The sequence below is a fragment of the Martes martes genome, assembly GCF_963455335.1.
Source record: "Martes martes genome assembly, chromosome: 9".
Classification (NCBI taxonomy): Eukaryota; Metazoa; Chordata; class Mammalia; order Carnivora; family Mustelidae; genus Martes; species Martes martes.
In genome coordinates this window covers 26,760,175-26,831,808 of record NC_137896.1, presented here as the reverse complement: position 1 = coordinate 26,831,808, position 71,634 = coordinate 26,760,175, and the positions used below count along the sequence as shown (strand labels likewise).

General features: G+C 49.8%; 1 protein-coding gene across 1 annotated transcript; it reads left to right on the top strand.

The window, feature by feature from the left end:
- Positions 1 to 38,199: 38,199 nt before the first annotated feature.
- Positions 38,200 to 66,809, top strand: RSPO4 (R-spondin 4; the record flags this gene model as incomplete). The annotated part of the gene is made up of 5 exons (XM_080814217.1): positions 38,200 to 38,302; positions 63,388 to 63,576; positions 64,261 to 64,401; positions 65,843 to 66,028; positions 66,709 to 66,809. The coding sequence occupies exons 1-5, from the start codon at positions 38,224 to 38,226 to the stop codon at positions 66,807 to 66,809; spliced, it is 696 nt and encodes a 231-aa protein (XP_080670343.1). The 5' UTR covers positions 38,200 to 38,223.
- Between the last annotated feature and the right edge of the window lie 4,825 nt (positions 66,810 to 71,634).

The following is a 71,634-nucleotide window of genomic DNA, read 5'->3' as shown; positions in this document are numbered from 1 at the left end:
AGAAACGGAGTCTTTGAGACATGACCAGAGCTGCAGATGGGGAAATTGAGTCCTGGAGAGACCCACAGAACCTGAGGCTTAAAGATCCTCTGATGTTAATGATAAACAGCAGCACTGACTGAGCACTTCCTCTGAGCTAAGTCTACATGGTGCCCCAGTTTCCATAACTCCACAGTGGGGATTAATAACAGCACCAAGCTCACAAGTTTGCTGAAAAGATTGAAGAAGACACGCAAAGGGCCTAGAATCATGCCTGCCATGAAGAAAGTGGTCAATAAATGTTACTTCCCATTATTCAGAATAACCCCCACGAAGCCCTGTGAGGTCAGAGTGTTTTCTTCCTCCAGGCCCAGCTGGTCTGAGGTCATGCACACAGGCTGCATTCTGTCTCCCCAGATAGTTCCAGATGGGTTTGCTCTGAGTGTGATTTTAATTAAAGCCAATGCTGCCAAGTGTCAGGCTGTCCAAGAGGGTGTTCTGGAGAATGCCCCCTGAGGATGGCATTTTCCTCATAATTATGCTGCACCAAGTCCGAGTTCGAGTAGATGTTGCCTGGGAAGCACTTCAGAGTTTGGGCTCTGGTGCCAGACGGAGCTGGGTTCGAAAGCTGGGTTCAGCCTTTGCCCCTTCCTAACTGGGAGCATGATTTCACCTTTCTGAGGCTTGTTTCTCCTCCGTAAACTGGAATAGATAACAATAGCTACCTTGCACCCAGCGGGTAAACATTGGTTGTCTACTACCCCAGAGTTCATTCCCCTTTCAGTTTCTGTTTGGGGAACCTTCTCCTGCTCTTTGGTCACTGCAACCTGGGGGACACTCCCCAGGCTTTAGCCAATCAGGGTGTTGTACTCCATGGCCACAGAGATTGGTTCAGGGTGGGTGTATGACTATATGCGTTCAAGTAGACCTGCCTGATGCCGCCATCTTGCCTTTATAGGGACCAGGGCATGAAAACAACACTGAAGGATGCTGAGCAGCAAAATGGAGAGAAACTTCCAATGATATCATTGGAGCCCTTAGACCCCACCCCCATCTGAAGCGCCAGCCTGGACTTTCTGGTCCAACAAATCCCTTTTTGCACAAGAGGTTTGCCCACAATGAGGGGGGTAAACTGATACAAGCCCAGGGCATGTTGGTGGTGGGATAGTATCACTCATGTGGACAGCCTGTGAAAACAGGACATTGTCGTCCTCAGGACTCATTTGGTTTTGTGCTGCACTCTTGGGCAGGCCTGGTTCCCTGGATTTGGGGTTCTGAGGGGATCCCTTTTGCTTCAGAGAATTTTTGTTCTGATGGTATCTTTAATTAAGGACTTTTGCAGGTCTCTCTATGAGGGCTTGCACACTCCGCTCCATGAGAATTTAGGGACCATCCTGAGATGTTGGTTCTGTTTCCAATTATCCAAGCTTCACACCCTGATCTTTACTGTCAGGTGTTGCTTTCAGAGGGCTAATGAAGGGGTGATATGGGGGCATAGAGACCCCACCGGTGCTGGTTGTGTGGCTTCACACTCATCCCATCACTCCCCTACTCTGGGATGTTCAGTGGTTCCCCATAGGCATGACATCAGGAGTTGCAGAGCAGGGATTTGAACACAGTACTCTCCAAACGGCAGGTTAAACTGTGAAGGGAATGGGAAGTGATGTCTTGAGGTAAGGGAGAACCACCATGTTGGTAAGACTTCCCAGAGGAAGCAGGGCTGGGGCAGCTAGGGGAAATGGGCAAGTGTGGGAGATTCAGAGGAGAAAAAAAGGGATACAGCACATTGCAGGGCATGGAAGTGAAGACAAGGATGGAATTTTGAGACATGGCACCGGTAGAGGCTCTAGTTCACAGAATCTAATAAGGTTCACCTCCGATTTCTCTCTCATTGCTCCAGTTCCATGTTCCCTGCAGGATTAGGTCCCATTCTCTCCCCCTGGACCATTGCTCTAGATTCCTCACTTGTCTCCCTGCTTCCTGCCTCCTGTCTGGATCTTCCAATCTGCCCCCTACTGGCAGCCATCCATTTTTCTATCCATCCATCCATCCATCCATCCATCCATTCACTCACCCTCCCATCCATCAACCCGCCCACCCACCAATTCATCCATGCCTGCATTCATTCACTCAGCAGAAATTCCTGGAGGGGTAGGGCTTGTCACGGAGGACCATGTAGCTGGCCCCTCTCTACCTGGCTGAACTTGCCTCCTTTCCCTGACTTCCTGGACAGAAATTGCCACCCCTCTCCCCACTCCTCCTGCCAAGGTCATCTCTCCTCACAACACTTACTGCAAGACATTAGATGCCTTGACTTCCCCACCAGACTATAAGATCCTTAGGTACAGGAACTTGGACTCCAGGGACTCAGAGCTGATTTGGGTTAAAGGAAGGAATTCTTAAAAGGGGCAACGGTAAGATCCTGAAGTCCTGCTTGGGTTGGGTTAGAATCCCAGCTGCAGCATTCTCCAGGCATGTAACTCTGGGCAAGCTCTCCATTTCACTGAGCCTTGGTTGACACATCTGTAAAGTGGAGCTATAAATGTCCCTCTTGGAATTTTCACAAGGATGGAATGAGGGAATCAGGGAGGTGCCTGAGAGGTAGGCAGTGCTCTCTCGGTGGAAACCGCTAAAGGCACAATCCTTGCTGTCAGATGATGGTGGGCATGTGGAGTGAATTCCGGGGGCTCTTCCTGGATCCCAGTTGGCCACCCTCTCCCCCTGATGGGACTTTTGGCTGATGATGACTTCCAGCTGGGAGCTGCCCTCAGCTGCAAGGAATTGCCCACCCAAAGACACAGACTTTCCAAGGGGAGGTCCACTGATTGATGTGCAGTTCAAATATTCCACCCCTCAGCTGGGGACAAAGCCGAGGGGCCATCTCAGCTCCAGAGCTCCTGTGGGATCAGCTGAGCTTTTACTGCAAATCTACTGTGTGTCATCCCAGTCTTGGCTTCCCCATTCCCACCCTCCCTCCTTCCCGCCTGAGAACTCTCTCGATTGAGGCTCTGAACTAGATCTCCATCTCAAGAACCAATAGAAGATAACAGGCATTTGGAGCAGGAATTCCCGAACTCCTAAACAGGGAAGATGGTGCAGGAACCCGGGCAGTGGCAGGGTGGGAGATGGAAAGAAAGGCCAGAAGTGGAGGGTGGGGCACTGGCCTGAGCAAAGCTGGGCAGCCCTGTCCTGGATCTCTGGAACATTCCCACCTTCTTCTTGCCCTTGTCTTCCAGCCCTCCCTAGTTCCCTGGTGAATGGTCCCAGTGATTGGGGATGCGGGCTTTGGGACCCTCCTTTGAGTCTGAGTCCCAACTCTGTTTCTTGGATGAGTCCCTTCACTTCCTGGGCCTCAGTGGTACCAACTGTATAATGGGGCTGTGAGGAATCAACAAGGGGTGTTGCAGAGCTCTTAGCATAGTGCCTGAGCCTCAAGTTGGGCCCTAAATACTACTTGCTATGCAACCCCTCCTAAGGGACAAGGAAGGCAGTTTATAAATCAACCCACATAGGCAGGGGCACCCGCTTTTACACTTCACCCTCAGATCTTCTTCTCTGCAACCTCTGTAACCGATCAAGGTTCCCCAGACCTTCCAGAAATCACAGGAAGTTTGTCTGCTTGGAAACTTCTCTTCTCTGCCCTTTTGTTTTGTGATGACTGATAGGATATCAGAGGAGAGTGGGTCACCTAAGCAGAGGTATGAGTGAGTGCCCGGCTTGGAGGTGGGGAATGCTAGGGGCTTTGCAGGGTTTGAACTTTCATGGGAACCCTTTGTCATGGGTACACCCATAAAAACTGTTGAGGACGCCCAAAAGCTTCTATTCATGTGGATTACATCCAAAGCCAGGACTATGGAGCGTTCAATGAGCATACAATTGGAGGGGAGCCCCCAAATCTCAGTAATCAAAATGAGTATTTTAAAATAATATTTTGAAAAATCCATATGGGAGCCTGAGACAGAAGGAAAAATTAATGATATTGATCTTGTCTTTATTTAAAATTTTGACATTTTGGTCATCATGAAATTTTTTTACATTAATTTTTTTCATTGTTTTCAGAATGAAGGTGATTTTTGCATGTCATCTCAACTTTGGAAAATCCCATTGAGAGTGAAAAGGGTACATGATGTCTTAGTATTATTATGAAATACGGTAATATCACCTGGAGACTCCCCTGGGTTGGTCATGGGACCCCAGGGATTCCAGACTGTATTTCAAGACTCATTGCTTTTTTTCTTCTTTTTTCTATTTTGTTCTTTCTTTCTTTCTTTCTTTCTTAGAGAGGGAGTCAGGGGCAGAGGGAGAGGGAGAAAGAGAATCCTTAAGCAGGCTCCGCACCCATGGCAGGGCTCAACATGGGGCTCAATCTTGCAACCCTATGATCATGACCTGAGCCAAAATCAAGAGTCGAATGGTTAACCAACAAAGCCACCCAGGACTCCTGAGAACCACTGCTTTTGAAGGAAGACAAATCTTCTCCAGTAGTTTCCACCCTTCGGTCATAGGTTTGCCCTTGAGGCTTCCACTGGCCTTTCCTCTACCTTCAAGGGGGTGGCACCTGAAAGGCTAAGTTTCCTGATTCCTGTCCATCAGCTTCAGGCTAAAGACCTTCCAGTGAATGGGCTTCCCACCCACCTCTCCCCAGCCCTTGTCTGGACAAATCCCATTGGCTAATATCTCTGAGAGATCGAGGACCCCCAGTTAGGACAGACATTCCCAGGTGTGGTCTGAGAAGCATGGAAGCCCTGTGAGCCTGTCACCTCCTGCCTTGAGAAGTTCCATCTCTCTCCCTGCTCTGGGGTCTGTCCACGTTCCCACGCACCTGCTCATGGTTCCTATCCCTCCTCCTTTCTGGGCTGCTGATGCGAGTGTTCCAAACCTCTGTGGGCTCCCTCTGGGCTCCTGGAGAGCAGGCGTCTCACCAAGAAACAGGATGGAAGCAAAGAAAACCTCCAATGTATTAAGCTGGCTTCTAGGAAGCCAACTTCTGAAAACTCAATTTGTCAACAATGTAAACAGGATACAGAGCCTGGCGAGGGCAGGCTCTGAGGAAAGCATTGAAGGGGAAGAGAGAGGGCAGAAACCTGCAGGGGAGCGTAAAATGAGCAAATCCTTAGCCACATTAAACCCGCTGCTCTTCACAAACAGATTCCTGCTCACCCGGGACCTTTCCTTGTTCCTTCAATTTTCTCTCACCAAACGCCAACACCCACTCCTCCAGGCTCTATCTCTCCTGGACACCTCCCTTCCTCTCCGTGGGCCTCAGTTTCCCTGGCTGTCGTATGAGAGGAAGAACCTTGGGTTGCTAACCTTTCTGTTGGTCTAATATACCAGAATCTAAACTTCTCTGACTTGTACATCCAGGAGTCTAGAATTCCTTAATTCTAAGACACCTGGATTTTACGAGTGCAGAATTTGATAAGTCAACAATGGTGGCATCTAAAATGATATGATCTCAAGATTCAGTGGCTCTAGTATCCTGCCCATGTAACTTCCTATGATTCTAAAAATCTGAGCCTCAGTGATACTCTGCGTCTGAAGCTGGGCAGTGTCCTCTAGAGGCCAGTGTCCTGGGTTCAGCTACTGGCAGTCCCACCCCTATTAACTGGATGACTGTGGGCCAATTACATGAACTTCTGGTGCCTCAATTTCCACATATGCAAAGTAAGGATCATGACAGTTACTACCTCGTGGAGCAGTTGCAAGGACTAAATGAATTAATTTTTAAACAGAGCTTGGAGCACAGTGAGCACTCAGTAAATGTTTCACTCCTACTGTTATTCTAAATTGGTAAGTTTCTATTGTCTCAGAGTCTGAAGTGGGTGTTTCTGGGCCTCCAAGGCTCCAGGGTTAAAAGTTTCAAAAAATCCATTGTTTGATGGATTCATGGTGCACGGACTCCAGAGACTGGCTGTGGATATATGTGTTTTGGTGATCCTGCCCCAGGATCATGGGAATTTACAGGACAAGCTGAGAAGTCTGGCTGGCTGGCCCAATCCTGGCACTCTCAGCTACAAATCCAAAAGACATGAGAAGTTTGGGACCCACAAGCCCTAAGAAGGGCCCTCAGTACATGCAGACCTCTGGAGATAACCTGACTTTCTGTGCAAAGTTTCATTGACCTTGACGAGCTTCTGGAATTCATGGAAACACAGGAAGACAGTCACCCCCATCACTTGGAACTCCCTTTCACAAGGACCCACTGTGGCTCCCTACTGTCCTTCAAATCAAGTCCTATTTCTCATCCTGGATTCTGGAGCCCCTTTACACACTGTTCACTTCAAAGTAAATTGAGGTCACCTTGAATGGGGAAGGGAAGATGGGATGGCTTTTTTGGAAATTACCTCTAGGTCCAAATACCTTCATTTATTCACTCCACAACTATTTATTAAACATTTATATTCTATATAAACATTTATATTCTAAACTCTGTCCTCAGCCCTGGGGACCCACAAGTGAAGAAGACAGACAAAGTCTCTGCTCTTGGGAGCTCACAAAACTCATTTCAGTTCCCACGTGTGCAGGGGGTAAGAGCTCAGGACACTTCCTGACTGCAAAACTTTGTGCCAACACTCTTTGCCTCATTTGTAAAATGGTCCGATTACACCACTTACCCCATAGAGTTATTGTAAAGATAAAAAGAGTGAAGGGCTTAGCACAGTGTCTGGCACTGAGCAGGTCTACCATCCATGGGAGTGGCTAGTAGTTGTGCTGATTTCAACCCTCACCTTGCTTCTGAGCGCTTAATGTGTAAGTTAAAAGCCAGACAGGCCTGGGCTCCAGTCCTGGGAACATAAAAAGAGATAATCATAGTGCCTGTTTCCCAGGGCTAGCTGCCTGACACGCTGGGCATACCCAGCCAGGGCTCAGATTGTGGAAGGCCATCTTAATTCCCTCCAACATTCTCAGAACTCATCCCAACCAGTCCCACTACCTACATCAACTCTCACACAGCACACAACCTGACTATATGCCCTCTCCCCTCCCAGTCCCACTGTCTTCCACATAAGACCTGAAGAAAATCAGCTCCAAGACTTGGGCCCGACTGGGCATGATACGAAAGGCAATGGGGAGCTAAGCCTGGCTCTGGAGAGAGAGTCTCCAGATGAAGGGCATCTGTGGTCTTGCAGTGGGTCCTCTACCCTTTGCGTCTTGTCCTCATAGCTGCCAGGGGCTCCCGCCAACTACTGGCCATGAGTCCCTGCTGTGTTTTGGGGTTAGGTTATTTTTTCATTAAGTTTGCAATTATTAAAAAAATGCAAATCAAATTGTGATTTGCTGAGCTGAGCAGGCTGGAGGTTAAAGTTTTTTCCCTGCCTGCGGCCCACTGGGCCCCCACCCTGTTCTGGGTAAAGGGGAACATTTTTGGGAAAATAAACAAGGAGGCCTTGATGCTTTGGGGACTTTATGAACTTGACCCTACCCCCACACCATACCCCACTCCATTAGCAGGCTTGGTCGCTCTCCCTGTTAATTAAAGAGGAGACTAGTTTCCAGGGCAATTTCAGCTCTGGCCAGGCCCGTGCCCACATCCTTGAAAGGGAGGCCATGGTGATAGGCTGGCTGGGTGGCTGGTGGCCTCGGAGGTAACAATTTGTCTCGGGATGGAATCCACTCCCCCGAATAAAGGGACCTTGTGTTCTCTCCCTTTCTCATAGTTCCTTGACCTCCACGGAGGGAATTATTAGAAGGGAAACAGCTATGGTTCCCCAAGAGCAGGACCAGCCATGGTCGGCAACTCAAGCCCACTGCCTAGACCAGCAAGGCTCTCTTATCTCACTTCAGCTTCCATGAGTCCTCAGGACTCCTGCCTTTTTGTAGAAACCTGTACACTCACACAATCCTTTCTCTGGACATCCGTTCATTTAACAACTTTTTTTTAAAGATTATTTATTTATTTATTTGACAGAGAGAGAGAGAGAGAGAGAGAGAGAGGTCACAAGTAGGCAGAGAGAGAGGGAGAAGCAGGCTCCCCGCCGAGCAGAGAGCCCGATGCCGGGCTCGATCCCAGGACCCTGAGACCATGACCTGAGCTGAAGGCAGAGGCTTAAACCACTGAGCCACCCAGGTGCCCCACACTTAACAACTCTTTATTGAGCCTCTACTAATGTACCAGGCACTGTGCTAGGTTCTGGGCATAGAGAAGGGTGAAAGAAAAATTCCCTCCCACCATGGAGCTCACATTCTAGAAAGACACTGAAGATGAGTAAGTCAATAGGAACCCATCAGCCAGTAGTCAGATGGGGACAGCCAGCACAGAGTTCACAGGTAGTGTAGTGAGTGATGGGTAGGCCCAAGTCTCTCTGAGGAGATGGTGTCTGAACAGTGACCCACAGGTAGGGAGGGCAAGCTGTGGGAACAATGGCACTTCTGCTGCCGCAGAGACCGACTGGCTTTGTGCCATCACCCCTCTTTTCCTTCTGTGGTCTTTTGCCAGCGTCTCCTGGACTCCTTTTCTCTCTGCCTGGTCTGCAATGACTTCTCTGTATTTTCCTTAGTATGTGATTTGTTATTTTATTAAGTGAATCAAACACCTTTGTAAAAGAAGAACACAAAGCCGTCTGGCTTATAGCACAAGCTGTCCAGTGAGAGTCAGGAAGCCCACATTGCTGACGCACTTCTGCTCCATATAAGGATGCTTTTCCCATTTGAAACTCTAATGAGATGGTATTTTTTAAGATGGCAAACAAAAGGCACTTCTACTCCCCTTCTCTTGTTGAAAAAGCTCCCTAAAACGGGAAACAGAAACACAAACTCTGTCTTTGAGAAAATTGGGAGATGTTATAACCCTGAACCACAGTTTACAGAGAAGGGAAGTGGATGAAGAAATGGCAAGGGGCTTAGCAGAGAGGAATAGCATCAAACCAAAGGGCTCTATGGGTGGATAGAACCAAAAAGAACAACCTGATTTGCCTGAAAGTCTTGAAAATGGCAGATCCTAGCTATCACAGAAGGTGCTGGTGAGACAGGGATGGAAGAGGGGGTTGGTTTGGAAGTCCATCCAGGGAGCACAAAAACCCTAGGTCCCTGAGTCCAATTCTGCCCAGTCTGCCAATAGTCCCTGTCCCATCCAGGCCAGCAAAGGGAGAAAAAAGAGTCTCTGAAAGCAGGGACACCAGGGCCAGAGAAGGTGAGATCTTTAGCCGCATTTACTGGTTTGGTTCTAGAATGTCATTAGGTGGTCTTGTGCCCTCTCCTCACCCCACAGGCAGACAATTATCTGGAGAACCATGTTCAAGACAAAGACCTACAGAGAAGATAATTTGGAAGAAGGGAGATTGCTCCACAGAATGAGCCAAAGCCACTTGGTTACCCATGCCACATGGAAGCCTACCAGGCCACCATCCCTACCCACAGCTTCCAGTCAGAGTGTTAATATGAGTGGACCGCCAGGGATCACTACACATTTACAGAAATTTCCAACATGAAAAAGATGAAAGCAAGCCATGGGGGTTGGGAGGAGAACTTAGAGAAAATGAAGGGAATGGAAGAAAACTGAAAAATAAGTCCTAAAATTAATATCCTTTGAGAGATGAAGATATTACATACATAAAACATAGGAATAGGAAGCTATGAAAAAGGAACAGAGTAAGGAAAATTAAAACTATCTGTGGTAGATTGGACAAATAACCACAAGGTCCTTCCATCCCAAGATGCCTGCCTGTTTGCCCTTCAGGAGATAGAAGCTCTTCTATTTATCCACTGCTGCATTAACAAACTACTCCCAAAATCAGTGGGCTAATTTCATGAATTGGAAACTCAGGGAGGGCTCAGCTGGGTGATTATTCTGATGGAGGTCACTCAGCGGTTTTCAGCTGGTAGATGGGTTGGTCTAGGGGTCCAAGATGGTGGCAATCACATGTCTGGCAACTTTGGCAGGGATGACTGGAAGCCTGGGCTCAGCTGGAACTGTTGACTGGCATGATTACATGTGACCTTTCCAGCATGGTGGTCTGAGGGAGTCAGACCTCTTAAGGTGGCTGGCTTCCCCTGGAGTGAGTGTCCCAAAAGAACCAAGGGAAGACTGTCTTGCCTTTTCTGAGATAGCCTCAGAGGTTGCGTGCGTACTATCACTTCTGCAGCTTTGCAAGACTGGTCCAGACTCGTGGTGTGGATGTGAGGGGGGTGTATGTGTGTGTGTATGTGTGTGTGTGTGTGTGTGTGTGATAAATCCCATCTCCTGATGGGACAAAAACCAAAGAATTTGGGGACATGTTTTAAAACTGCCAAACAACTGGAAGATGAGCTCTATCAAAAACCAAGACTAAACCAAGGAAGAGGAAAACATGTATCGTTAACTTTTTCTGTATAATGAACTGCCTCAAAATTTAGCAGCTTAAAACAGCATATGGGCTGGGCCCCCTCATGTGTCTGCAGTCAGCTGGTGGCCCATGGCCTCACTCATTTGTCTGATGGTTGATATCAGCTGACATCAGCTGGAGGAATGGAGATGATTTGACCATGGGTCTCTTACCCTCTAGCAAACCAGCCTGGGTTCACCATCAACCTGGTGATGCTTTCAAGGTTTTCGAGAGCTGCAAGAAGGCAAAGCCCTAAATGCACAAGTACCTTTGGATCCTCTGCATGTGTCATATTTGCTGTTATCATGTTGGACAAAGCAAGTCACATGACTAAGCCCACCATCAGTGTGGGAGTGGCTTGGGCAAGAGCTCAGCCAGCAAGGGAACTTTATTTGGTAAATCTAGGCAGCATGAAATACAAAAGACTGCAGAATGAGGCAAGGGAATTCCTCCTGGGTATCTGTACCCCAGGTCTGGAGCAAACCAAGTCCAGATGGGCACTAAAGGTTAGAGAGCCTGGAAAAAAGATGGCAGCCTTACATTATCGGGCAAGGTTGTCTGTGTGGAGGTCATATGGAGGGGTGCTTTACAGAGCTGTTTTCAGGGTGTGGGAAGGCTTGGGTCAAATGTTCCAAGAAAAATAAATGAAAATAGGCAATTATTAATTCCAGGGGAAAGTGCTAGAATTTTAAGAGAAAGAAAAGATCGTTATAATACACTGCTTACCCGGCAGGAAACAATATTTTTGTACAGTCATAATAATGAAAACACTGATGTTAAATGAATAAAAAAAATGGATATTGATTATATTGGGAGGAGAAGAGGGGAGAAATGATGTAATTGAGCTAAAATCTCTCCTCTTATAACTGGAAGTCAACACTGAATGTCTAAAATGGATATATTAAGAGACAGATGTCTATGTGTAAGATATAGAAATATGGAAGTCAATACCAGGAAGCACAGCTGAAAGATATCCATCTGCATGTGGATCCGGTGAGGAATGGTCACATCCTGAAAAAAGGGGACGTACATGACCATTATCATCACTCACCCAACAAACATCTTCTGAGTCAGTTCCAGGGTGTGGTAAGGAGTCTATTACAGGGCTTTTGGCTACAAGTTACAGAATGCTCAATTTAAAATGGCTTAGGGGCTCCTGGGTGGCTCAGTTGGTTAAGTGACCAACTCTCAGTTTTGGCTCAGGTCGTGATCTTGGGGTTGTGGGATCATCGTGGGATTGAGCTCTACATTAGGTTCTGAGCTCAGTGCAGAGTCTGCTTCAGATTCTCTCTCTCTCCCTCTCCGTCCAGCTCACACACTCTCTCTCTCAAATAAATAAATAAAATCTATTTTTTTAAAGTGGCTTAAATCATAAAGATTATTATTATTTTTAAGATTTCAAAATTGCTGTATTGCATAGATAAAGAGCATAAATCTTGAATCATACAGCTCAATGATTTTTGCAGATGTACTCACCACCCAGATGAAGATATGGAACACTTTTGGCACCCCATTTGGCTCCCTCATGCCCCTTTCATAGCTTCCCTTATTCCTCCTGCCACTAGGAAGGGACAGCATCAATTAGGTTTGTGTTTTTTTTTTAAAGATTTTACTTATTTACTTGACAGACAGAGATCACAAGTAGGCAGAGAGGCAGGCAGAGAGAGAGGGGGAAAGCAGGCTCCCCGCTCAGCAGAGAGCCCGATGCAGGGCCCGATCCCAGGACCCTGGGATCATGACCTGAGCCGAAGGCAGAGGCTTTAACCCACTGAGCCACCCAGGCGCCCCAGCATCAATTAGTTTTGCCAGTTCCTGAACTTCATGGAAATGGAATCACGTAATACGTACTCTTCTTTCTGCTCAACATAAGGATTTTAAGCTTCATCCATGTTTCATGTTATCTGTAGTTTATGCTTTTTACTGTTGTATAATAGTCCGCTGTATGGATATACCACAATTTATTTATCCATTCTCTTGTGGATGGGCATTGGTGGTGTTCCTTGTGTTCTGCTATTATGACCAAGGCCATTGTGAATGTTCATGTGTTACAGGATTTCTTCTCCTTTAGCATCCATGGTTCTTGGTCATGCCACTTTGAAGAATGAAGAGGTAGACCAGACGAAGAGCAGTGGGCAACAAAACAAAGTTTATTGAGTGATAGTACAAAGCTCCCAAAGAGGGAGGAGACCCCAGAGGGTTGCCATCAGAGTTTCTGAGTCTAGGGGTTTCTATGGGCTTGTTGGCAGGTGGTTTTAATCTGATTAACCCTCCATGAGCCTGTCACCCAATCAGGTTTTTGTCATCACATGGGAAAGTATGGAAGGTTCCCTCCAGGATAGTGTAAAATCCTTTTAAGGGTGGTTTCCTCTCAGGGCAGGGACCCCTTGTCTTTGCCTGCCTTTCTGCCAACTCTCTTTCATCACATGTACACATCTTTTTGTGGACATGTTTTCATTTCTCTTGGATAAATACCAAGAGGTAGAGTTGCCTGGTTATTGGGTAAGTTTGTGTTTAGTTTTTAGCAACTGTTCCTTGACAGTTTTCTGAAGGAAGTGTACAAATTTATACTCATACCGGCAGAGTGTGGGAGCTCAGTTACTCCACATCCTTGCTATCCCTGTATTGTTGGTCTTTTAAATTTTAGCCATTTTGGCAGGTTCAAGATTACATCTCATTGTAGTTTGAATTTGTATCTCCCTGATAATGATGTTGAGAACCTTTTCATGAGCTTATTGGCCTTTTGAATCTCCTCTTTTCTAGGGTTCCTATATAAGTTTTGCCCCAATTTTTAACAATTAGGTTGTTCACCTATCATTAATATTTTCTGTATTTGAGTTCTTTGTTGGAGAAGTGTTTCAAATATCTTCTACCAGAACACAGGTTGCTTTTTTGTTCTCTTAATGATGTATTTTAATAAACAGAGTTCTAAATTTTAATGTGCCTAGTTTATTGATTCTTCTTTTTGTGATAGTGTTCTCATGTTCTGTATAAGACATCTCACCATGGCCAAGATGATTAAAATATTTTCCTGTGTTTTCTTCTAGAAAAGGCTCATTAGGCACAAGGAATTTGTTATTATCACCCATAATAAGAAGTCTAGATGGTCTAAGACTCTTTGGATCCTTCAATTTGCTACTCTCAGTGTGTGGTGAAAGTGATTTCCTCAGGGTCACAAGATGGTTGCCACAGCTCCAAATATCACATCCTCCTATGACAATATCCAAAAGCAGGAAGAAAGGGGGGAGAGGGAGATAAGTGTAGATAGAGGGAAGAAACCCTTTCCCAGAAGCTTCTAGCAGACTCCCCCTTTAGTTTCATTGGCCAAAACTGGGTCACATGACCATTCCTTACCACAGAGGAGACTAGGGAAAGTATTTGGAGTGGAGAGATCATTCCAGGCATCAGCACTGTCCTCTCTCTTTTAAAGACTCTGGGCAGCTCATGCTTGGATATTTTAGCTTTCCCTTAGTAAGGTTTTATTTCCCCTTTAATAAGCATGGCCACCCTGTGGGTGCAGGGCTCCCTACCAAGCCCTTATGCACCCACTCTTCTTTGATCTTCTTTGATCTTCACAGTGGCATTATATGGGTGCAGGGCTGTGAGCATAATTATCCTCATTTTATTGAGGAGGAAACTAAGGCCCAGCCAAAGGAGACTTCACCTGCCCCAGGTCACATGGTTACTAGGTGTCAGAGTGGGCATTTCTTTTCTTTTCTTTTTTTTTTTTTAACATATAATGTATTATTAGCCCCAGGGGTACAGGTCTGTGAATCATCAGGCTTACACATTTCACAGCACTCACCATAGCACATACCCTCCCCAATGTCCATAACCCAACCACCATCTCCACCCCCCGCCCCCCACCAACCCCCGGTCTGTTTTGTAAAATTAAGAGTCTTTTATAGTTTGACTACCTCCTGATCCCATCTTGCTTCATTTTGTTAGAAGTGATGGAGGTCATTGTCCAAATATGGACTCAGGACCTTCCCATTAAATACTGGCTGGCCACTGGGAAGGCCTGCCTCTCCCCATCCATGGAGTACAGTTTGGCCCCTTGAAAACAGGGAGTCTTCTTCCCCTTTTCAGATATATGGAAAATTTGGGTGTCTAGGAGAGAGGGCAGCATCACTGAGGTGACCAGTCCCTTCGTCAGACAGCCCCCCAACCCAAAATTCAAACACTGAAAGCCCTCAGCAATCACCTTGCAAATGCGGCACCATCACCCTCAGTCTCAATGGAAACTTGTAGGGATGAATTCATTCATGCCTCTGGCCAAGAGCCTTTTAATTTTAATGGAGCCCAATGTGCCATTTTTTTTTCTTTTAGAATAGAGCTTCTCTTCTATTCTACGCACTATTCCTGGAACTAGGGAGACAGTGGTGGACCAGACTACCTCACAGGGCTGATGGTCAAGGGCAAAAAAGACTTTAAACAATGAGTCCCATCAATAATATGCAATTTGTGTGTGGTAACACCAAAGGGACAAAACCAGGTGATCCTGATTTATTTGGGGGAGGTGTGGGAGGGTGGCTCCCTATGGGTCCTGACGCAGTTATTTTTTAAATCAAATTGTATCAAATATTTTTAAGTGTCCCCATATCAAATATATTTTTCTACAATTATTCGAATGAGTTTTTAAATTTTACCTTCTGTAAATATTGGCTGTGGGTGATTTATTCAATTAACAATTGTTTAGACTTAATGGCAATTGGTACATGGCCCTAGGAATTCTAACAGAGTGGGAAAAATAGATCCCACAGCGGGGTTCAGTTCTACCTTGGAATGCTAAATGGACTAGGGTTCTGAGAAAGATTTATTTGAGCAGAGATTTGTAACTAAAAGAATTGGGAAATTCTCCTCGAGGGCCACCCCCTGCCCCAGGTTTGGAGGGTTTGGGCTGGGTGGGAAAGGTGTTAAGGAAGAGTCTGGAGTGGCAGGGACAGCACAGGGAGCCTGAAGCCAGCAGGACTGGGGAGAGGGGTTTGGTTCTCCAGTTCTGAAGCCAGGTTCATCATCCAGGGATGTAACGGGCGTATCCCAGGCTGGGGACCAGGTGATGGTTAGGGGCAGTATCTGTACAACTAGGGCTGCTCTCAGGTCAGGCTATAATCTTGGCCTGAACCACCTCTACAGACAGCCACTGACAGCTGGAGTCTCCAGGAAAGAGCAGGAAGCATTCCTCTGCCCTCTCCTGGGGCAAAGAAGGAAGGGTGGGGGGCCGGGAGAGGCCTCTGGCTGCCATCAGGGAAGGCATACCAAGCCTGTTGCTGGGTCTGAGACCCAGATGAATTTTGTAAAGGCATCTTCCTTGCAGATGAAAGCGAAAGGAAGATTTATACAAAATTATTATTATCATCATGGATCAAAAGCTACAGGACTAAACTTAAAGCATTCAGTTTTAAAAAGTTTCCAAATTTAAGAAATTCCAAATTCCAAATTTAAGAAAAGAAAATATTATTAAAATTCAATGAAAAGAAAATCCAAAGGCTCTTCAACACAGGAGCAAATGCCTCCCAATTAAGAAATTCAGATTTTAAATGTACAACGGGTTTGACAAGGACAGGTATGTACTAATGATATTAAAGTATATCCCTAAAAATTAAAAATTAATTACAAAAGGAAAAGTAATGACTTTATAGAGGAGGAACTGGATACCACCTTAACCAAGGGATCAGAGTTAACTAACACAATGGGACAAGTTGACCTCATATGCCTTCTGACACAAAGCATCAAGGATGCAGCATCACTTCTGGGGTATTCTTGGCAAAAAAAAAAAAAAAAAAAAAAGCATAACCTGAGTCTAAATATGAAGAAACATTGCACAAGCCCAAATCGAGGGATATGACATTTTATAAAGCAACATAACTGTGTTCCTCAAAAATGGCATTGTCACAAAGGACAAAGAAAGGTGAGGAACTATTCCAGATTAAAGGAGAATAAATAGGGACAACAATAAATGCAGTAAGTGACCACCAAGCTGCATCCTGCACTGGGGAAAACACAATATCCGTAAAGGGTATTATCAGGATAGTTGACAGAACTGGAATATAGACTGCGGATCAGATGGAAAGTATCAGCTGGCCGGCCAGGGCGGGACAGGCATTCTGCCACACCGGTTAGAGTGTCGGGCCATTTGGCAATATCTACCCAGATGCAAGCACGCATCCCCTCCCCCCTCCCCACCAATTACACTTCTAGTAGTTTATTCTGCCCATGACATTTTTGCAGATGACATCGGCATAAGGACAGGCACGGCAGCCTTGTGGTGAGAGCAAATGTCGGGAACCGATCTCAACATCCATTGTAGGACACCAGTTAAGAAAGTTGCTGGCACATCTGAAGCACAGAATTCATGCAGCCGTGGAAAAGAAAGAGGCAGTTCTCCAAGTACTGTTGGAGAATGATGTCCGAGACGTGTTGTGGAAGCAGAGTGCAGAACACTTTGTCTCGTGCTATCATTTGGTAAAGACAAAAGGGGAGGAGAAGATGCATGTGCATATGCTCGTAAACGTGGAAAGCACTCCTCAGTGGAAACCCAAGGAAGAAACTGAAAACTCTTGTGGCTTCCGGGAAGCAGAACTGGGTATCTAGGGACAGATGGGACAGAGAATTCCTTTCCCCAGGATATGCGTTTGCAGTGTTTGTGTTTGTACAACATATGTCTAGGATCTGTTCAGAAAAGAAGACAAAAGAAGGAGAAAGAGGAGGAGGAAGAAGTAGGAGAAGGGGGGAAAAGGAAAGAAGGGAGGGAGGGTGGGAGGGAGAGAAGAGGGAGGAAGGAAGGAGGGAAAGAAAGAAAGAAAGAGAAAGGAAGGGAGGGAGGAAGAAAGGAGGGGGAAGGAAGGAAAGAAGGGAGGGAGGGTGGGAGGGAGGAAAGAAGAAAAGAAGGAAAAGATAGAAGAAAGAAATCTTAAAAAGAATTTGGAGTGCTTGTCAGCTACACCTGCTGCCCTGGCACTGTTGGAAATACATAAAAAGAATGACAGACAACAGCTGAGACAGGGCCATCTCCCACTGACCCAGAGTGGAGACTTTGGACCGCTTGCCCCAGAGGAGGACACAGAGGCCCAGGAGGTCTAGGATGAGTTCCCAGGGTTCCTGCCGCCCAGCTGCACCCTACCCCACCCCACCCCCGCCCTCACAGCCCGCAGGACTTTCTTCTTCTGCATTTTGCATCAGCATCCCCGTCCTCCCACCATCCTGTTCTCTCCGGCTCACGCCTCCTGGGTGTGGATTTCTGTGCAGCCACATGTGTCTCGCTTTGCACGCTTTAATCTTTTTTCTTGGCTGCCCACTTCACCACCAAATGTAAAATACTGGCTCAGAATCTGAAGCTGAGACAAACCTGAGTTCAGCCCCCGCCCCCCCTCCCCGTGCCCAAGTCACGTCTCCTCCCTGGGCTGCCGTGCATGCGTGAGCTGGTGCCTGCAAACGCTTGGCAAGATGGGGCTCAACACATGGAAGTTGCGGTTATCATGGAAAATGAGCCCTGTTGGCCAAACTGCCAGATCCCATGAAAGCCTCAGCCAAAGCCCAAAGAAACCTCCACAAAACAGCTTCTAGCCGCCCACCCATTCTGGGGCGAGGGGTCTGAAAGAGCAGAGCCTTTCAAGGTACCCAGCAATCCTGCTCTCCTGTTCTCTGGTCTTAACCTGTGAAACGAACACGCACTGTTCATTCACTTTAATTAATAAACTGTAATTCTCCAACTCAGGTATGTAGAATACAAGTGATATCTTCTCTGGGAAAGTAGTTGAAATGTATCAATAACCAAGTAAAAACAATGAAACACAGAAACAGAGCATTGAATGAAAACAGCCCAACACAAAATTGTGTCCACCTTATGATCCCATTTATGTACCGTTCAAAAATTGCCAAAACAGCACTTAAGATAATAAAGGGGATAGAAGGAGATTGATCACTATCCTCTCAAGGATAGTGGTCAGGGCTCCTGGGACACTGACCTGGCCACATTCTCTTTCCTCATCCCAGTACACTGTTGACAGGGATGAGCACAGTTTGTAAAAATGTATCAACTTGCACACTCATCCGTGTGCATTTTCATTTTTTAAAGATTATTTATTTCCTTGTTTGTGGATACATTTCAACTGTTTTCCAAGAGAATGTATTATTTTGAGAGAGAAAGAGCAGGGAAGAGAGGCAGAGGGAGAGAGAATCCTGAGCAGACCACGCTGAGCACAGAGCCCAAGGTGGGGATCAGTCTCAGGACCCTGAGATCATGATCTGAGCCAAAATCAAGAGTCAGACGGTTAACTGTCGGAGCCACCCAGGCGCCCTTCTGTGTGCATTTTAAATGTTATGTTATACCAGATCCAGGCACATGGACAATCCAGGCACAAATACAATTTCCAAGTAAAGCTAACTCTTTGCATACCACCCCATTTTTGTTCTCTCCTTCGGAAGCCACCATTGTTGAGTTTGGTACTTCCTTGCTTCCTTCCAAAAATATTTTCCCATTTGTCTGTATTGATAGGTTGATAGGGGATAAATGGATGGATAGATGGATAGATAATAGCTAGCTAGGGTTTTTGCTTTCCCCTGGATATTACACAATTTTTCTGTGGCTGGCTATTTCCTTTTAGCAATATGTCTTAGATATCAGACCATATCAATATCAGAGATCTGATCTTCTTCTTTTTAAGAAGTACACAGGGTATTCCGTAGTAAGGGTATGCCACGGCTAACTCAGCCAGTGTAGTGCTTTTAGGCAGGTGGGTTATTTCCAACTTTTGCCACTTAAATATGTGGTAAGGAATGCCCTTCTATCCATTCCTTTGGGAATTTGTATATTTTTAATGAGGAGGTGGCCAAAGGAGAAATTTCTGAATCCATGAATGTGCGCTTAAAATTCTAATGAATGTTGCCAAATCACCTACCAAAAAATGCTACACCAATTTACATCATTTTTTTTTCCACTCACTCCTATGTGTGATCAATATTTATGGAACACCTTCGCCATCCTGGGGATTCAGCAGTGAACAGGAGATAGTCCTTCCCCTCGTGGGACTAGCAGTCTGGTCCGGCAATCGCTCCAAAGAGATAAACACATAAATACATGGTATGCCAGGTGATGACATTCTCCTTTGTCCCTTTTATGATGGAGTGCTTTGTCTTTTTCTTGGTGACCGGTAGGAGCTCTCGATTTATGATGTATTCTAATCTTCTAACATGTATGTTACAACTATCTTCTATATCCTGTTACTTATCTTTTATCTTTGCTCATGATGTTTCCAAAAGTCCTAATGGATGGAAAACTAAATAAATTTCAGAATTTCCTTCCAGGAGAATGTGGGCTTTCACTCAGGAACTGCTTTGTGTGTGCCCCCACATCCCCCACCCGTGAATCTATGTGTCTTTGTATTCTTTTCTTCCTTGGGCTGCAAGAAAGCTCAGAACAAACTTTTCTATTCACCTCTAGCAATGCCCAGAACCTCACAGCAGGCATGCTGTAACCTGATCTCATCTCTGAGTTCACGTTCTTTTCCTTCTCACAGTTTTGTTATCCATTTCTTTTCCTACCCTCAGGTTTGTAACACCTATAAGCTGCCTAAAACCATGTTTGCTTCCAGGTGGGGCATGAATAAATGACTTTACTTCCTGCTTATAGGAGCTCATTTCACAGATCACAAAACGGAGTCCCAGAGAGGGCCAGCCACTTGAGCCAACCCTGCATTGAGTCATCAGAGAAGGTCAGACTCCCACTCAGCTTCCCCATGTCTGGGCTCTTTCCCGGTTCTGTTTCTTTCTGAAAAGGAGCCTTGTCTGACTTGCCAACTCTATTAATCAGAATTCTTTCAGTTGCCTATGACAGAAATCCTATAAAACAAGCAAAGGGAATTTATTGAGTCACATAAAGGACCAATCCAAGGGGTTGCAGGCATGGCTGGATTCAGGCACATAGACAATAATGACACACTTGGCTTTGCTTCTCTCTGTCTGTCTACTTGGTAGTATCATCCTTTCCTGCTTCGGACAGCTTCACTCCATGTAGCATAAATATGATACCAGCAACTCCACGACTATGTTCGATAGCCTGAAGAGGGACACCCTCCCCTAGATCCTCAATGGAAAGAAAAGATTCCAACTGACCTCACCTGGAAAGCCCTTCTCTTGTAGCCAGAATGACAGGCATCTTGACTGACAGCTCTACCAGGCTCCTGGAATTGGAGAGAGTTCCCCAGAGACTGAGGAAAGGGGAAAACAAAGTCTGCACGGACCAATGCCTTTTGTCCCAGGGAAGCAGATCTCTCCATGGAGGAGGAAAGAGACGCTTGCCCCAAGAATAAATTAGCCCATAAGTTACTGGTCTTGATTTAATGGAAACTCATCTTTTTCCCTCCTGCTCTTGAACTCTCGGTGGCTTTGGGGGCTGATATACCATCATCATTGCCAACCACAACATCTTCCATGTCAGCCCTGACTGCACACACTGGCTTTTGCTGTTTCTACCTCCTGAATGTCCCCTTCTTGTTTCCTGACCAAATCCTAGCCTTTGTCCTTGGAGCCCCCAACTCAGGAGATGCCTCCCTCTTCTGAACTTGCCACACCATCCAAAGACATTTTTACAGTAACGACTGTGTGCTCAGCTCCATGGGGAGATACAAAGATATGCCAGTGTAAGAAGGTGCACTCGATTTGACCTGAAATGCCATTTCAGAGAGGTGACTTAATGTCTTCTCGAAGGTTCGAGTTTGTACTGAAGAAAGCAAACAACACTTCTACTGTGGTCCCCAGGGTTGTTTAGGGACTAAATGAGAAGATACATAGGAAGAGAAGGCAGAGAATGTGTGGTTAAGTTTTTATGTGTTTAGACCTCCCCAGACCTCTGTCGGGTAAATATTAGTTTACAGACAGGGAAACTGGTGTTCAGAGAGGCAAGCAGCCTCCCAAGATCACACAGCCACCAGTGAGAGATCTGCGAAGCCAGATTTAAATTGTCCGACTGTCCTGTCTTCTTTCCATCCTTTCCCTAATAATCTACCCCCCATTATTAAGTGATGACTCACACTACAGAAACGTCTTCTAATTAAATTTGAAAATAGGAAAAGCATTTGGAATGTACTCTGAGGAGGCTAGCCTTAGAATTGCTTCCATACCAAAAGTTTGTTCTCCAGCTATGGTACAGCTGGATTTTTTTATTTTTTTATTATTTTTATTTTTTTATTTCTTGATACTCCTCATGAGTGGAATGTCAGAAGACAGAAGATCACCAGTTTCTACCCTTGCCTTCCCATGGAAGCCAAAGCACAGATTTCAGCCTCCTGAGCCTCCCTCAGGGGCCCCAGCTTCGATTGCATTCAAGAAAGCCTCTGGGATGGATGGTTGATAAAGGGGAGATCAGAAGTACTGATGTCTGGAATTCGGTGACCCCTTCCCTAAAAGAGGAGAAATCACCCCATTTGGGGGGAGATGCTGTTGGTCAGCTCACTTGAAATAAAATCCAGCTATGATAACCAACAGGGCCTGACGCTCTCTAGCTCAAACTGGCCTCTTCATCTTCCCTTACCCTGATTCATCCCCACTAACCTCCTTGTTGATCCTCAGGATTTTTGCACAGCTGTTCCCTCTGCCTGGAATGCTTTTCTCCCAAGTCATCAAAGGGCTTGCTCCTTTACTTCCTTCAGGGTTCTGCTTAAATGTCGTCTTGTCAAAGGGGGCTTCCCTGACTACCACCTTGCCCAGGTTATTCCCAACATTGCTCCTCTGCTCTATTTTTCTTTGTGGCACTTATATCTCCTGCATAGTATGTATTTATTTGTTTGTTGCCTGCCTACCACAGCCAGAATGTGAGCTCCATGAGGGCAAGACATGATCTGGCTCCAAGTTGTGTCTCATTCCCTAGAATAGTGATTGATGGATGGCAGGTTCTCAGTAACAATTGAATAAATGGATAGATGGGTGGATGGGTGAATAGGAGGACAGAAGGATAGATGGACTGGAGGATGATGGATAGATGGGAGGGTAGGAGAAGGGGCTATTAGAGATTGGTGGATGGATAGACAGGAGAATGGGAGGATGGGTCAATAGGTCAATGGGTCAATGGGTTGATGTGTGGATGGTGGATGGAGAGATAGACGAATGTGAAGATGGTGGGTGGGTAGGTGGGAAAATAGGTGCACAGGAGTATGAGATAATAAATTGATGGGTTGGGACACCTGGATGGTACAGTTGACTGAGCATCTGCCTTTCGCTCAGGTCATGATCCCAGTGTCCTGGGATTGAGTCCTGCATTGGGCTTCTCGCTCTGCAGGGAACCTGCTTCTCCCTCTGCTTTCTGTTTCCCCTGCTTGTGCTCTCTCTCTCTCTCTCTCTGATAAATAAATAAATAAATAAATAAATAAAATCTTTTAAAAAATTGATGAGTCAATGGATAGATTAGGGAATAGGTTTACGGGTCAATGGGTTGGTGGGTTGTTAGGTGGATGCTAGGCGAGAAGATAGGTGGATGGGAAAATGATGGGTTGGTGGATGGGAAGAGGGGTAGATGGGTCAATTGATGGATGGAAAGATGGGCTCATGATTTGACAGGGTCAATGGATAGAGTAAAGAGAGTTCTGGACTTGGAATCAGACAGACCCGGGTTTTTGTTCCAATACTCTCCCCACTCCCCATGTGACCTCATCTGATCATGCTCTCTGATCCTCTGTTGCCACATCCGCAAAATACACACTTTTTCTTTGCATCAACTGTCTAGCAATTACTATGTACCAAGTGCAATGCCAAATGCCTTCAACCGCCTCAACAACCCTAAGATGAGGAGGCTGAGGCCAAAGCAAAAGACATGGCCTGACTGTGGATATATGTTAGCAAAGACCAAGCAGGAACCCAAGCAGTTCACCTGATACCAAGATCCAGGTGTTTGTGAATGTGGAGGGATGAACAAAGGAGACTATATTATTATTATTATTATTATTATTATTATTAATTTTATTGATTATCAGGGATAGGAATTGACCAGGAAGTACCATTTGTGGTGCTTTAGGATACATTTGGGGCCTTCCTATGGTTCTGGGTCATCCTTTACATCTTGATCTTCCAAGAGGATGGCCAGAGGGAGATATGAGGATATGCCAGCCAGGTAAAATCAAGGGACATCAGCAGGAAGCATTGCTTTCTCTGACTTTGTCTACAAGTGGGAGACCAGACAGCCAAGACTAAAGCAGTGGGGATGGAAAAGAGGTGGATGGCAAAAATATTAGGAAGGGAGGTTGGATAGGACCAGTAACTCACTTGATTGAGTGTCTGAGAGAGGGTAGAGCCTACACATGAATCTGGTAAGTGGAAGGAGGGTGGGACCACTTCCCCCAACAAGGGGAGGTCTATCAAGCCGAAGTCATCCTGGCTCCCCAGCCATAGATCATTCACTGGAACTGTGTGATGATTCAGAGACGCAGCCCAGTAGTTAGGAACAGGGCTTTGGAACCAGAGGGACTGATGGTCAAGTGCTAGGTAGGTCTGTCTCTGTTCCAGGCAAGATGCTTCCTCTCTCTGAGCTCTGATTTCCTCAAATGAGAGACGTAGATAGAAGTCATTGCTGTCCCTCAAGGATGTTATGAGGATTCAGTGAGGCTTGTTGTGCAGATTCAATGAGTCTCTGTAGAGTGAGCACAGATAGTATAGGAAACCAGCCACCATACTGTGAGTGGACACAAGCAACCTTGTGGCAGGGAACTGAGATCCCAGCCAGCAGTACTAGCTCTCCAGCCGGGTGAGTAAGCCACCTTGGAGGACGGTCCTCCACTCCCAGCCAGACCCTAGGATGTGTGCAGTCCCAGCCAAATTCTGTACTGCCACATCCTGAAGGACCCCAAGCCACAACCTCCCCGTTAAACCATTCCCAAGTTCCTGGCCCCCAGAAGCTGTGTGAGATAAACATAATTGTTGGTGTCCTATGCCAGGGGTCAGTGAACTTTTTTTTTTTTTTTAAAGGAAAGTTTCATCTATTTCAGGTAACCACTTCTTTTTTTTTTTTTTAAAGATTTTATTTATTTGACAGACAGGGATCACAAGTAGGCAGAGAGGCAGGGAAGCAGGCTCTCCGCAGGGAGCCTGACATGGGGCTCGATCCCAGGACTCTGGGATCATGACCTGAGCTGAAGGCAGAGGCTTTAACCCACTGAGCCACCCAGGCGCCCCTCAGTGAACTTTTTCTATAAAAGTTTAGATAGCAAATATTTTAGTTTTTGCAGGCCATGTGGTCTCTGTCATTGTAGCGAAAAGTGGGCCATAGGCAATGCAGAAATACATGTGGCCACATTCCAGTAAAACTTTATTTATAAAAACAAATGATGGACACGATTGGGTCCATGGTTTGCCAATCCTTATTTTAAGTCACTAACATAAATGATTCATGCCTTTCTCATAGTGTATACAAATAGTTCCTTTCTTCATGGAGTTGATGGTCTTGTCTAGAAGGCCAACCCTGTCTCCTGTACATCTTCTCCACTGGATTGTGCAGACCTCAGGGCAGGTTCTACGTTGACTCACCTCCACATCTCCACCTCTCCCAGCTCTCAGACCCATGCACAAAGAAATTGCTAACCTAACTGTGTTCTGGAAGAACAAACTAAGTAAAACTCAAGACAGTATTTGTGCCACAAGAGGGGAGCTATCTCCTGGGGCTGTGGAAACACTCCAAGGATTAATGTGATCTGGAAGCCTTCCTGAAGGAGGAGGACTTGAGCTGAACTCTGGATGGTACGTATAACTCAGATGAACATTAAGCACAAGGACAATCATTTCACACCAGAGGGAACAGCATGAACAAAGGATGGAAGGGCAGGCACACAGTGGAAATTTTGGTGCATGTGGGTCTTGACTGCCTGGTGAGGGGCTCAGCTGTCATCCTGGAGACCAGGGCCTCTCAAACACAGGCACATGGGCTTTAAAAATGGGCTCTGGGAAGAAAAGCTGTGACTTTCATAAAATTTGTGACCCAGAGACAATGAAGACACTGGAGTATGGTGAAGATTTATACCCTATTTTAAACAGAAGAGGGAGGTATCTTGGTTTGAGTTCCCCACAAAGCAGACATCTAGATGAGGAATCAAGCAAGTGGTTAATTTGGGAGGTGATTCAGAGAAACACAGGAAAGTGAGGCCTGGAAGGAAAGGCAGCCAAAATGATGCACAATCATTTGATGATGCACAAAATGATGCACAATCAAGCAGGTTGCTTATGTGGGCTATGCGAGCTCCATCCCACCTGGATCTCAACTGGGGACCCCTGGATGAGAGTGAAGAACATAGCTTCACTGTATCCCAACTAAAGACAGGAAGCTGGGCATATATCCAACTCCCATTGACCACTGGCTGGGACGCTTGGCTCTGTTAATTCCCAAGCTCCTCTGGCCTTGGTGGAGACCCGCAGGTGTTTGCAGGAGGCTCCTTGAGCAGGGAAAGTCAAGTACTGAGGGAGCAATGACAGCAAGTGCTATAGGTAGGGTGACAAAAGTAGTGGGTTAGGAAGATTGCTTGAGTGCTCGGCGTAGGACAGGCACAGAGGGCAGGAGGAGCCCTCAGAACCTGAGACATAGGGAAGTGGCTGCAGACACTGGGGCCGGGCTGGAGAAGAGGGCCTGAGGGCCAGCTGGGCTGCACAGTTGCAGTGAGTGGGTGGATGGGTGCCTCCCAGAGCAATAAGCCAGGAGGGGAAGAAGCTGAGTCTGGCCCCAGACATCCTGGGCTTGAGGTGCCCATAGGACCTCCAGTGGAGCCGTCAGATCACAGATGGAGGGAGAACACAGCCCAGACAGACTCAGAAATGCAGCAAGGTGTGCAGCAAGGAGCAGGAAGGGCAAGATGAATTTGCAGAGGAGGAAGAAAGAGAGCAAGTGGATTGGGGAGGGTGGCATTCTGAGCTGATGCCCATCAAGGGCTTCACATGGACTTTCAAGCACTTGGTGGTGGAGTTACTGGCTTTGTTATCCCCCTTTCAGATGCATTTATATGGGTTTATGTAAATGCCTGGTGAAGTGTGACTGCAAGTAAAAATTTGTTTAATTAGTTAGTGGATGTTCTTAACCCCGTTTTACAGATGGAGTAACAGAGGCTCAGAGAGGGGAAGTGACTTTGCTCCTGTTCTGCCCAAACAAGAGATCACATTCTGTGTTTCTAGTGGGTGTAAGTGTCCCCGAGAACAACTGGAAGGTGTCCAGCAGGGCAGAGGTTGGGGAGAAGAGTGGCTAAGCTACACCTAGGAGCAGGAACTAGAGAGGCCAAGCTTCCAGACAGGGTGGAGAGAGGAGAGCGAGAACACAGCCACCACAGGTGTGGGCAGAGCTTCTGAGACGTTTCGTAAGAAGGGAGAAGTGGAACGAAGGCTGGAGCAAAGATGGACAGAGAGGACAGACTGCAGGCTGACGGGGCATGGGGACAGGGCTGGGCAGGGCTGGGGCTCTGCAGGAGGGTGTGAGGGCTCACAGAGGGGGTTCAGGCTCACTCAGGACCATGAGCAGCCATCCTTCCCTCCACCTCACACCAACAAGGACCAATTAGGGACACGCAGAGAAGAGGAAGTGGGGGCTGGTGGCTGACACCTGAGGCAAGGGCCGCCAGGCATCCTTCACATCCAATCTCCCTTTCTCCCGGGTAATAATATTTTCCCTGCCTTTTAGCTGAGCGCATGACTGCCTGTGGAATATTACATTTCCCAGCCTCCCCTGGGACTGGACATGGCCATGTCCCAACCACACTGGCTAGAATATGGAGGTGTTGGGGGCTATCCCAGGCAGCCCCCAAGGAGCCATGGAGACTTTCTACCGGCAGCACTACTCACATCTGGGCAGCTAAGGGAGAGAGCTACACCAGCACCTCAATGAAATCATTCCTATCCCAGCTCTCTGTTCTTATACAGAAGCTAGCCACCCAAGTGAGCACGGCTTCCCACTGCCCACCCACTGCTGGGGGAAGGGGAATGCCTCTCTCTTGGTTCTTCCCCCACCCCTGGGCATTTTCCATAACTGACCCATCATCTGCCTTCCTCCCCAGCCCCCAACCAGCCAGACTGTCCCCTCCAGGAGGGCAGGGACATCACCTGCCCTCACCAAACTCACAGCTAAACACAAAGGCCAGTACAGGGCCTGGGGCGAGAGGCCCCACATACACAGACCAGGTCATTGCTTTCAGGGACACAGCCAGCAAGACCACAAACCCCATTTTACAGATGGCCAGGAGCTGGGGGCTTCATCACACACTCGTAGCAACCCTGGTCGGGAGTTGTTCCTCGGAGCATGAACTTACCAGAACTGCCAGCCCACCGGAGGGTGGCTGTTCCCTGGGCTCTGGCCAGCAGGTACCTGGATGGTGAATGCCGAGCTGGTATGTGCAGGACAGCCACTGAAGGATCTAGAGAAGCCGCAAGGAGGAGACCTGGAAGGTAATACCTTGGCCAGGACCTCTCGGGAGCTGAACCCGTAAGTCTAGAGGGATTGGAGTAGGTAATGGGAGCCGCAGGGAAATGGGGGACTGGTCCTGGGACTCAGGGGCCGAGAAAGCCCAGAGTGGTGGTGCCTATTACTTCCTCCTCAGTCCAACGTTGGCTGAGCCATTGGAAATAAAGTGGCTAAGGACTCAGTCGGCGGGGGGAGGCTGTGGGTCTGGAGGGTCCTTGGGCTGGAAGGCCAGGGCCAGAGAAGGCGGGCAAGCTGGAGACAGTCAGATCTGTGTCCTCTCAGATCTCTGTCCTTAGGCCTCCTTTTCCCCACCTGTGAAATGGGTTGTTGTGAGGATTAGGGGAAAGAGTGTGAAAGGACACAGAACTCTAGACTTTCCAATGGCAGCCTCCCATCCTGTCCCTCCCCTGTCCAGTGCCCCTTAGTGACTGCCGATGGCTTTCAGAGAAGGTAGGAAACGACAGCACATCTTCCTGGATAAGACGGACTCCTCCCTATCTGTCCCGAGCCGGGCTCTCTGGCAGATGGGCCCTGCTCCCAACCCTACCACCTCTGTGACTGCTCTGCTCCCCTTCCCACATACCCCTCGCTCTCTCTGCTCCAGCCGCTCTGCCTCCCTTCACTGCCTTAGCCTCAAGTTCATTCCTGCCTCCTGCCCTTTGCCTCTGAGGTTCTCGTTGCCTGGAATGCTCTGCCCAGATCTCCACACAGCTTGCTCCCTCACCTCATTCAGGGCTCTTCCATGTCCCCTCTCAGAACAGCCTTCCCCGCCCTGACCTGGTCCAACTCCAGCTTTCTCCACAGCACTCACCAAGGTCACTTTCCACGTGGATGTGGTTATGGCTCCCGGTATCCCCCAGGACCAGAAGCTCCAGGAAGGCCAGGTCTGGATCTAGTGTACCGTTGTTGAGTCCTGGGTATGTAGGTCAACCCTCAGTAAATATGTGTTCGATGAGTGACTGGTTAAGTCCCGCAAGCCGCTCAGGACCCAGCTCCGACATTGGCTCCTGCAGGAACCTTTCCAGCACCTTGTCTGATCTCCCACAACCCCTCCCACGTGCCTGGATTTGAGAAGTCCCCCAACTTGGTTGTGATTTCTCCTCTTTCTCTGTCTCCCCACCAGGCTACGAGGGCCTCGTGTCTTTAACTCTCCCTGCCCCCTGGCGCACACCTGGTGCTTGGTTATGACGAATCCATCAGTTCCTCAGTTATCACCCACTCATGGTCAGAATCAAGATGGGAAGTATGGGGCGAGAAAACCTAGGGGTCCAGTGGCCCTCACTGCTCTTCAGGAGAGGTAATTTTTCTAACACTGCCCCTGCATGTGGCAGGAATGCATGAAATATTTTTTGAACAGATGCTAATAGCTCCCACTGATTAGGCATTTACTCTGTGCCAAGCAGAGTTCAAAGTGCTTTGCCTGGGATAACTCATTTAATCCTCACCTAACTTGATTACCACTCCCATTTCACAGATAAGGAAACAGGCTCAGAGGAGTTCTGCAACTTGCCCAAGGTCACACGGGGAGTAAGTAGGAGAGCGAGACCTGAACCCGGCAGCTGGACTCCGAGTCCACGTGCCACCAGCCTCTGCTGCCTCTTAGCCGACGCACGATGCGTACACATCATCACAAGGGCTGCAACTGCTATTAGGCACACCTGCTCAGTGTCAGACCTGGGCTGGATGCTCGGGGCCGCCTGCTCTTTTGATCTCCAGAGTCCTCCTTGGGCGAATGGTACTGCCTCCATTTCAAAGGCGAGAAAAGCAAGGCTCAGAGTTAAGGGCATGTAGCAAGTAAGAGGCTCTGGATCTTGGTTCCTTCCAGAGTGGGGACATCTGGAGGCCTGGACATGGGCTTTTCTCCCCCACCTTTCTGCACTCCGTTCTCTATCTCCGTGCCCCAGGGCCACATCTGTGTCCACGCAGAGCCAAGGCTGGCCCCATACCCCTGTCCCCAGTCCACCAGAGACCTGCCTGACCTTTGTACAAAAACCTTCTCTTTGTCCTTCCCTTCTCTCCTGCAGCTAATGACTGAGAGATCAACTTGATTGTGGACATATTTTGGAAATATTTTCACTGTTTAAAAAATTTTCCCTTTGTTTGAAAGAGAGCTACAGCTCCAACCGCAGGGGGAGGAAAAACCTTACCCCCAGAGGACCAGGGCTGCACATGTAAAGCCAGAAATGACTATATTAAACAATCAAAATTGAAAACCACCCAAACAACGGAACTCCTCAGAGTTCTGGCGTCAGGAGGACATGGGTCTTTGAGGCTGCCCCCCGGGATAGGGCTGGGGGCTTTGCAAATATATGAGGTGGGGGTCTGGCTTCTGTGAACAGATTGTAAATCCTGCTGTGGTGCCTGGACCTTCTCCTGATGGTGATGAGAGAAGTTCTTCTCATTTCCTGAGTGATGGACTGGAGTCTGGGGAAGACGGGCAATTGGGTTCAGATGGCAGATCCAGACTAGGGCTACAGGTGGAGTTCCAGGTTAGAGACCCCACTGAGCTAGGGCTCAGTATGGAACCAGTATCATGAGTCAGTATGGAACCAGGAGTATGACTCAGTCTATAACAAGGATCAGACCTCACAGGGCGCCTGGGTGGCTTGGTTGGTTAAGTGACTGCCTTCGGCTCAGGCCATAATCCTGGAGTGCTGGGATCAAGTCCTGCAACAGACTCCCTGCTCAGCAGGGAGTCTGCTTCTCCCTCTGACCCTCCTCCTTCTCATGCTCTCTCTCTCATTCTCTCTTTCTCAAATAAATAAATAAAATCTTAAAAAAAAAAAATCAGAGCTCAGTCTGCCACAGGGTCAGGCTCAGTCTAAGTTCAAGACCAGGGCTAGAGTCAAGGCCTAGTGGGAAACAACATTCAGGGTCTGACTGAAACCAAGATGTGGCTAGTCTGGGGCTCAGACCATATCACAAATGGGATCAGAACCCCACCTAGGCCCAGGATTGTATTTGGTCTAGGATCAGGGTCAAGTTTCAGTGTGTGATGAATGACCAGGACTCAGTCTACTATGATCAGGGTTCTATGTATAACCAGGATCAGGATGCATCTTGGGTTTTCAAACCCCCCAAAAAAGAAACTCCTGAGACCACAGGTGAGTCTGTTCACCTTCTAGGCCTCAGTTTCCTCTTCTGTGAGCTGGGCATAATTATAACCCCCATCCTGAATACTTCCATAGTTAAATGTCAAGCCAAACGAAATAGCGGATGTCAGCAATCCTTGCAAACTGCAGGGTGTCGGGCAGATGTTTATATAAACACCCCAGGAGAAACCCCAAAGAAGGATCGTGGAAAAGTCCAAATGTCACTAAGCCTCCTACTCCACCTTCTATCCTAGTTTCTCTTCCGCCCTGTAAAACTAATAATAGCTAACAGTTACACAGCACAGTCTTGTCTTAGGCACTGTTCTCCAAGCTTTATGTATATTTAATTTAATCTTCAAATAAGCCTATGAAGTAGGTACTGACTTTATCCCTATTTTCAGATGGGGAAACTGAGGCAGAAATAGGTTAAGTAGTTTGCTTAAAGTCATGTTTAATATGTAGAAAATCTCTGATTTGAACCTAGGCTGTTTGGCTCCCAAGTTCATGCTGAGTGTAGGCACTGGGGATGGGGGACGAGTCTGGGGGATTCATCTTGGAGCAGACAGACAGGGGTGAGAGGTGCAAGTCAGCAGCAGGCCGGGCAATGACCCGTGGCCTCCAGCAGCTGCCTTTCCCCAGGAGGCCATCTCTTAGCAGACCCCACTCCCACCAGGGGACATAAAAGGCTGGGGGAGGAGTTGGCGGGTGGCATTAAGGCATCTCTTTAAACTTGTTTGTTTATGGAAAGAAATTTCAGGCCAGCTGCTGAAAACCTGTATTTTATGGGTAATTTTTCAATTTATTTCACACTGGTATTAAAAACAACAACCCAACCCACCACGGAGGCTGTGATTCCACCAGGGTTGGCGAAGGAGGGGCAGCTGGCCTAAAGCAACTCCTTTGTTTGCCTGAACAACCCAGGGACCAGGCTGTTTGCCCTCCCTTGGGAAAAACCAGATGAGGTGAAGAATCAGGACAGGATGAGGTGGAGGTTCTGGTTTAACAGGAGAACAAGACGAAGTTCAGCAGAGGAAGGTGGAAGATTCAATGTTGGTCTTTTGTAGGAGGGGAAACTGAGACACAGATAATGAATATTACTAGTGAGAACTTATTCTGGATTAGACATTTTTTTACCTGCACTACCCCATGCAAGGTCATGAAAATTAAGATACCGTCTTTGTTTGGGGTTGCTGTGAAGCAAACACTGAGACAAAGATTGGAGTTCAAGAAGTTTATTTGGGAATTGATCCTGGGAAATGCTGGGCTGGTAATAAATCGTGAAACAGGGTGGGAGGCCAACCCATGAAGGGCAGGACATCAAGACAGATACCACTGGGACATCTGGAGCTCTCTACCCTGCTGGGGAGTTCTGGAAAAGAGCACAGAACAAGCCTAGGCTATCCCACCTGTTGAAGGAGGAAGTTGGGGTCATTGTCCATCATTGGTTATCACCACTCTACCACTGAGTCCATCCTCAAGGTTTTCTTTTTTCTTTCTTCCAATTATTGTATTTTTCAGTTTTATACTTTCAATTTGGCTCTTTTTAAAATAACTTTTTTTTCTTTGTTGAGATTTTCTATGTTTTCATTCATTTCAAAAGAATTTATCATTTCTTGCTGAAGCACTTTTTGGATGGCTGCTTTAAAGTCCTTGTCAGATGATCCCAACATCTGAATCATCCTGGTTTCAGCATTAGTGGATTGTCTTTTCTCATTCAAACTGTGGTTTTCTGGTTCTCAGTATGACAAGTAATTTTTTTATATATACTGGACATTTGAGCTAGCATATTAGGCAACTTCAGGACCTATTTAAGTCTTTTATTTTGGCTGGCAGTCTCACTTTTTAGCTGTAGTATGTAGGTTCTTATATACTTTTGGAGGCTGGAGTTACAATGACCATTTAGTTTCCAGAACCCTTGCATTTCTATTCTGGTGTGCTTTGTACTTCTGGTACTACTGGGGTTAGTATTAGCTTGGTACCAAAACCAGACAAAGATAGTACAAACATTATATACAGGTCAATGTTTATCATGAATATAGATGTGAAAGTCCTTAATAAAATATTATCAAGTAGAATTCAGAAAAATATATAAGGAATCCTACACCATGGCCAAACGGGGTTTATTCTAGGGAGGGAAGCCTAGTTCAATATTCAAAAATCAATCAATGCACTACATCAACAGGCTAAAGAAGAGAAATCACATGATTATATCAATAAAGGATGCAAAAAAATTTTTTTGACAAAATTCAACACCCATTCCTGATTGAAAACTGTCAGAAAAATAGCAATAGAGAAGAAATTTCTCAACTTGTTAAGAGCATCTCAAAAAAATTTTACAGCCAACATCGTATTTAACAATGAAAGACTGAATGCTTTCTCACTAAGGTTGGGAACAAGGCAAGGATGTCTTCTCCCAACACACTTATTCACTACAGTGCTACAAGTTCTAGCCAATACAATAAAGAAGGAAAAGGCAATAAAAGGATCATAAATCAGAACAAAAGAAAGAATACTGTTCCTATTTGCAGGTGACATGTTATCTTTGTTGGAAAACCCTAGAAATGTGCAAAAATACTTCTAAAACTGATAAGTTCAACAAGGTGTCCGGGTGCAAGATCAATACATAAAAATCAGTTGTATTTCTGTAAACTAGGGATGAACATGTGGGGCAACAAAATTGAAAATACAATACAGTTTACAATCCTTTTTAAAAAGGAAAGAAAAATTCTTAGGTGCAAATCAAATAAAAATTTTAGGACTTGAAAATGGCAAAACACTGATTCTTAAAAAAATCAAGGAAGACATAAATAAATGGAGAGATATACCATGTTCATGGATGGAAGACTCAATATAGTCAAGATGTTAATTCTCCCCAAATTGATATACATGCTTCATGCAGTTCTGATAAAATTCCCAGCAAGATTTTTTGTAAGCATAGGCAAAATTATTATAAAATTTATATTGAAAGGCAAAAGAACTAGAATAGCTAAAACAGTTTTGAGAAAGGATAAGGTGGATGAGATCAGATTACCCAAATTCAAGATTTCAGTCATCAGGACAGTGAGGTATTGGCAGACAGAACAACACATAGTCTGCAGAACAGAATAGATAACCCAGAAATAGATTCACACAAATATGCCCAATTAATTTTTGACAAAGGAGCAAAAGCAATTCAGTGAAGATAGGACAGCCCCTTCAACAAATCATACTGGATCACTTGAACATCCACAAGCAAAAAATGAACCTTGATGTAGACCTCATTCTTTATGCAAAAATCAACTCAAAATGGATTGTGAACTTAAAAATAGAAAGATATAACTTCTAGAAAAAAGACAGAAGAAAATCTTTGAGACTTGAGACTAGGCAAATGTTCTTAGATTTGACACCAAAAGAATAATCCATAAAAGGAAAAATTGACAAGGTGAACCTTATCAAAATTAGATACCTTTGTTCTGTGAAAGACACTGGAAAGAAGATGAAGGGACAAATTATAGACTAGGAGAAAATACTAGCAAATCACATATCCAACAAAGGACTTTTGTATGGAATAAAGAACTCTTAAAATGCAACAGTAAAACTAAAAAATTCCAATCAGAAAGTGCAAAAGACCTGGCGATTCACAGACCTGTACCCCTGGGGCCAATAATACATTATATGTTTATAAAAACAATTTAAAAATTATTTTAAAAAAAGAAAGTGTGAAAGACATGCACAGACATTTTGCTAAAGATGATATACAGAAACTTGTAGACAAATATCCATAGTAGCCTTGTACTTAATAACCCAAAATTGGAAGTTATCTAAATGTCTTTCAAAGAATGAATGGCTTAAGAAACTCTAGTACATTCATACCATGGAATATTACTCAACATTAAAATGCAACTGTTTTTGTTCTAAAGATTTTATTTATTTATTTATTTTCCAGAGAGATAGAGAATGAGAACAAAAGCAGGGGGAAGGGCAGGCAGAGGGAGAAGCAGGCTCCGCCCTGAGCAGGGAGCCCAGAGCCCAACGTAGGGCTGGATCCCAGGACCCTGAGATGATGACCTGAGTTGAAAGCAGATACTTAACCGACTGAGCTACCCAGGTGCCCCTAAAATGCAACTGTTAATCATGCAAAACTTGGACAAAGTCAAGAAATTCAGCTGAATAAAGAAAGCCAATCTCAAAAGGACACCTACTACAAGATTCCATCACATAACATTCGTGTAACAACATAATTGTAGAAATGGGGAACAGATTAGTGGTTGTTAGGGGTTAAGGTATAAAGGAAAGAGTGGATGGAGTCAAAAAAGGGTAACAAGGGAGTTTTTTGCCAGTGCAGTTGAGTATCTTGATGTGGTGGTGGTTACACAAAGCTGTACATGAAATAATTCCATCCCAGGAAACTCTGCTATCCCTGGCAAACTGGGACAACTGGTCACTCTAGCAGGAGCCATCCTGCAGCCCTTGCAGCCCCCAAAAAATGTTGGCCTTCACCTGGAAGAAAATCCAGGTCCTCTGGCTGCTTAGGAAAAAGAACGTGTAGTGGTCAGAACCAACACAGGCAAGAACTACTGCCTCTTTAAGGCAAGAATGAGAGTGGTCCAGTGTGATAGAATGGCCCAATGTTCACCAAACTCTTTTGGTTTTCTTCCTGAGCATGCGGCTAGACTGCGTTTCCCAGCCACCCTTGCAGGTAGGTGTGGCTATGTGACTGAATTCTGGCCCGTGGGAGGTGGGAGGACATCTGTACCCCCATAGACGATCTTCCATGCCTTGCCCCATCCACAGCAAGCTTTAAGCCATGTACTGAGAGCAGAGCACAAGCTGGAAGGAACCTGAGACCCGGCTGTCCATGCAGGGGAAGGATTTGCTGATCCAGAACACCCAGTAGGACTGTCATGTGCTGTAGCCATTATACGTCTCTCATCTATTTGTGACAGTGTCCTGTGGTTCCTTAACTGATGCCCCTAGTGTGCACACCACCTGGGATGCCACTGGTCTTGATGTCCTCCCTGGATGATTGTCTTGCGGGTAACCAGATGGCAGGCTAAGATTCCCACACAGCTCCCTATAGCTACAGAGACCCCAAAACCCTCTGTACATCTCAGAGCCAAGTAGAGTTCTGATTTCTGGCTCACAAAATCTGAGAAATAGCGGATTCTGAATGGATTGTAAGACTCTCAGAAAACACAAAAACCCATCCGTGCCACTGAACAGAGGAAACTGAGCCCAAGACAGCAGGAGGTGCCTGAGGTCCTACAGTGAATCAGTGGGTGAGTGAGCCCTCATTCATCCATTCTTTTATTCATTCCACACATATTTATTAAGCACTTTCTGTGTTAAGCATACAGATAATATAGAAGATTCCTGCCCTCGTAGAACTTACAAACAAGCCAACTGCAAACACAAACAGGACTATGTACTTGGTACTGTGGAGAATAAAGCAAAGTAAGGGGGTAAAGGAAATGTTCGTCTTTATCTGGAGCAGTCAGAGGGGTCCTCTTTGAGGAGGTAACCTTGAGCGGAGACAGGCTCTGAAGATATCTCAGGAAGGATTTTCCAGACGGCGGGAACAGCAAAAAGCCCTGCTGAGGGCACACAGCAGAGTCTGATAGAGAGGAGGCTGGGCAGCCGGAGCAGAGCGAGTGGGAAGAGAAGGACTGAGAGGTTACAGCCTGCAGAGCTGGGTGTCTGTCCAATAGCCATGGCCTTGGCACGCACCACCACCCCCATCCCCGCCACCGTGCGCATCGCTCTTCCCCAGCCCGGCTCACCCCAGGGCTATCCTGCTCTGGACTCTGGAGACTTCAGGACTGGGGGTGGTTGGATAGGGGCTGACTTTCCACCTTCCTCCTCCAAATCTTCTAGGGTTACCTCATTTCTCCCAGTACCTGAATTCCATGTAGAAACCAGGAGACTCCTCCATCCAGAGAGCTCATCCGTTCATTCATCCTACAACGTCCAGTGTGGCCCAGGGCTCCAGGGACCCAGATATGACCTCATCTCTGGCCTCCCAAGAGTTGACAATGTAGAGTGAGGGACAGAGACATCAGTAGTTACCACCTAGGGCCAAGCTGTGATAAAGAGATTGTGGGAGCACAGAGAAAGAACTGAACGTGGCCTGAGAATCCAGGAAGGCTTCCTGGATGAGGGCCATATCCAGAGCGGGGTCCTGAATGAGTCAGCGAAGAAAGGGGATGGGATGTGTAGGCCCATATTTCATGGAGAGGCCACACAGGAAAGGCTCAGAGGGGTGGAGGGCCTAGGACTCACTGAGGATGGAGAGAAGGGGCTGCAGGGGACAAGCCACACACATAGTAAAAGGAAAGGACAGTTGTTCAGCAAGAGACTGTCCAAGCTAAGCTCCACTGTGTCCTGAGTAGTGGCCCAGAGGGCAGGCGCTGGACACAGATAGAGCACTGACCTGCTGTGTGCGGCCTTGGGCAAGTCACTGGCCTCTCTGAGCTTCTTTCCTCCCTGTAGTGGGGCTGATCAGAGTAGACCCTCACTGGGTGACTTTGAAGATGATATTATGTGTAAAGTGCTTAGCACAACCCCAAGCACACAGGCATCAAAAATGATAGTTACCATTATTATTACTGGTATTGGTTAAGGTGGGGAGTGTGACCGGAGGCAGGAGTGCACTGTCTGCTGGGTAGGTGGAGGGATCCAGCTGTGAAAGGGTTAAAACGGCCCGAGCTGCTCCCCATCCAGTAGATAAGGTTGGAGGAAACACAGTCCAGTGAATTTATGAGGTGCCGGTCACTTGGCATCAAAGATTAGGGGCTCCCCGAAGGCCGCGCAGGAAACATGCAGGGTCCGTGGCCAGAAGGGTCCCGGGACTCTCTTCAAAGAACATGGCAGAGCAGAGAGGGTGCACACCAGACGGTCGGGCCTCAGGGTACGGGACTGTGAGACACACAGAAAACAAGAGGAAGTTCAGGAGTGGCCCCCGAAGGGCCAGGCGCAGGAGCCCGGAGCGACAGAGGAGGGAGAAAATCGGTGGCAGGCGGGGAGTGGGGTGTCGGGAGGTGCCGAGAGCACCGGGATGGGGGTCACTTGGCGGTCGCGCGTTTGTACCTGCGTCTGGCCGGCCGGAGGCGGGTCTGTGAGTGGGGCAGTGCAGGGGGCGGAACGACGCCAGACCGCGGACTGCCGGACCGACCGACCTCCGGACCCCCGCCGGGCGACCCCTGCCGGGCGACCCCCGCCCCCCGCCGCGCGCGCCGTCCGAGCGGGTTAACGCGCCGCCCAGCGCGCCGGCTCCTCCCAGCCAGGGCAGTGTCCCGGCTCCGCAGACGCCCTCACTCGACCTGGCGGCCGGCCCCTGGGCGGACGGCGCGTGCCTGGCGGCGGGACCTAGCCCTCGCCCCGCGGATGTGCCCGCGCGCCGGGAGCAGTCATCGGGCCTCCGGGGAAAGCCCCGCGCGCCCGCCCCGACCAGGCTGCCCAGATGCGGGCGCCACTCTGCCTGTTGCTGCTCCTCGCCCACGCCGTGGACATGCTCCCAGCGAACCGAAGGAAGAAGCAAGGTACGAGGGGCAGCAGGCTGGTGGCAGGGCACGCACGGTGGGGCAAACTGGGCGATGGCCCTTGGAACATCAGCATGGTGTCCTGGCACCATGGACCACTCACACCTCCAATGGCCCACTTTACAGACAGGGAGACTGAGGCCCGGGGCACCTGTCTAGCAAGCTGGCTTGCTCTCCAAGGAAGGAAGGGGCTGGTAGGGCTCTCTCACTGACCCACTCCCTATAGTAGCATTGCTGAGAAGGAGGGTGGCTCTGTGCAGAGACAGGAGGCCCCAGGTGCTAGGTCAGAGGACACTGGGACTAAGGGACAGAATTAGTGGCTTAGAAGCCATGCCAAGAATCCTTGCTGAACCGAGAGAAAACATATACAGTGTTAGGCTGGGAGTCCAGATGGCCCAGTCTGAGGCCCATCATTGACCCTGACTCACCTTGTCACCTTCGAGGCAGCAGTATTCCTTCGTGGGCCCCCTCTGGCAAGGATATGAGCTTTGGGAATTCAGGGAGACCTGAGACCAGAATTCAAATCCATTTGTTCTGAGATGACCTGGCGGAAGCCCCAGAGTCCCCCCAGTTTTTCCATCTTGACCTCCTGGGAACATTCGGAAGGTAAACCAAGGTCAAACTAGAAATGTAGCTGGGGCCCATAGGGGCCCCTGGCTCCCTCAGGGTCCTACGTCACAGTCGCTCTCTGTGAGAGTCAGAATGTCCTCAAGAGGTGCGTTTGAGGTCCTGGCTACAGAGTGGGGGTCGGCAGAGCCCGCCCGGCTGAGGAGGGTGAGCAGGGGAGCAAGTCTCCCTAGCTGGTACCAGTCTGAGAGGCAACTTTGGAATCCCAGCCACCGTGCCAAGGTTTTCTCTCATTAAGGGAATCCCTACCACTTCCTTATGACAGCTGGGTGCCAAGGCTCTACAGGTTAGGGAACTTTGCTAAGCAGTCCTGCAAGGTCCAAACAAGGCTACATGAGAATAAGAAAGAGAGTCTGCCTTCTAGAAGCTTCTAGTCCATTTGAGTGAAAAGCCCTGCACAGACACAGTCACTCCTGGAGTGGAGCAGGAAGCAGAGAGGGGCTTTGGGAAAATGGGGAGGTGGGATTGGGTGCGGGTGACCGACCCAAAGGGCTCCCCATCCCTGGTGTGACTGGATGGAGGGACCCAGAGGTCTGAGCAGTGGGTGGGCTTCAGGGGAACTGGGGCAGGTTTAGGACTTTGTGGGAATGTTCCTTCGTGAATGGCCCTTGGACAGTATCTTCCCCAGTCACCAGCTGAGTGACCTTGGGGAAGTCACTTTGCCTCTCTGAGCCTGGGTTTACCCATCTGACAGTCTTTTAGAATATCTCTGAGATTTTTCTCAGTTTTAGAACATACCGAAGAAATAAAAATAAAAACATTCTCCTCGTTGACTCCCCTTTAACAAAAGGAATGATAATCTGGAACATTGGACTCACAGGCAGATGTGGGCAAGACTGAATGTGTATGTTTGTTAAGTGAGTAGCCAAGTACATGGGCTCCTAGGGGCACTTGTCGGTACCAGTCATCTGTCGGTACAGTTTCCTGTGTCTGGTGTCCCTGGCTACTCACAACAGCCTCACAGGGGTGAGGGGGAGGGCGGGCAGGGTGATGCTTATGATCTGGATGAGGATTCAGAGAGGGAAACTGATTTGTCCAAGGTTGCACAGCGGGTAAGTAGCAACGCAGGCTGGAATCCCACTGTGTCTGTCAGGATGGCTCCTGAGCTGTGTTGGCCTTCCCTTTCCCCTTCCCAGAATCTCCATTTCCCCGTCTGAAGAGGAGTTGGCTGGGGAGATCTTTAAGATGCTTCACAGCTCTAAAAAGACCCCCCCCACACACACACACATACAGATTAAAGAAAAAGAAAACTTGCACTCCCTCTCCTCATCCCCAGTTGCTCGGTGAAGAGGTTGGACATGGCTGCTCCCGATGCTGCCCTTGTTTGGGAAAGGGGCTCTTGGCACCCCTCTCCACAGTAATTGATGTCTTGTGTATAGGACATAAACATGCCCCCTCCAGCATCTCCTGAGAGAGGCTTGTAGCTCTACTCATCAGTCAGGTGCAATGGAGAGAGCCTTGGATTTCACTCCCACCCCAGGGCCCCTTTGTACCCAGACAGTGGACTCCCGTGCTTCTGCCAACACCCTCAGTTTCCCCATTGGCTCTGGGTCGGAGGATGGAGGGGTAGGAAAACCCGTCCTATAGCATATTCGGCAAGTAGTCTTGGGGTTCTGGCCAAATAGGCTTGAGAAATGCTGGGTTTAGCAGATTTCTCCACAGCAGGACTTATCAGAGCATTCGTGGTGAAGCAGTGGGGCTAGACAGCAGGACGTTTCCCAAACTAATTATGCAGCAGAGGGCCATTTTTCATGAGATAGCTACTTGGAAAACTCCACACGACATCCCTGAGGGTCCTAGCGGCTTTGACTTTTTGCTGTCACTGTAGAAGGAGACTGTGTCCCGAAGGCACCTAGGCCCTGGCCATGCTCCTTGCACCCATCCTTTCACCTGTTCATTCAGCAACCGCTACAGGATGGCCTCCGTGCCAGGCTCTATGCTGGAAAGCTTGGAGACACCAAGGTCTAAGGACATGGGGCCTGCCCTTAAGCTGCTGCCACGGTGGAGGGATATCCCTTCCCTGACTTCCCCAACCTCCCCTCCATCCCCGAGCCCTGGGCCTCAGTCTTCGGCCTGCTCTGCAAGGCCCAGCAGCTGCCCAGCCCAAGCTGCCACCCGCGGGGCCTGGCACCCACAGACCCACGCTTCCTCAAGCCTGGCGTCACTGTTTTCCGATGAAACCCAATTTTTCTGTTTCTTTCCTTCTTTTTTTCTTTAATTTTTCTGTTTCTAAGACAAGAAAGAATGAAAGAAAAAGCTTGAGAAAGGTTCTTGGATCTCAAGTGTCTCTTACAAAACAACATGTTGATTAATTAAGTGTAAATGAATCAGAACCAGATGGAAACATTTCTCTTGAGACATGCTAGGGTGTCTGGACAATGGGACAGTCAGGGAGCATGAGGGAGCTCCGGTCTGCACCCCCCAAACCCTGATACAGAGCTTCATTTAGGCAACAAGAAGCAGGCTGTGACAGACTTCCCAGTAGGTGCTTTATAAAGATTCTACCACTTCTCCCTCCCATTTGACAGCAGGCTAGGGTGCTCTCTGGATTGGGGGGAAAGGGGCTTTCATGTGGGTTGAGTCTCACTTCTGCCCTTGTCCCCTCGGTGAGTCTCTTTTTCTTCATCTATAAAAAGACTGTGGCAGCAGCTCCCTTGGGTGGGGTGAGTACGATCATTCTTTATAAATTGCAAAGTCCCGCATGGACCTTGGGGCCGGCAGCACTGTCCCACTGTCCCCTGTGTGTAGCAGGGATGCTGAGACCCAGCAGGCAATGGCAGAGATGGGGAAGGAGCTTGGCTTCTTGTCTGCAGGGCTGGGCTGGGGCCGGGCGGGCCCAGAACAAGGGGCATCTCCCTCACTGCCGGCCTCCAGGTGACACCAGGTAAAAACACCTGTCAGAGGCAGCTCTGGAAGGGGAACCAGCTGCTAAAGGATGGAGTAAGGGGTGTTACCCATAACCAGAGGGCTCAGGAAAGGCACTGCGTGTCAGTAGAAAGCTACCAGCAGAATGCAAGTCATTTTTGCCCCTTTGGGCCTGGGTTTCTTCATAAAATAGGTCTGCTTGAGAAAAGGAAAGCAGTATGTTTGGCACTCAATAAACTTATCTCTGATCCCATGCCCTCTCGCTCTGCGGCCAGTTCTGGTGCCAAACTTGGGCTTGAAGGAGATGCTGCCTTCATCTCACACACCCCCCATCCTTGGGGGAACCCACCTCCCTCTGCAGGGATGGGAACCACCCACTCCCCACCCAGTCACCAAAGGAGAGCCTTGAGGCCACTTAGCGAGGGCTGGCCACGTGCCAGGAACTCTGCACCACGGGAATCCTCGCTATCACACTGCCTAGTGGACACCCATTTCCCAGACAAGGGAACTGAGGCTCAGAAAGGCCGCTGACCTGTCCAGGAACATTGGGGCCACGGACCCAGTGTCTTGGAGGCTCCAGAGCCTGTGCGTAGAAATATACATGGGTCCTGTTGATGACTTCCCAGGGGCTGCAAGGATGATGGCATCTGAGGGGGCCTCATCACAGGGATTTTGTCAGAAGAGGTGGGAGCAGGGACAGGGCTGGGGACTCCAGCAGGAGGAAGGGAGGGTCTGGTCAGGTGGAAAAGGCCAAAGGGGTTGTGTGGCCAGAGGAAGAGAGGTCCAACTGCAGACAGGGTGAGAATCCAGTCACGGAGGGGCCTTGGATGCCACTGGCATGTCTCCTTTATCCCAAAGAAATACACCTTGAGCCCCTCCTCCAGGCCAGGCTCTGGTCTAGGTGTTGACAAGGATGGTAGAGATGCGCTCCGCCGTCCCCGGCTGTCAGAGGGCTCGGTGTCTCCTTGAGACGTCAATTACAGACCCATCAGGAAGACTGACACAGACAGGACCCCACTGCCCCTCACACAGCCAGTGGCAGGTTGGCGGTGTTCCTGGTCTCAGCTGAGCCATCTGACACTCAACAAGGGGACATTCCTTAGCTAAGGTGACCTTACCCATTTTCTTCTCCTGAGTCTTTGCGTCCGTCAATCAGTTCACTGTTTATTCACCCATTTTTCCGTCTAGTGAGAAAACAGACTCTGGTATGAATGCACAGTATGAGGTTTGCAACCCATCAGCAGATCAGGGAATTAATTTAGTAAGTATAGCCGAATAGTGAATGAAGTGGAGTACAGTGCAGCCGAACAGAACACGACAGTGTAGGATAGAAAATATGGGGGGGGGGGTGTCAGCAAACTTTCTTTGTAGAGGGCCAGACAGTAAATACTTCCGGCTCTGCGGGCCACCAATGCCATGTCCCATACTCTTCTTTGTTGCTGTTGTTGGAAACCCTTCTCAGTTCACAGGCCATATGAAGAGGCCAGGGGCCAGATTTGGCCCAGAGGCTAGAGGTAGCTAACCTCCTTTTTAGAAAATATCAGAACGTATTGCAAGTATTAAGATTAAATATTACTTTGAGACGTGTGTTTCCATTTACACATATAGGTTGAGTGTGTGTACGAGGAAGCAAATGTGCATGCTCGTGTGTGTGCACATAGATGGGTGTGAAAGCATGTGAGTGTTTGTACTGATGTGTGTTTTCGGAATGTTGTGTGTGAACTGATATAATACGGGAATTTTTACCGCCGTCAAGGAAGTGTGGAGGCTGTCAGATCAGCTGAGCCCAATAGTCCTTGTAAATCTCTCAGAGACAGGTTCCAGGAGGTCCCTGTATCACAGATGGGGACCCTAAGGCCCCGTGGGTCCCAGAACAGAGGGCCTGTGAATCCAGGGAGCCCGGCTGTAGAGTTCCACCTGCGACACCATATTGCCTCAATGAACAGCGATGGTCCCTAACACATTGTGCAAGTTGTATGCTTATTTTTGGTTGACTTGAATTTGGTGACCTTGTCCTTCTCAAGGCATGTGGCTTGTAGCCCCAGAAGACAGAGCAATCAGTCAGAGCCCTAAATATCCTTCTTCATCATCCTGAGCTCAACATCCCTGAGCAGCTGGTGGGCCCAGTCATCGTGGGAGACTTTCTCACTGATCCTGCTGGCCAGGCGTGGTTGCTCCCCCTGCCCTTCCAGAAAAGGAAGGCTGGTTCAGAGAGGGGACCTGGTTTGTCCCAGGTCACATAGGAAACAGCTGTGTGGCCTGGGTCTTCCAGGTTCCAGACCCACAGGAGCAAATCCTGCCTACTATAGACTTCTCTGGAAAACTCATCCAACCGCCCTGTGGTTCACACAGCACTTTACACTTAGCGGAAGGGTTCCACTTTCCTTTTTTATAGAATAATAGAACACTAGGGCTGAAAAGGCCAGTTGAGACCTTTGAGACCAAGACTTGTGCGAATGGAGGTTCAAGTAGGGCAGCACCTCACCCCACCCTCACGCCCCATTTGGGAGCCTCAAATGGGCCCCTGGGGTGACCTGTGTGCCCCATAGGCTCCGTGGCTTGGTTGTGTGCTTCCATGAGTGGGAGCCGGCTGAGGCCCCGGGCCAGACTGGAGCCATCATAGCCTTGAGGCCCGTCCTTCCCTTAAAACGGCGGGCTGTGGACCCTGGCCGGACACAGGAGGCCCTAGGCATGGTGGATACCCAGGACCAGTCCCCTCACCTGCATTTCCACACACGTGCATGTTCTTAAAGACATACATTTTTTTTTTTTAAATACTGAACTTTCACTGGCATCCAAGGTTTTTAAAAGTCTGTTTTTGATTTGGTTTTACTGTCGAACGTTTACTCTATGCCAGATGCTGTTACCTGTTATTTTATTTTACTTAACAACATCAGGCACTGTTCTAAATATTTTATATGTATGAACTGGTTAAATTTTCTTAATAAACCTATGAGGCGGGTCCTATTATTATCCCCGTTCCACAGATGAGAAGACTGAGGCACAGAGAGGTTAAGTAACTTGCCCAAGGTCACACAGCCCAGGTTCAAATCCTGCCTGGTCTCAGAGCCCGAGCTCTACTGAGCTCAGTTGCCTCCCAGCCTCACTTAATCCTCATAGGTTCCTGTGAGGACTATTATCCGTATTTTACAGCAGAGGAAACTGATTTAAGAGAAGGGGATGTTCGTTGAAGAGTATGAAATTGCCATTTTTATAGGTCAAAAACAGCCCAAATATTAGCAATTTCATATGCTTCAGTCCACTAGCTTGGCAAAGTTAAGTTTGGCAAAACCAGAATTTAAACCCAGAATATTAATTCCAAAGGAGGGTGCATAACCACCCCGCCAGGCCTTCTCCCAGTTCAGCCACAGAATAGCCCAGGAGGTGGTGTGATCCTGTTTATTCTACAGAGGAGGCCCTCAAGCTCCGAGAGGGCAATTGACTTGCCAAGGGCACAGAGCCAGGACGGGGAGAGGTTGAGATGTGCCTCCAGGTCTCCAAGGGCTGGAACCTCCTTTCTTGGTCTGTGCAGCTGGCAGTGCTATTCAGACAAACGCCTTCAGCCCCAACCCCGGGGATCCCTCCAGGTCCCACAGGGAATGATCTGGTTCCCATCTCGGGTGGGTGAGGCCCTCCTCTTGGGCACGGCTGCCGCAGGCTGGGCCACCACGGCCTGCCCTGGGATGATTTCTTGGAGTCACACCACGTGATTCACAGGGCCCCATTCTCTGTGGTCCCCGCTGGGGGCCCCAGTCTGCATTATGGTGGGGGTTCTCTTTCACCAGCTCAAAAGAAAGGCATTCCCGAGCCTGGGGGACCCGGACCACATGGGGAAAACCACTCCCTTTTGCCAGAAGCCTCCACTTTCCCTGAAGCCCAACAGCGGTGCCCACATCCGCAGGGGTGGAGACTCGAAGGGAAGGAATGTCACGGCTGCCCTTCCGGAGCCTGCCCTGGTGTTGGCACGGGGGCGCGGCTGTCTCTAGCAAGCCCCAGATGAGCGGGGGGTGGCCAGCATGCTGTCACGAAGCCCATGGGCTCTGCCACTCACTAGCTGAGTGACCTTGGGCATGTCATCTCTCCCTTCTGTGCCTCCGTTGGCTGACTTGCAAAAGACATTTCTAGCAAATAGGGGGAGCTCTCAAGAGTTCCAGCGCCAGGCGAGGAGGGTGGGATTTGGGCTGTGATACGCCTGGGCTGAGCTCCCATCTCCGCTCCTGCCGTGCTTGGGTGAAAATATTCCATTCCCGAATCTCAGTGCCATCTGTCAGCACCCTGGGAACGATCAGAGCATCTATATCATACGGCTCTCTTAAGGATCAAGATTATGTATGTACCCCACCTGAGAGATAGTAGGTGTTCAATTAATGGTGGTAACTGTCATGTGCCATGGGAGGTTGGCTCTTGCTAGCATCCAGAACATTCCAGCCTGATGTCAGACCTGTCCCTGCCTGTGTTTGGAAGTCCTCAGGAGCCCAGATTCAGAGGGTAGAGTGGTCCTAAAAGCTGTGTGACTGTGACACAGGATTACCCTCTCGGAGCCTCTGTTCGCTCCTCTATGAGACCGGCCCTCAGAGGACAGCAGTGAGGACGGAAGGTTGTGTGTGATACATGTTCGTGGTGCTGGCGTGTTTTAAATGTATAAATGATGTGATGGCTGTTTGTGGATGAGGCCATCGTGGGGCCTGACGTCCTATCCTCTGCCCACAGCAGGCTGGAAAAACCCAGTCAGATGCTGTCTTTTGAACATGCTTTTCCTTCCTCCTCCCCCCTGCCCTCCTTCTGGCAGGCATTTGAGTCAATCAGACTCCTTAATTCATAGCATATTATCAGTACAGGGTCGTGTAAAAGCCTACTCCTGTTTTGTATTTTATTTTTCTTTCTTTCTTTTTTAAATTGTTATGAATTGCCAACTTCTCATTTTATTCTTAAATTTGTTTCACTTACTTAAAGTTCTTTCTTTTTTATTCGACGTAAACCCTTCCATTTTGTTTTTTAGGTTTTCATTATTAGTAGTTGTAATGTCTAATTGTAATTAAAAATAATTTTAATGCATTTAAATTTACGTTATAGATGCAGTTTTAGTTTTACTCTTTTGTTTTTCTAAATTTTTTACTGTTTTAACTTTAAAATGCTATTTCTTTTATGTTTTTGTCAATTTTAATTATTTTTACCTGATTTTCATTCCCCTTATTTTCATTTTAAAAAATTTTTAATATATTTTATTTTTTTTAAAGATTTTATTTATTTATTTGACAGACAGAGATCACAAGTAGGCAGAGAGGCAGGTAGAGAGAGAGAGAGGAGGAAGCAGGCTCCCTGCTGAGCAGAGAGCCCGATGCGGGACTTGATCCCAGGACCCTGGGATCATGACCCAAGCTGAAGGCAGAGACTTAACCCCCTGAGCCACCCAGGTGCCCCAAATATATTTTATTTTTATTTTGTCCACTTTTTTATTGTGTTTCCAGAATTTTTCTTGTCAATTTATAGGACTTCCTTATGTTACCTACATATTGACCCCCTGTTGGTTTTGACCTAGAAAATATTTTTCTTCAGTCTGACACCCATCTGGTAACTTTGTATGTCCTTTAGAGAATAGAAATCTTTACTTAGGATACTGTTCACGTGATCAAATCTCATATGAGCTTTTTGGGGGTGGGGGTTTTCTTCTGCCTCACAGTCTGGGCTTTTTGATATTAGAAAATGTCCTTATAAGGGGCCCTGAAAGGGCTCAGTCAGTGGAGTGTGCGACTCTTGATCCCGGGGTTGTGAGTTCGAGCCCTACACTGGGCATAGAGATGACTTAAAAATAAAATCTTTAAAAAAGAAAGAAACAAAGTGTCCATATAAGAGGTCTCAGTAGAAGGGTGTGAGCCCCTAGTTCTCCATCCTTCCAGCGGACCACCCTTCCTGTGAGCCATGCTTCTTTGACAATGCTGATAATCCTGATACAGCAGCCCAAGGCCCCTCCCAGAAACATTTCTGGAAGTCTCAAAGGCAGGTAGTGCTTCTCTGTTCACTCTTGTCCTTGAATGTCCTCTCCGTCACTGCATTCCAGCCGGCACCTGCTGTTAGCCCTTGGGGGCCCTGGACTGAGAGAGGTGGTGGGCCCCCTTCCTTCCTATAAGGAGGAAAGATGGCAGCTGGAGTCCCTGCCCCTGGAGATGGGGAAGTTGACTGGCAGGGCATCCCAGGGGGGCTCAGAGTCCTTGCCATGGGTTGAGCAGCCCCAGCCCGAGGCTGCCACTCTCCCAGGGCTGCTTTGCCTGCAAGGTCACAGTTTGTGGATCATCTGATCTCCTGCATCCACACCCTACACCCCCACCATCACCAAAGAAGAAAGAATACAAACACCCAGGACATTTGTGTGCAAAGCTGGCTACCCTGAAGGTCCTCCCTTCTTCCTGAAGTCAGTCTCTCCCTGTCTGTCCTCACGAACAGCTCAGAGCCCCCTGTGGTTGACCTTGGGCCCTAAGGGACATATGACTTTCAAGGGCTTTCGTCTGCTTTTGGAGAGCCACGGGGCAGGAGTCCACAGGGAGTGGCCAACAGGCCATCTGGGAGGCCATCCAGGAGGTGGGACCCCCAGCAGTCCAGAGCTTGGACTAAGGTTTGCCTCCACCCACCTCTTTGCTGTGAGCTCATGGGTCTACCACTTTATCTCACAAAGCCTCAGTTTCCTCCTCCGTGAAAATGGGGCATGTGTGACCCCAGACTTGCAGAGCTGTGGTGCATGTGAAAGATCGAACACAAGGACCGGGGTGAGAGGCTCAGCCAACATGAGCAGGGCTCTGCACACCCGCAGCCCTGGTCCCTTTGAGCACCTGCCAGAACTGACAGTGACCAGCCCCTCTGGTTCCACGTCTTGGTTCCAGACCTTTGTCCTGGTTTTAACTGGGCAAGAAGGATGGTTCCATTTCGTGGATGAGGAAGCTGATGCCTGCTGACAGTGGCTGTTAAATTTTTAGGCCTGTGCAAGCCCAGGTTTCTCTGACCGCCTGGGTTTCAGTTTGGCAAAGACAGTGCCTTGGGGCTGGGAGAGGGTTAGAGCCAAGATCATGAACTTCCCCATTTCCCTGTGCTCTTGCTACCCCCGCCACATGCTGTGCCTGTTTCCTCTTCTTCCATTCAGTCCCTCCCCCCTGGCATCGTACCATTTATTGAGCACCACTATGGGCCAGGTTGGGTGCGTTACAACCTTAGAAGATGGGTACCCATTTTACAAAAGGGAAAATGGGACCCAGATGGGGGAAGTCAGTTACCCAGGTTCCCACCGCCCTCACAGAGTCTGGGTTGGAATCCCAGCTGGGGCTCCCAAGAGCTCCTTTTCACTGTGCCAGGAATAGGTTAGCTAAAACCCAGGGCAGAGCATAAGGCAAAGTCTGGCTCCCGCTTGGTGACTGCTTTTGTCATATATGCCAGGCACACGACCAGGTGCTCTGTGGGTTATCACTCCCCTTTACCCTCCAGACAAACGTTGGATAGCATCATTCTATTTTGCAGGCGAGACACTGAGGCTCAGAGAGGTCAAAGGGCCTTCCCAGGTCAAGATGGCAAAGCCCCAGGTGTGTGACCTGGGCTCCCACCTCCCTGGCGCTGTCTCCCCTCTCCCCATTTCCCACTGCTGGGCAGCTGGTCTAGGGGCCTGGCCCAGGCAGATGGCCACTGTGACTCACCACCTGTTCTCAACTTGGAGCCCAATTTAGGAAGCCACCATGGCGGGGCCTCAGGTCCACGGCATCTGATGGGTAGGGAGTGGGTGGCAGAGGCAGGAGCACAACTGGAGGGCAAGGATGCTTCACAACCAGAGGGGACCCAGGACAGGGACCTGGTCCTGGTGGCCTGTGGAAGTCAAGAGCAACAGCAGTGCAAGGAGGCCCAACCGGAAGTGATGGCAAGGGGAAGCGGAAGCAATTTGGCATTTATGGGGAGGCCGTGGGGTAGATCCCGTCCTGGGATTCTCAGATTAGGTCTTTTTAGATCTGAGACTGGATAGCGGATCTGTAAGCCCCTACATGCGCCACGCCAGGACTGGGCCACTTACCTTGTAGTAGCCCACGGGCAGAGCTTGCCTGTTCCCCGCCTGCTTCCACAGCTGCCAGCCTCGTCCAGACCACCTGGATGACCGTGCCCCCTCCCCCTCAGCACCTGCTGGAGCACAGGCAGACCCTCACCTGCTTCTAGGAAGATCCAGCACCATGCAAACCGCTTCTGAGCCCATGCACCTGGGCTGGCCCGTCCGCCTGTCCGACCTCACCTGCCATGGCTCTCCCCTGACCACTGCCCTCTTCCAAAACAAGCTCTTTCCAGCCTCTGGCCCTCCGTGCTTGCTGGTCCCTATGCAGGAATACCTCTCCTAACTTTCGTTCACTCCTGGTCACTACCACAAATAATCGCTCTCTCCTTCCGGCTGCAGACTTCATGAGGGGAAGACCCTCTTGTTCACTGATGTGCCAGTGCCTAGAACAGTGCCTGGCACAGAGAGGAAGGTCTCTTATAGGAGGGAACACATTTTCCAGTGAGTGGGTGATTGTCTCCATTTTACAAATGAGCAGACTGAGATTAAATGTCTCAGGAAGTAAGCTTGGAGCTGGAATTTGAGAGCAGGGTTGTCTGATCCCAAACCTCGGGATGTGTATCCATTTCCATGGTCTTTGGGTCCCCTCTAAACAATGAGTGATTCTCTTGCCACTCCAGCTGGGTTTAGGGAAATGGGGAAGTGCTCATCCCTGCCCCAGCCCCTGTGAGACAGTTTTTTGGGGATCCTTTTCAGAAATCCATTTACACAGGCTGCGGGGGGCAGGGGGTGGGGGGGAGGATAGGGGATGCAAAGATAATTGCCCCCTCCCCACCCTAAGCCCTGGAGCCAGCTATCAGGCCCCAGTTTCATACTCATGAGGCAGCTCTCTTTAAAACACTGTGGCAGGGATGGGGAGGACTCAGAGACTGTTTCTACCCTTTGTCACCAATTTTGGCACTGCAAGATAAGTCCTGTTCATTCATTCATTCAACAAACATTTACAGAGCATCCTTGTACCCAGCGGGGTGCCTGGCGCTGGGAGGAGGGCTGAAAAAGACAGAGAGTGTGGGAAATTTACCTTTCAACTAGAACCATGTTGTGCATCTTTCTAAAAGTTTCAGCGGGTCTGGGATTTGTCTTTTGATTTTTGTCTAATAAATCAAATGAAAGCAAATGAGAAGGGGTTTTTTTTTTTTCTTGTTTTCACCCTTATGTTCCTGGAGGTTAGAAAAGGGTCTGGCACATTGCGGGTATTCAAGAAATACCTGCCCAATGGGTGGATAGATCATGAATATTGGACCCTTACACACAGTGGGTTTTGACAGATGGAGAAACTGAGGCTCAGAGACAGGGAGGACCTTGCCCGAGGGTCCAAAGATCTGGGACAAGAGTCCACATCTGGGGCTCTCTGCCTTTGCTGGGATTTGAGGGGGGAAGGGAGCCTGTGAGAAGAGGCCAGACCCACAATCAGATCTGTGAAGACGCTTAGTCCATGCCTGGAGGCCCCACTGGATTCCTGATTCTGTCACCCCTCAGAGCCTCCTGGATCCCAGGGTGCTGGGTGAGAGGAGCTGGGGCTGTCCCTGAACATTGACAGGGTTTGGCATGAGGACTAGCCCTGACTTTTAGACCTGGTCGCCTTCCCTGATGCTTACTGGCAGTGGAGCCCCAGGATTTCTCTGTGCTGAGCACCGATCATATACCCAACGCTTCCTTGGGCTTAATTTTATAAGGCAAGAAGGGTGTTTATGTTGGGCCTATTCTGAGGGCAAGAGTCTCCCTAATGCTTAATAAAAACCACCAGTTCTTAAGACCACCTGGCTTTAAACCTCAGCTTGCCACTTATCAGCTCTGTGATCCTGGACAACTTACCTACCTTCTCTGTGCCTTAACTTCTTTGTTTTAAGAGGACACCTCATAGGGTTGTTGTGACAGAGCCTGGCCATGTAGGCACTCCACACCTCTCACACCTACCGTCTGTTAGACCCTGTTCTAATTGTGTCACACGCCAATGAACTGTACCTTCACAACAACATAAGAAGACAGGTAGTATCCCATTTTACAGATGGGGAAACTGAGGCTCACAGAGGTTAGGTTGAGGCTTGAACCCAGGCTGTCTGTCTCCAGCCAGTGCTACTCCAGCCAGTAGCAGTAGCCAGTGCTACTAACGGTTCTGCCGCCCCTCCTCCTGCCATTGGCACTGTGGGCCTTTGGGGCTTGAAGGTCATTAGTGATGCTCCAAGCCCTGAGGGGCTGCCTCCAGAAGTGGGTGATGGGAGCTAAAAGGACCAGGCTCAAGATCCTCGCCCTCACACCCAGTCAGGTTTCAGCCAAAGCAGCTCCATCCTCACCTGCCCTATGAACTCAACGCCCATATCCCATCTCATTACGGGAAAAAGAAGGCTTCCGTGGCTGAAAATATTTTCAAAGTCCTTTATCAAGACCTATCCTTTGTTTTCCTGCTGGGGAAACTGAGGCATGGGGCAATGAGGAACTCTGCCAAGATCATACAAGGAGTCTGAGTCCACCCCGAGACAGGTACCACCGTCCTCGTCCCTAGCGCTGGGCTCTGTCAGTCACAGGACTTCCACAGGACACAGGAAAGGAGGTTGTAGGTAGAGCTCTCAAACCTGGTACCCTCCTCAGATTAACTTTCAGAATCTGGGCTTTCCAGTTCCTCTTGGGAAGTTTCTCCCGAATCCAAAACTAAGGAGGTACTGTATGTTGGCGAATTGAATTTAAATACTTTAAAAAAATGAAAGTTTCCACTACCTTCCCGGGTATCCTGGCCCTTACATCTTCCCCAAAGCTTGTGGGAGCCTCCGGGTTTAGCCAGTGGGCATGGCCCCCCTCCCATGCGGCACTGGGTCTCCAGATTGGCTAGAGGAATCCCAGCAGGGTCCTAACTACTGCAAACATCCTCCTACTGGGCCAGAGCTGTATAGCCTCCCAAAGAGCCAGAAGAGTCCTTCACAGATAAAGAGCAATGGGGAATCAAAAGCGCCCCAGGGGAGGGAGTGGGAATAAGCAGCCAACTCAAGCCAAGCACCACCAGGTACTGTATACACAGGTCTCAGGGCAATTCATGGCAGCCAAGTAGGTTTGGAGAGGATCAGAGAAGAAAGAGACCTGCCCGAGGTCACACAGCGAACCACAGAGACCCAGAACTGGAAGGAGCCAGAAACTGTCTAAGTCCACTCCCAGCTTACAACTCCTCACTGAGCACCTACTGTATACCAGGCACCTGCTGTGCCAGGTGTAGGGCTATAGCTGGGAGGAAACATGCCAGAGACACGCGTGCTGCAGAGACATGCCGTTCACGGGGAGTGGGGGAGGGGCCGTGAGTTTCCTGAGCAACTGCTCTGCCCTGCTTTGAGCACCATGCATTTGACACACACACACCCCGCACCCCCCGCAAGAGCCGTGTGAGTTAAAAACAGAAGAAACTCAGGCACAGGGTATTTCAGCAGCTTGTTCAGGGCCTCTCCCACAGCGAACCTGTGTCTGTTGCTGGAAAAGAAAAGGAACTGTTTTCTCAAGATTTTTTTTTGAGGGGGGTAACTGCGTCTACTTGACAATTTTGTGACTGTTTTAAACGTAAGACAAGGCAAGACCGTTACTTCTGCGATTCCACACGCTTGACGACACGACGACACTTTGACCCACAGACGGTTTTGTGACAAGACTGTAGGCAGATTGATTTTCTGACAGTTTCACACTCGGGCCAGTCGTGTGATGCTTCTGTGTTCACGGATAACAGGTAGCTGCACTCTGGCAAGATGGGTCCTTGGCTTCTGGCTGCACACGCAGGGCTCCCACAGGAACACAAGCGGGACCGTCCTTGAGGAGCGGTTAATGGAGGGCAGAATGCATCTGCCCGGGCCAGGGTGGCTCATTAAGTGATAGGAAAGCAGAGATTTGGCTTGGCCAGGGGCAGGGGGCGAGCCTGGCACCAGCAGCCTGCTCTGAAATGGGTCTGCCCCGCTACCCAGCCAGAGGGCCAGGCAGAGACAACACAGGGTGAAGACTTCGTGCTTCAACCCCAAGCACTAGAATCCTCTGGAGGTGGGGTTTACCACCCAGCCCGCACCCGCCACTGTCCTGGCACCACGCCCACGTTCGGGTGCAGACAAACCCGGCGCCTCCCCTTCGTGCCTCGCTGAGCTTGGCACTGTCCCCAGCTCCGGCTACTTGGGAAAGCCTTCCAGTGAGTGATAAGAGGAGCTGGGTTGCCCCTTCCAAATATTACCCAATATTACCCCGGCGTCTCATCCATCGTCAGGCCTCCGGGGCAAGGTACTGTCTGGGAGCTCTGTCTAGCTCTGCTACCTCCAGGGGTTGGCCTTTGAGCCCCAGTTGGCTCATCTGTGTAATGAGGAGTGGTAACAGGACCAACCTCCTTGCTTCTTAAAATGAGGTCAGGGACCAATATCGTCAGCATCCCCAGGCAGCTTTGTAGAGAAGCAGCAGCTCAGACCTCACCCCAGACCTTTAGCATCAAAATCTACCTTTGAACCCAAGACCCCAGGGTACTCTGTGCTTAACACTACTGTTGGGAAGCCCTGGCTGAGCCCGCAGAGTGGTTTTTGTTTTGTTTTGTTCTGTTTTTAAATTTTATTTATTTATATGACAAAGAGAGAAAGATCACAAGTAGGCAGAGAGGCAGGCAGAGAGAGAAGGGGAAGCAGGCTCCCTGCTGAGCAGAGAGCCTGATTCAGGACTCGATCCCAGGACCCTGAGATCATGACCTGAGGCGAAGGCAGAGGCTTAACCCACTGAGCTACCCGGGCGCCCCAATTGCAGAGTGGTTTTTGAAGATCGCCTGAGCTCAGACATCTATGACACCAAGCACAGCACCAGAAGCTTTCAACCAAGCCCCTAATTGAGAGGGGGTAGTACCTCGGATTTTAAGCAGCAGCACCGGGTGATTCTATGTGGATTGAAATCTGAGGAAAGAACAGATGTGGGTGTGAACCCTGACTCCCCACCGCGCTCCATCCCGCCTTCTCTCCCAGGGTCTGGAAAGGATTCCTTCTGGATTCCAAGCAGTGGCTGGGGTGGGGCAGGGCACTTCCCAGCCTCCGGAAGCCCTGGTGGGGGCAACAAGAAAATCCCCCAGAGAGTGTTTGGAAGGGACCTGACAGAAGAACGACAGGGACAGGCTCCCCTGGGTGAGGGCACACGTGCTGATTTGCCCCACGTCCTGGGGCTGAGCTCGGCACAAGGGAGAATGAATGAGATACGCCGAAGAGGCAGGCTCAGTCCCCGGACGGACGGCCTGTCCTGGGCAGCCGGGCCAGCTTCCTGTCTCGGTCAAGGTCAAGTGGGCATGGAAGGAGGCAAGGGCCTTAGCACAGCCCTGGGAACTTAGCAAGGCCGTAGTAGGGGGACAGGGGGACGTGTTATTCAGCGTGGAGGACTGAATGAGGCATGGAGTACACAGGGACTCGGGAGGCGTTGTCGCCTCGACGTGAAGTTTTCAACTTCCGGAGTCACCCTGCGCCGGTCTGACTGTCCACTACAGCTCCTACTACGTGCCCTTGGGCAGGCAGCGGCACTGCCCTGAACCTCAGTTGCCTCACCTCTGAAGTGGGTGTGACGATAGTACTTAAATTAATTTTGCAACATCTCCACGCGGGATGGTGAGCGGCTCTGAAAAAGAAGGAGGCCGTGAGGTGCAGTATTTGCCAGGAGAATGTGGATGAGCAAAAGCAAGGTGCGGACTTGCCTGGGGGGGGGGGGCACTGTGGTTTTGCCCTGCCCTGCTGGGGTTCACCCTTCCGTGGCAGAAAAGGAACATCACCAACTTCCTTTGCCCTGTATGAGCCTGGCCCTCCCACCGCAGCGGCAGCTCTCTGAGGACAAAGTGCAAAGCTATGGAAACTTGAAGAAGAAAACTCCAAACTGCACCCCGGCCCTCGAGGGAGCACCTTGGGGCACCTCCCATGCGTCTCACAGAAACCAAATCATAAACTAGTGCCCATTTGTCTGCCACGAGTGGTGCTAAGCACTTTACGTGGAGAAGCTTGTGTCAATCAGACAAGTGCCTGGGAGCCGGTTGCTGCTCTTGTCCCCATTTTGCCGAAGAGGAGACTGAGGTTCAGAGTAGCGAAGCCTGCTTGTCTAAGCTCACCCAGACAGGAAGTGTTGGTTTGTCAGGCTCCAAAACCAAGACCGTCTCAACATTCTGCTGAACATGAGGCCCTCTATGTTCCCTCCCCAGGGTACTGAGAAGAGGCTGGGGGGCTGGAGACCTTTAGCCCTGCACCCCGTGGGAGACTACAAGCTGGGAGTCATCTCCAGGGCCCCTCCCTTGCTGGGAATGGTGCAATCTGCCCCCCAGGCAGGGATGTGCCGTGGGGCTCCTCTGAGCCAGCTTCTAGGGGCAGCAACTGCCTCCCATATGTGGGGGCCTGAGCGGACAGGCGGTAGCCCAGATGTTGTTTATTTCCTTTGGTCATCGGTGACATGTGTCCCCCACTGCCAGGCAAGGATCAGAAGACGCACTGCCCAGTGCTCTCTGCATGCCCCCCACCCCCACCATGGTTCTGGATCATCCCCAGGGACAGAGAAGGACTCAGGGTGAGGACTGGCCCTCCTCAGGTTGCATGGCCTTGGGGCAAGGGGCAGCCGTCTCTCTCCATCCCCACCCTTGGCACCCCCTAGGGAGGCCTCCGGGACAGCTGTGTTAAATCCTCAGTCAACCATGACACACGATGTTCTCATGCAAGGCACACTTCCCTGGGCACACCCCAATTAGGAAGAAACTCCACCCCCCCAAAAAATGTTGACATCAAAATAAAAAGTTCTACACCGATTGCCCAAGCGAGCCCCGAGTCACAGACTCCCACAGACACGTGGCAGGTGGCGGTGGTAACAATCCTGAGCTTCTCGTCAGTGTCCGGCCTGCTCAGGTCCTCACAACTGGAAGGTCAGCCAGTATGATGCTTGTTTAACAGGTGGGAAAACTGAAGCTCAGAGAGGTTAAGGTACGAGTTCAAGGTCACACAGGCAAGGCTAAGGGGCAGAGCTGGGATGTGAACCCACACAGCCCAGCTCTTATCCCTACTCCACTCTTCAAGTGTGGTCCCAGGTTCCACAGCACCAGCAGCTCCTGGGAACACGTGGGCGATGCACGTCCTCGAGCCCTGGCCAAACCCACCGAATCGCCAGCTCTCGGGGACACCCAGCCAGCGGTGTTTTAACAAGTCCAAGGTGAATCTGGTGCATGCCCCCATGTTTGAGAACCCCTGTTCCACATTGCCTCCTAACACCAGTGACTGAAGTGGGTGTGAGATGAACAGAGGCTCAAAGATGATAATACAGGGCAGCTGACCTTTGCCCTCAGTGTCAGGAGTCATTAAAGGGGATGGGGGGCAGCCTGGCGAGCCTGTACCCTGTCTGTGTAACTTCAATCAATTATTGCCTTATGGGAATGCAGGCCCAGTGTTGGTAGATACTCTGATCTTTTCCAGAGAGGTCCAAATTCTGGCTTTCTATGTGAAATCTGTTTTGGTTTTGTTTGTTGGTTTTTTTTTTTTTTTTAATGTTAGCAGTCTATCCAAATGAGGGTTTTTGTTTGTTTCTTTTTTGTTTTTTGTTGTTGGTTTATTTGGTTGTTGTTGTTTTTTTTTTTAAAGTATGGGGATGCATTTCTCAATGTGGGTATTAAGGATTTTTCAGTGACAGACACGCTGTGGGCTGCTGAGGACATGAACCTGTCTAGGAGAACATGTAATCTTCAGGGTCTTAGATGTCACCCTGGGCCTTTTGACCCCTTCCAGGAAAGCTCTGCAGGCTGAAAAGAGGTGGGAGGCATAATATTGCAGAGATGACCCTGAAGCCACTCGAAATTCCCAAATGGAAAAAATATGGAGATTCCTTGCAAACGTCAAGCTATTGACTCTTATTGCAATGAGGTTGCCTGGGGTTGTTCTCAGGCTGTGGGTCACTCTGAGGTTGGGAACCCTTGTTGGAAGACCAAGGTCATTCCCTGATCCCAACAGAAAGGATAAACCTTCCCTTCACCCAAGACCAAAGCTGCCTCCTCACGTCTGCCTGAAAACCATCTCCTTGGACCTTCTGTCCACCAACACCTCTGGCCTCTGTTTGCTCACCTGTGAAAGGGAGGAGAGTCCAAGTGTGGACTGAACAAGTGTGGGCAGGCAAGGAACTTGAACTTACATTTATAAAGAAGTACCTAATGTGTGCCGGGCACTTGCTGGTTTGTTTGCACACATCTCATATCCAGGCCCATGAGGGGAGGAATTGCTGCGACAGGTTTTCAGATGGGGAAACTGAGGCCCACAGAGATGAAGGTACTTGTCCAAGGTCATTCCATGAGTGGTGGAGCCAGGACTGGAACCTGGGCACCTGTACCATAACACACATCCTTAGATTTTTGAGGGCACAGAACGGGTCATCGCTTCAATATGATAACAATAGACACAGTGTATCAGGGGCCTGGTTTATGCTGGGCTCAAAGCCAAGAGTTTTTCAGGAACTGTCTCCTTTAATTACAACAACCTTGCAAGATAAGTCTTATTACTCCCTTTTACACTAGAGTAACTGAGCACAGAGAGGGATGACAGATGCTAGTGCCCACCAAAGCTTCTCATACACGGGCACTAGCCTACCTTCCTGCAAGTGTCCTTAGATCAAGAGCCCAATCCAGACCATTGTCTGTTGGCCCAGAGTCAAAACTCCCAAGAAAAATGGTCTAATTCGTTTAGCCAGAAAGAGCAGTCAGTCCCTACTTCAGTCTGTCTGACATTAGCCAAGGGAGAACATCATGCAATTCAAGCATGGTTTCCACGTCTGGTTGTCAGGGAAAGGAGTTGGTGAGCAGGGAAGACCCGTCCAAAATGCCTATTACATTTATTTTGGACTTATTATAATGCACATTCCTGGGCCTGAACCAGACACTTTACAAGCCTTCCTGAGAATTCTTATGCTCAGTCAAGTTTAAGAACTATCACATTTGGATCTTTCTAAAGCAGCATTGTACAAACGCTAGTTGTCATCACTTATGATTCATAGAATTATCGTTCAAGTCTCTACACCCGTGACCTTGGGGAGGAGAAATAGCATTGCCCTGTCCAACAAATTACAGAGATGTGATGAAAAGCCAGAGGCCATCAGAATGCTATGTCAGGAGCGCCATTACAGTATAGAGCCACTAGAGGCCACCCTAGCCCACCACCAGGACCAAGGACGTGGCAGGACACAGAGCTAACTCTTCAAAAACCTGAAAGAAGCCTTGAGATCTGTCCCCTGCCTGCACACCCATGTGTACACACACACACACACACACACACACACACACACACACCCCATCTGAGGTCACAGGAGGGTCCTTATCAGGTTCTGTCTTCTGCATGTGGAAATGTCACTCTAGAAAAATGCTGTAGGTCTAATTGCTGTTTGGCGGTCTGACCTTAGGGAAGTCTCCACCCCTTGCAGCCTCAGAATCCCAGGTGAAACTGCATGGGTCAAGCTGAAGGATTCCTAAGTTCTTCCCAGAGACCGGTTAGAAAGAGTTTGCTTTGTCTGTCCGTGTTACTGTTCAGTCCCTCCTGTGGGCTTCAGCCCTCCCAGTGGCTGTGAGGTCCTCTGACGGCGGGGCCCATGCGCGGGCCATCCCTGCTGCCCTGGGCTCTGCCTGACACGGAGGAGCCTTGAACAAATGCTCCACGAGGGCAGTAGGGGGCTGGCTGCCCAGGTCCCTGCCTCCACTGATGCTGCAGGACCCTGGGGCCCCGTGGTCTCCTCAGCTGCAAAGTGGGCAGAGACACCTCAGTCAGGTGTGAGTCTCTGACCACACACTCAGTGTGCAGCAAATGCTATTCTGTTTTTCTGTAACTGAACATATTTCTACTTGGAACTCCTGTTCTGCTGGGAGGCAGAGATCACCTCAAGCCAAATGAGGGTCCCTTTGCCCTTTGTTGTGGGGCCGCATCTCAGGTCCAGTGGGATGACATAGCACCGAGGCACTGAAGAGAGGTACCCTGGTCTCCACTGACATCACCCTGTGCCCGCCTGTGAGGCTGAAGACCCCACAGCATCAGTCATTCTCATGCAGTCCTAAGGATCTGAAAGAAAGTCCAATGGCCTAAACAAGAGGGGTGACACTCTCCCCCCTCTCCTATACAAGAATCTGAATTAGACAGCCCTGGGTTAGCATGGCCACACCACGGCCTCTCTGCCAGGTCCCTCTGTCCCCGGCATCTGCCCTGGCTCTGGCTTCCAAGTCCACAATCCCACCAGCGGAGGAAGAAGGGGAGGAGAAAAGAGCCACCCTTCTTTAAAGGTCAGAGTGTGGACAGGACACTCCCACTTGAAGCCCATTGGTCACAACTTAGACACTGCACCATACACCTCTGCAAAGGAGCCTGGGAAATGTAGTCTTCATTCTTGGAAGACATGACTGGCTAAACATAAGGTTCCCTTACTGAGGAGAGAAAGGACCTGGGGGCATAAGTAACATAGGGCTCGCAGCTGCGGGTCTCTGCTGCTCTCACAACTTCTGTCACCTCCTGCCCAAGATCTCAGGGCCAGGGCTTGGGGAAGGAAGCTGGGAGGGGTAGGAGTAGAAGATAGTCCTCTTTCCTTACCTATCCCGCCCCAACCCACAGACACAATAGAGGCTAAACACTTCTAAATATATTTTTATTGTAAAGTATTTTGGAACTACAGTCAAGAATAAAAAACACAATGAACATTTGCGTACCTGCCAGCCACTTGTTGCAAATCTTGCCATCTTAATATTTGCTTCAGATTTGAAGAAATGAACTATTACAGATTCAAGAGGAGTCCCCAGTCTTCTTCCTGAATCCCTTTTCTCACCCACATCCTGAATTCGGTGATTATTAATCCCTTATGTCTTTCACTCTTGATACAAATTTAAGTATCACACATGTCCAAGAATATTGTTTTGCAGGGTTTCGAACTCTACACAAATGGCTTCTTCCTCTGTGATTCATTGTGCATTCTGCGTTTTCACTGTCAGCCTTGTCTTTGAGAGTATCCGTGAGGTCGGCTGCAAACCCTCCCCAGTCACGTATCGTGGGTCATATATGGGACTGCACCCTAGTGAGCTTATCTCTTCTTTTGATAGTCAGGTTTTTACACTTGTTTGCTATTAAATGATGTCGCAGTGAACATCTTTGCTCATGCTTCTTTGAGCACAGACACAAGGGTTTCTCTGTGCTGGTGGTTTGAGAGCATGGCCACGGGTCAGCAACAGCAGTGTCACCTGGAACCTTTTAGAAATGCCAAGTCTCAGTCTCCCCACCTCCGATCTACTCAGTGTCTACTCGGACACTCGGGGTGGAACCCAGCACTGTGTGTTGTAACAAGACCTGTAGAAAAGGCTGAGACAAGGGTTTGAAAAGCACAGTTCTTGGGCGTGGACCGCAAGCCAAATTGCTGTGCTCAGAAACGGCACATTCTCAAATTTACTAGATGCTGCTGGACTTCTCTCCAGGGCTTATTTACTCTCCTGTCAGAAGGGAGGGTTTTCTTCTTTCATTCTTGCCAGCACTCTGTATTATCAGAATTTAAACTGTTTCCCATGGGGTGGGAGGTCTGGGCTCTGTTCGCTTCTCAGCTGATGTTCTCTCTCTGGCCCTGGAGATCCCTCTTATGACATCGCTCACACACTCTCTCTGCCCTCAGGTCCCTGCAGGGCTACAACTTTGGAAACACACAAACCTCTACTCTGCTCTTCTGTGGCTGTTTCTCTTCCCAGGGGCATTAGCGAGCCCGCTGGATAGGTCGGGGTTCTCAGGTGTAAGCCACAGCAGTGGGAGTTATCAGCAGGATGTGGGGGGCTCACAGGATCCAGGCAGCTGGAGATCAGGCTTGGAGAAATGGCAGGACCCATCCCAGAGTGGGAGGGAGGGGAGGCAGGAAAGGCCCAGACTGGTCTGGACAGTGACCCTTATCCCCACATAGCCCCTCACTCTTTGTCCAACTCCCAGGACTTGGGGTCACGGGAATGAGTATCTGGTTGGTCAATGCCCATCACTGTCAACTTGAAGAAGGGCTGAACTTCCTTGGTTTTTGTTCTGGGGAGGGGGGCCCCAGTAATTGCCCTTCTCAGGGTCCTCACACAATGGGGAATTCCTCTAAAAGACAGATGAGGCATGAGTAGAAAGGGGGGGCAGGTAGACCTGGAGAGTCAAGAAGGTCCTATGCTGGGTGGCTGTGGGCTCAGGGGGAGTCAAAGTATGTAGCTGGTTTATTCAACAGTCTGACCTTGATGGGGTATAAATGCGGGACAATTTCTCGTGTCCCCAGTTGCCTCTAAGAAGCTGCTTGGTCCTTCACGGACTCTCCCCACCTCCTACCTCCAGTAGTTTTCCCTGCTGCCTCTCGCTGAGACATTTGCCAGGAACCACCCTGCTTGGGTGAAGCTGCAGCCTCAGCCCCAAAGCCCGGCTACTTCTAAGGGACCCTCGCTGCTGAGAAGCCCCCCAGTCTTGCCGTGAAGGATGCACAGGTTCTTTGGCTGCTGCCTCTTCTCTCAGCTCTGCCCATCTCTCTCCTGGCATCTTTACTCTGCTCAGAGAGGCACAGGAAGGAGCAGATTGGCAGGGCTGTGACATAATCGAATGCCCAACGGGGGCCTAAGAAGCTGGCCACCCCTTGTTGCAGGCACCCCGTCTCTGGGAGGGGCACCTTGCCCCTCTTCTCACTTGGTTTTGGGGGTTGGGAACAGAGGGAAAGTCACAGCCTCCCACCCCAACCCCAGGCTGACAACTCCCAACTCTCTAAGTGGTCAGCTTATCAAGTAATGGTCAGGAAAGCAGAGACCCCCTGTGAGCCTTGGAGAGGCTCCCTTTCTAGAGTATTCTCTGCCTCCTTCCCAGCTTTGGGTGCTGGCTGACTCTGGGGCAACAAATTTTCCTTCCCTCAACTCACTACACTTGATGATGCTGGGAGTGCTTGATGATGGTGACAGGGAGGAAGGGAGTCTTGTTCAGAAACACAGCAGGAGGACGAAGGTGTCCCCCACCCCCACATGCATGCGCACCCCCCACACACTGATAAACGCACACTATTCCCATGAAGGCTAAGTTTGCCTGTGAGTTATAGAAAACTCCACATAACAGTGGTTTAAATGAAACAGACAGTGATTTCTCTCTCCTGTAAGTCTACACACGCAGCCCAGGGCTGGTATAGGGTGCTTCTACCTTCTTTGGGGACCTGGGCTCTTTTTTCTTATATCTCTATCATTCCATGATACCATTTCATGATCCAAAGTAGCTGCATGTGTTCCAGCCATCGTGTTCACATTCCACTCACTAGGAAGGGTGAGGGGATGACAAAGGGCATGGCCCTGCCCTTTAGGGCAGCTTCTTAGAAGTTGCACACATTGCTTTAGCTTATATACAGTTGGCCAGATTGGGGTCACACGACCGTATCTCGTTGTCTGGGAAATGTAGTGGTTTGTCCGGGTGGCCATGTGTTCGGTTAATATGCCCCGTGAGACGGTCCGTGCTGCTCACGTACATGGTTTGACTATTTCTCTCCCACTTTCCCCCACCTTCCTCCCTGGTCTGGCTGGCAGTGGGCACTGGTCCAGGGGGCAACTGCACAGGCTGTGTCATCTGCTCAGAGGAAAATGGCTGCTCCACCTGCCAGCAGAGGCTCTTCCTGTTCATCCGCCGCGAAGGCATCCGCCAGTACGGCAAGTGCGTGCATGACTGTCCCTCCGGCTACTTCGGCGTCCGTGGCCAGGAGGTCAACAGGTGCAAAAGTACGTGGCTTTCCCCTCGTCCTGTGCTAGCGCTGGGTTCCTGAGACCTCTGGCCCACACCCCACCTCTCACCCCAACATGACCGCAAGCAAGCAGTGCATGCCTGAGCCCAGACTCCAACATACCGGCTTGGTTTCAGGCTGGCTCAGAAGCCCTAAGCAAGTCAGCGCCCTAGCAGCTCTCGGCACTAGTAGAGCAGGAAACCTTCACCTCTATCTACCCTAGCTTGCTGTGTGGCCTTGGGCATGTTACTCCCCTTCTCTGGGCCTAGCTCAAAGGGAAAAAGGAGTCCTAACTCCTAACTCTGATTTTCACTGTGACCTGGGACAGATCATGACCACGTTTGAGCTTTGATGGAAATGCAGCAGGAAGTCCTCCGTCACAGCCCAGACTTGCTGTGTGACTCTAGACAAGTCACTTGCCCTCTCTGAGCCTTGGCTCAAATGAGAAAGGGAATCTTGACCTTTCAATCCAAGTAAGCGTGTTACCTTGGATGTGGCACCTGCCCCCAGTGAGCCTCAGGGCAGACGAGGAAGGGAGCTCTGGAATGCAGTCCTGCTCAGGTCTGGGCTTCAGAGGAGACCGAATCCTGATCCCAGGGCTACAGAGCTTGGGCTGCTCAAAGGCAGAAGGCCCCCTTCTGTGTGGCCACCCTCACCACCGGTGGCCCTGGCTCTCTTGCAGAATGCGGGGCCACGTGTGAAAGCTGCTTCAGCCAGGACTTCTGCATCCAGTGCAAGAGGCGGTTTCTTCTGTACAAGGGGAAGTGTCTGCCCTCCTGCCCGCTGGGCACCACCGCCCAGCCCAGCACTCGGGAGTGCCAGGGTGAGTGGGGGCCTCCTCGCCCCACCTCCGTCCCTTCAGGGGCTGGTGAGGGCTGTCAGGAGACCAGGAAGAACCACAAGAGAATGCCCCAGGGTGCTGGGAGGCCCAACAGGGGACATCAGACACACACAGGGACCCTTCTATACATTAGATCTGTCATGAGCACCATGATCACGGTCACCATCACTACCAACATCAGATTCATTGCTATTACCAGGGGAGGCCCCAGAGTTCACAAGAAGAGCACCGATTTTAGAATCAGAGAAACCTGGGTTCAAATCCTTTTCACGTCTCCCTTCTGCCCCTCCCTGAAGCCTGGCTAATCTCCCCACCCCTACTTCAAGCTTCAGGTCAGGATTCTCCTCCTCCAGGAAGCCTTCCAGGTCCCCCAGGACCCCAGGACCCAGGCCTCTTCTGGGCTCCGGCGGCTGCCTGTGCTTCCCCCATTATGGCACAAGAACCCTGCTGTCCCAGCCTGACATTTCTCGGTGGTGAACTCCGGGAGTCAGAGCTGGGTCTGCCTTGTGCCCGCTGCTGCTCTGCACCTAGCAAAGCACGAGGCATAGAATAGGGGCTCCATCCCTACTTGGCAAATGAACACATCTAGCAGAAGGACCGCTGTTCTCAGGTCTGGAGACCTGGTTTCTGGGCACAAGTAGATCTTAAACACTTGCCATGTTCTGATGCAGATTCCCTTCTGTGTTCCCTTAGCAGGCCCCTTACCTGCTCTAGGCCTCACTGGCCTATTCTGCAAAATGGGGGTATTAACAGCTGCCCTGTTCTTTGCCTACCTCTTGGGAACTCTTAATAGCATCAAATGCGAAAGACTATATATATATATATGTGTGTGTGTGTGTGTATATATATATATATGTATATATTTGTGTATTTTAAAATTGTTTCCTGCTGAGAACTTTCTTGGGCCGTGACCTCATTTTTCCTCACAATAGCACTGCATAGCTTCTGCCTTCCCCAGCCCATCAGAGGCACATGATCAAGGTCAAAGCGATGTCCTGGTCCTGAGGGCCTCCCAGCAGACCTTCTGGCCTCTTGGCTTGCCCATCCTCCTCCCAGCCTCCCCTCTGCCTCCCCACCAGCTGCCCTCCCTCCTTCATGTTTGCCAGGCCCTGGGACTGCACACACCAGCCTGTATCCTTCCTTCCGCTGCACTGGATCGCCTCCTCTCCCTCTAGCTCCTCAGTAACCTCCTCTGGGAAGCCTTCTCCTCTAAAGCCCACGGTCACTCCCACTTCTGGCCTGGGTGTGCTTTAGTATGGTGCCCATCCCAGGCCCTCATAAATAGATAGTTAAGTGTCTCCCCTCTTCTCCTGGCGAGAGCTGTTGTCTTCAGGTACCTGGACCGCTCCGACTTTGCCCTTGGATCTGAAGGACACTCCCTGCCAGCTGACCCAAATTGTCTGTCTGTGTCTCCACCCAACAGAAGAATGTGAGCTGGGCCCTTGGGGAAGCTGGGGCCCCTGTTTGCACAACGGGAAGGCATGCGGCTCGGCCTGGGGTCTGGAGACCCGTGTGCGGGAGGCCGGCCGGGCTGGACGGGAGGAGGCAGCAACCTGCCAGGTGCTCTCTGAGTCAAGGAAATGTCCCATCCAGAGGCCATGCCCAGCAGGTGAGTACTGGGCCACATTCAGGGCTGCAGCAGGCAGGAACCCCCGGGGAATGCTGGGGGGCTGGGGACATTGACTGCCCAAATAGCACCCGTAGGGCAGCCTGAAAGTCCAAGATTAGCCATACCTTCCTGTGGGTTAAGTCCTGCTCTCCCTGGTATCCTTTCAAAGGCAGGCTTTCCTGGCGGGGTCAGTCCCAACTTCAGGAGGGATACGTGCCTGGCTTCATCAGGACTTCTCTGCCCTTGCAGAATGACCACCTCCCTTTTAATAGCAAGGATTTCAGAACGCCCTCTTTACGACTCCAAAGTTCATGGATACTGTGATCTCCTTGCACGGGTCATTAAAAAAAAAAAATCATTTGATGCCCTGTCGTATAAAAGAGAAATAGAAGAAATTCCCTCACGTAGTCACACCCGGGCTCAACACACCTTGCGAACACTTAGAGGAGTCAGGGCAAACGTGAGAGCTCCCGTCCGGGCACAGAGATGCGACTTCCCAAGAGGGCACCAGCTCTTAGTAAAGCCCAAGTAAGCCCCCTGATCTCTAGACGGGCCCCACGCCGCCGGCAGCCTCGGGCCATTCAACAACGGGCGAGTGTTCAAAAGCAAGTGGATGGAAGGGCTTCCCCGGAGTGGGCCGCGCGGGGCTCAAGACACAATGCCGTGTGCTCTTGGTGCAGGGAGGAACCCCAGCCAGAAGAAGGGGCGGAAAGACCGGCGCCCGCGCAAGGACAGGAGGCAGGACCGCACGCTGGACGTGAGGCCCCGCCCACCGGCCTGAGGAGTCCCCGGGGCTTGCCGGCCGCAGCGCCCCCACCCTCCCGCAGCCTCAGCCCTCCAACCCCCACACCGCCACGCCCTCCTGCTGCGGCCGCTGGGACCGGATCCTTCTCTCTCCCCACCCTTCCCTTCCCCCCCTCCCTGTGTCCTGCCTTTCCAGCTCTCCTTCATTCCCGCTCTTCCGTCCGTTTCTCCTCCCTCCCGCCCTTTCCCTTCTTTCTCTTTAACCTTTGATCTGTCTGCCTTTCTTTTCCTTTTCTCCTGCTTTCTTTCCTGTTCTTCCTGTGTCCTGCTCTCTCTACTTCTTAAAGAAAGCAGACGTCTTTCTCTAGGCCTTTCCCTGACCCTGTTGGGACCCCCGTTCGCAGAGAAGGGGTCTCCAAGGACGGGGCCCAGGCCGCCGTCCAGGCAGGCTGTGAGAGTCCTGAGGGCCCTGCTTCTGCTCCAGAGGAGACCCCAGAACCCAGGGCTGCCAGTGCCCCCTGATCAGAGCAATCCTGGAGGCCATCTCCACAGCCCTGGGTCACCGGCTCCCGTGGGAACCCCTAGGAAGAGGCTCTGGGGGCTCCCCATTCCCTGTGTGGACATAGATGGGGCCTCCTGCTGGACAGCCAGCCCTGAGCCTGCCTGTGGCCACAGAGTTTGCCCTCGGTGCTCCATGACTGCCCTCCCTCATGGTTCCCTGCCCCCTTCTTCCCAAACTGACTGTATTCCCTTGTCCTTTGGGGGTCCAAGCACTGCTTCTGACAGGACTGTCATCCCTGGGGGAACCACGGGCCCAGCCCAGAAGAGGCCATCGAAGCCGAAAGGAACTTTGAGATTATCCAAGCTGCTCTGTTCCCCACCTTGGTTCTTCCTGCCCCTTGTACCCATGGGAAACTGAGGCCCAAGAAGGGACTTGCCCAAGGTCACCCAGGAAACCCAGGTGCTAGGCTTTCTCCTTATTGGCTGCCCAGTGCAGCACACCTACAAGAAACTTTGGGGGCCTTTGGGGAAGTGATGAAAGAAGGAGCAAGGGAAGGGTCAGGAGCGAGGGAAGATTCCTCCATCCCCCAAGCCCCCAGGGAACCCTGAGCACTTGCATTTCACTGGGACACCACCCCCCCACACACACACACCAGGCGAGAAGAACATCGGGGAGTCTCAAATAAGACTTAGCTCAGAAGTCCGTTTCTTCTCACTGCCTGTCATTCCAGCATCACAGTACCTAGCCTCTCCTCCTTGGCCTCCCTGAGTTCCCAGGAAGGGGTGCTCCCAATTTGCCTTGGCATGACCAGCTGGCCTGAACTCAGAAGGTTCCAACAGCTAGAAGCATTGGGAACCTGAGGCCCTGGGGGTCCCGGGGTGGCCTGGGGAAGGGGGGCGGGTCCGCAGGCTGGAAGAGAGGTTAAAGGTGATGAGGTAGCACACCCCCCACCCCCCAAGAAGTGCCTACCCTCAGGCTTTCCTCTCTCTGGCACAATCCCTGGACCCTTCCCCCCCACACACCTGCCAGGCCCACCCTCATAGTTGCTGCCCTTCCTTGCCTTGCCTGACCACCAGCTTCTCCTGCAAAAGTTTGTGCCTCTGAAATGCTCTATTGTTGTTGTTTCAAGACCCCAACTTTTTTTTTTAATAAAGAGAAAAGAAAAAAGAAATTTGTAAGTGCTTCTTGGGCATGGGGCTGGTGTTATAAAACCATGACGCTGATGAGTTTGGAATAAGTGAATCTCAATCATGTGGGGCGGTTTTCCCTGGAATGCTCAGGACTTCGAGGATGAAGGGAGGGTCGGGGACGAAGGGGACACTGAAAGAAGAGGAGGGACCCTCAGCCCCCACAGCCAGGGTCCTCTCAAGAAGGGGGCTTACCCATAGGCTGATGACAGCAGCGCTGTGCTCCCCATCCAAGGCCTCTCGGCCCCATGAATCACAGATGTGGCCCCAGGAAACCATCTGTGCCCTGGATGACATGTCCATGGGGCCAGGGACATCCAGGAGGTGTGACCATCCCAAGGAGCCATCTGAATAATGACCTCACTGCTGGTGAGAGTGGCCTCAGCCCTGGGGGCCCGGGTTTGAGTCCCAGCCTGGCACCAGCTATCTGCGGGCTCTAGGCCAAGTCCCTTTTTATTTCTGGACCTCAGGGCTCTCCCCCCTCACCCCCAGTTTGATGGATGACATGACTAGATTATATCCATTGCCCAAATCTGGGTGGTCCAACAGCATCCCTGGGGAGCTTGTCAAAAATTCAGATTTCAGCGTCCTACCCCAGGCCTACTAATTGTGAACAAGTTTGGGGGCAGACAGGGAGTGCTAACTATTCACTCCAGGACCAGCTCAGTGGAGACTATGGCTCTCTTGGGGGCCTTGCAGCAGCAGTGTTCAGGCCTAAGTCGGAGGCATCTGCCTTTCTGCTTCTGACCGCCAGCCTCTGCAATCCGATTCTATAGGGTTCCAAATATAGATCTCTTCTCTAGTATGTTTTCTGGTGAGATTTGAATTCTAGGATGCTGGAGGTTCTAACGTCCACCATTCTAAGAAATCAAGATGGGAGAGGAAGCTTCCCCTCCTGCAATCCCCAAGCCATGTTCTTTCCCTCAGGGGCCTGGTCCTCTGTTCCCAGATGAGGGCTGTGGACAAGGTTGTCCTTTTTTTTTTTTTTTTTTTTAAGGTTTCAAATTAGGAGATTAAGTTTCTCGAGGGCCTATAAACTGGATCTCAGATGTTCCCTCCAGCTCCTAAACCTTTCTCACCCAGCCTCTCCCACCTTCTCTGGAGGATCAGACCATCTTACTGCGAAGGAGAGCCTCCCATGTAACTGTCTCTTACAGGTGAAGCTCAGAGAGAATCTTCGAAACTGGCCAGGATCACCCAGCCAGAGAGGGACAGAGCCCAGACGGAGGCTTGGGGCTGGCCAGATGCTACTCCAGAGGGAGCAAACACGGCTCGGCGCATGCTGAGAGCTCCCTGTTCAACCCTCCCTCAACCTCCCACCCCGGCTCCAGAGGCCACGAGATGGCCCTCTTTCAGGCAGACACCCCACCCCAGAGCTTGCTTGCTCTGTCCCCAGCTCTGCCTGCATGTCCTTCCCACCTCCTGTCCCTAGAGGGCGCGGCCCAGCTATGAACAATGCAGCAGCCCGGCTAGTAACCACGCCCTTTTCAGAAACTGGGGGTGGGGGGGTAGGGGGGTAGGGGAGTGGGGGCGGGGACTTCTGGCTGGCTTCTCTCTCCCAGCAGGGTTGGTGGGGGTGGATGACAGGGGGAGTCTGCCTCCCGCTTCAGGCTGAACAAGGACCGTTGCGATGGTGACTTCTGCCGAGTGGCATTTACGGCAAAGAGGCTCCAGGACTCTGGCTCCCCCCCAGGCACTGAGAGGACGTGGATTCAGAGGAGGACCCGAGCCCCACATCCCACAGCAGGTCACCCTGACTGCCGCAGTTCCTACCTCCTGCCTAGACATCCCGACCCCGGGCCTCCAGGGGATCGTGGAGTTAAAGTTCTCCCATTTTCACTTCGAGGAACATTTCAAACGATCCTGTGTGGTCCCTCAGACTCAGGAAATGTGCGTTCTTGTAATAACAAAACAACAGTGATGATCATAATGATTAATAAGAAGAACATCTTAAATGTATTGAGCGGGCTAAGGGCTCTAAGGGCAGTGGCTCATTTCCTTTGCTTCTCTCCCCTCCCTACAGGTCATCTTTCTGACTTCCTCCTGTGTGCAGGCCTGGTCCCAGCGCTCATCTCCTGCAGCTTCATGGCAGCTCTGCCTGCAAGCTCACTTACCCAAGAGGAGACCGAGGTGCAAGTTAAAACCATTCAAAATCTTGGGGCGCCTGGGTGGCTCAGTGGGTTTAAGGCTTCTGCCTTCAGCTCAGGTCATGATCCCAGGATCCTGGGATCGAGCCCCGCATCAGGCTCTCTGCTCAGCAGGGAGCCTGCTTCCCCCTCTCTCTCTGCCTGCCTCTCTGCCTACTTGTGATCTCTGTCAGTCAAATAAATAAATAAAATCTTTAAAAAAAAAAAAGCCATCCAAAATCCACGGCTCTCATCTCATCATCCGTTCAGTAAATATACACAAAGGGGCTGCTGGGTGCCGGTGATAAACACCTAGGTCTTGTTCCTGGAGCTTTCCGTCTGTAATCAAGTCAATTACAATGGTGCAATAAGGCCTCCTGCAGAGGAGAGGATCTGGTATCAGGGACTGGGTTGGGGGCCGTGTTGGAGCCCTCAGGGAGCACCTCCTCCAGGACCAGTTAGGCAGGCTGAGAACTGAAGACTGACATTGGATGGGGGGGTCCAGCTATAGGAAACAGCACATGCAAATACCTGGAGCAGAAGCTGCTCATGGGGGTGCCAAGCCCAGAATTTGCAAGCGTCCTAGGCTGCCCGACTGGAGGACCGGAAGACTCAGACCTGGGGTCTGCTGCTCCCTCACCTTGCTCTCTGACTCCCAACCTCACCCATAGTGGTCCATTCAACCAGCCACCCACCATCCACAAGGTGGCACAGATCAGCCAGCCAGACCTGAGGCTGAAGATGCTGGCTGGGAAGGGGCTGCCGCCACCCAGCCTGTCCCACCCCCAAAGGCTGTCCTCCTAGCTCACATCCCAGCAGAGAGAAGCTGGCCCCACTCTGCCCTGTCTGAATTCCTGTGCCTCAGAACCCACACATGTAATAAAATGGGTGTTGCTTTATGTTCCTGAGGTTGGAGAAGTTAGTTTCACAGCAATAGACAACTGGACTGGGGGTTGATAGTGGAGTCACTCTCCTAGGGCAGAGAGCAGGGAAGAGGCAGGGAAGAGCCACACAGCAAAGCCACAAATGTCATATCCACCACAGACC